Genomic DNA, 72,089 nt, shown 5'->3' with positions numbered 1-72,089 from the left:
ATACTGACGACGTGAAGATTTTACGATTGTTTTGATAGGATGCTTACTGCTTCAACAGTATACTTACAAACTTGTCCATAATGAACATAGAGCTGTCCCAAAAAGGAGAAGCCTAGGGGAAGAAATATAGCTCCAGTAGAAGAATACACGTTGAAGTCTGATTTTACCTATAAAATTTTGGAAGTTGTTGAGTGATATTTTCTGAGTAATTTGATATAAAGTCCAGTGGTTTCCGATGATTCGTTGCAGAAGAATAACGTCATTATGATTCACCCGATTTAGTACACCAGTCACTTCTGTTTCTGTAGACATACCTCCTTGACAGTGTAAACCCCTGTAATACTCAGTCACCGTGGTACAACACAAAACGCAGAGTAAAAAACAACTGTGGTGTGACTGCGTCGCTGTGGGAACAACTCATCATAGCGTTGTTGTGTCTCTGCTCCATTACATTCAGTGAACCCATATATAAGGTGCTTATTGTCCAAATCGCCATCGGTAAGCCTATTGTAACACCTATTTTAGACCTATTTTGTAACTATCGATATTTCTACGTCATTTTGTAATGTTGCTTTTTTGACTATGTATACATGTTTCAGTAATGTGAAACTTTTGAACAATGTTGTTTAAATTATGCTTGTGGATTTAAATAACTAATGGAATGATTGTTTAGTAACGTACTGTAAATGACTTGGTACATAGTTAGGGAACGTAGGGTTGAATGTAAAAGATGTAGGGAAAACCCGCAGCTACGGAAGTAGCCTGGCGGAGTGGAAAAGGTGTGGACGACGCGCAAATGGCATTTCGTCCTTTGTGGCGGATAAGGAGTCTGGGCTGAGCAGTGCTGTGGTTAACACCTCGCTAGCAGTAGCGGATCATTGTGGCTCATGTTCCTGGTGTTTTGAGGCTAGAAGAGTTTACGGCAGCATTTATGGGCCTCGGATGCTGCATTTGGTGATACCATTGTCATGGTATGGTTTTTGGCCCAATGAAGATAATTCCGACGCCAAGAAAATATGTAACAGGATGAGGCCAACTGTATTGTTATGACTGCATCGCCACCAGGTTAACAGCCACTGCAAATTGCGACACCAGTGCCGCCAGCCTTCCACTAAATTATTTATATTTGGCACTCTATATATGAACCAGGTATTTGTGAAATTTGGTTGATTTTATGATAATAATCGTGGTGTTGCTAAAAATTCTATATTACACCCGTGATTATCCCATATCACAAACCTGGACAGGAATCCTATCCTAGTGAATGTAATACGGTGTGTCCTAATTTATTATGAGAAAGTGGTTGAACTTGAATTTATGTGTTGTCATTCCAATTATATTTCTGAGTAGGTCAAAAGACTGCTTATGAAAGCACATTTGGCCAGCCGGTGTGGCCGTGTGGTTCTAGGCGCTTCAGTCTGGTTCGAATCCTGTCTCGGGTATGGATGTGTGTGATGTCCTTAGGTAGGTTTAAGTAGTTCTAAGTTCTAGGGGACTGATAACCTCAGATGTTAAGTCCCATAGTGCTCAGAACCATTTGAACCACTTGAAAGCATATTTGTTATTTAAAGAATCATAGTTTGTTGTGCTTTAATCAATAAATAATAAATTATAGGAATACTTACCATTTCTCATACATACTAGTGTAGTTTTGTTAACGAGCATGGTTCTTCAAAGTATGAAAGTTTAAGGGTCCTCATGTACTAGGCTAGTTAGTTAATGAAGTAATGCGAAGACTCCTTCAGAGCCAGTGTAATTAGATTTGCATTCTGTTTAGTTGCTTCAAACCTAGTTTAAGAAAGAACTATTTACTGTCTTGCCTATTCTAATGCAAGATGGTTAATGCACAGGCATAGAGACCCTGTACTAAGCAATGAAGTTATAGATTATGATCATTAACAGACCCTCCAGTTTAAATTGAGAATCATTTCAAGCTTTTTCCTGTTCAGTATTGCTACTAGTTTCATGTGTGTCGGTAATTGGTTTTGTAAAATGTTACACCTAGTTCATTTAAGGTACGTGTTGTTGAGAGGCATATGTTACTATCTCATTGACCATTTGTTTGTTGGTAGCACATTTATCTGCAAGGTTAGATTACTGTGTTGTACTGTGAACAGATATAAGGAAAGAGTTTAATGTGTGTGTCAAGGAATGTTAGGTTAGCCTTGGCTCTGACGTCTGCTTTATCAATTTGCTTGACACAAGAATGCCTAATTATGCTGGCGACCGGTTTTAATATGTAGTGTTACAACTTGCTTTTGTGCTAGGAGAACGTCTGTTGGTTATACTTTGCTGGAGTGTTTCGGAAACGAATCTCAGTTTGATCGTTCTGTTTCCATTATGTTAGCTCACGGTCACAACTACTTAAAAATTCCTTGCGGAGGTATAACGTTAGCATCGATTGCCGTTTAAATGTGGTCGATGTCACCGTTACACTATCCATACTGCTGTGAATCACTGTAATGTACAAATAACCCTGCTGGAAAAAGAACCCCGAGGCAGCGCCGATCAATACTGAATCCAGTCTTGAGGATGAAGAGTAAGGTGGGCATTACTGCTGTCAACAACATGTACCGTGATATGGAGAAAGTTTGCTTCAAAACAAGACACTCAGCACGTACCCTCGACACTTGCACTATTGTGCTAATATTTTCAGTGCAATGGAGATACAAAGAAAAATGGGGCGTAAGAAATCAAACGAAATTCGATTACTCTGTAACGAGACACCAGAGACTGCGGGTCCCTTACAGCAAACTACACAGAAAATATCCCTGAACAACATCCTAAACTTTGTCGGAGAAGTTTGGCTCACCCTCTATATCTTTACACGCGAGTGGACCTGCAAAGTTTCTCAGGAATGGGTATCGAGTACACATGAATTTGAAACAAAATTGTGTGTTATTGCTCATTTCGTGACTGTGCATGGTTATACTTTCTGCGGGTAGAACGAAGAGGAAAAGACTCCAGGGTGAGGATGTGGAGGGGATGAAAAGGAGTTAAAACTGGCAATCTTTTCATGAGGTAGGATTTCTTTTAACCGTTACTCCACAACTGCTCTTATAAACAGCAGTAAAGTTGTGATACGTAGTATATTATCTACACTTACATCCATAGTCGAGAATGCGACTATAAACTAGAGTGGTAACGCCAGCCATAGGTAACTTGTTCAAATAGTGGTTGTGGAAGAATTTCGCCCCAAAAATTCGACGGTAAAGGTGGTCTAGTGTCACTAATTATCAGACTGTGTCTCACTGTTCCAGGTCAAATCTCAATAGTTTTCACAAAAAGTCTCGTGGCGTGATGGCTCGTCACATTTGACACTGTCCGATTGCAATGCGTCTTTTGGGTGGTTGCATTAACCTCGGCATTCTTCTCGCTGCTAGTAGAAACTACTAGGCTCTGCGAGGAGAACGTGTATCACCATCTGTTTTCTTTTCTTTAATGCATACCCGTAGTAACACAAGCGTAACACGAAACTGCACAAGCGCTCGACACAGTAAATCTACCAACAAAAATGAACTCCCTGTTGTTTCGAATTCAAAGTACTGCACGCTGTCACTTTGCAATGTAGGCGACAGTAGCCTAAATTGTACAGGCTCATAATTTGTACTACTACTATAAAACCTCTTTTACAATGTGACATTTAGTGAGATCATCGTCACTTACGTGCTTCATGGAGACATATTGTCACCTATGGGTTCTGTGTGTTGAGAAACAGAACGTCTGAAGACAGCGTTGATTTCGTTTTAGTTTTCATTTAACTTTTTGTGTACGTGGCGAAGTGATTTAAAGTGGCAACACAATGTTTTATTTATGGGTGAATGTACATGATGTAACTTTAATCTTCTGACAGTCATGACTCTGTAATCGTTATGGTTCGTCTGTAGGAAACTGACAAAGAGAAAATGGCGACATTGCCTGTAATGAACTGCTATAAGTTTCCGATATTGTACTAATACAGATTGAGATACTTGCTCGTATAGTGAGCTTTAAAAATGCGTTCAGCATTATTAGTGCAACATTTTGTTTAGAAATTATGTGGTGAATTTTGTCTTGAGTTCTTTACACGAAGTTATTAATTGAATTATTATTTTGTAGCAAAGTATACCAGCAGAAAGGCTTTATGGAAAGTGGAGCGCACATGAATTTCGTTCAGCTGCAACTGTGTATCAAAATGGAGGTTATGGATTAAATGAATGTGCACGCCTATGAAATGTGCTTAACCTAACAACAATCAACTAGCATGTTGAAAATAAAACGAAAATACAAAGGGTACATAAAAAATTTTTGTTTCAGTTAACTGCTATCCAACCAAGCTGAAAACGAATTGGAAGAGGATACTCTTACATTTGAAGAGATAATGTTTGATTTGAAGGTATTGGGCGTAAGTAAACTTGCGTTAAGTATTATGGAACGAAAAGAATTTCCCCATAATTTCAGTACAGAGGAAGCCATTGCAGACAAAATGTGGGCTGAAGGTGTTCATACAATAAATATTGCTGAATCCGAGGAAAATAATGAAATCTCGAAACATAACTTCAAGGCCTAGAAAAGGAGCCTGTGAGATCACTAGTGACCCATGCAACAAAAGGGAAGTGTTTTGTATACTCTGTGGGGAAGTCACAAAGCAAATCATTCGTGAAACAGAGCAATGATATACCAATTTGTGTGAGGAAGATCAAATGAAAAAAATGACCAGTTACAACAATGAAAAAGGTGAATTCATGAAAAGTGAGGAGGGGTGTGGAAAGTAGGGGAATACTTTTATCGCAGTACCTACAGATTATAACATAAGAAATAAATACATACCTTTAAGCTCAGGGACATTGTTTATAAGGATGGTACAAACTATGCACCCACTGGTGCAAATTATGAAACTGGTTTCCTAATTTGTACCATTTGCATATCTTTAGAAAATAAAGTGAAGTGTGTTCATTTTCTCAGAATTTCCATTATTCAAACCAGATACCAACAACAACATCCCGGAATGGCATTGTTTAAATAATTGTTTAATTGTTTAAATTATTTTGGAACTTAGTGATAAAGCAGCATGTATGTGTGTTTGTCTGGGATCTCCTCCTAAACCCCTGGATCTATTTCAAATAAATTTGGCACACACTTCATGTGCATCAGCACTGTGGGGTTTGTAACATCATAGATCCAATAAGAGCGAAGATACGGGCAAAGACTTTTTTTTCAGACCCTGCTGTATAGGCGTTGTAAACACAACGATCCTGTCACTCAGGCTGGGAATTCAGTTTACCTTGTCAAATAATACATACGTCGCAAGTCTTAATAGAGTGCAGGAAAGCAATAACATACGGCCTACCTAGTCAGTTCAGAAAGTTTCGAGAATGGATTAGTAAATAATAGAAAAAAATTAAGGTGGTGGTTTTAATGCTTCAGGTTTTAATGCTTCAGGTGGTCTACATAATCTTCCCCGACTTGAGTAAAACGCAAAGAACGTTCATACAACCTTGGAAACTGTCAGAAAGGTTTCTGAGGAATATTGTGTAACTTCCGCGCCACAGTTATGTCGTCAAAACCTTCACCCTTCTTGTGAATTTCTGCCCTTTGTCGTTTTGCGGTCGGTACGTATTGACAACACCAAGTATCATGACCCGTGATGATTTTTCCACAAAAGAGCTGTCTCCGTCTTGCATTTCAGTCACGTCGCGGCAGAGTCCACGAGCCGTTTTTTTGGTTAAGGAGTGTGCAACAAACTCTGCACACACTTTTCTCTTCTTCCAAACAATTTGGAAAGTGTCTTAAGGATTGGATTTAGAGATGCTCAGTTCATTGCTCCACTGAGATTTGTGAAACATCAACGTTGACACACAACTGTCACACGTCCATTCCTAACGCCGCCTTCTCGCAACTGACTGGCGAATACACGTCTGTTGTTTACCGTTGTTAGTTCAAGCTGTCACCGTAGTCGCTGTGTTGGCGTCGGAATAAAATCAGTCTCGGAACTTTTTGGACGGACGGTTTACTCTAGAATCTTACCATAGTTAGTTAGTTAATTAGTTAGTAACATGTTGCATCCATCATTTGGCACGATGGATCGTAATGATAGGGAACGAGTAAAATGACTCGTTCCATATCGTTACTATCTGTCGTGCAAAATGATCGAAAAAAGACACACAGATGTGAGTTAGTAATTCCTACACATTTTACACATCACATGAATTGAAATTCTTCTACGGAACAGAAGCAGCCATCAAAGAGAAAAGTACTCCGTTTGTTTTCATATTTTACTTTGCTGTCTGTCAGACATTTTATACCACTCAGTAAGTGATAAAAAATTTTATTGCAGCATTGCGTACCCCTTTTTGTGCTAAAGACAACCTTAATGTGGAGTAATGAATGTCAGTTTTCCTTCTGGTATTGTAATTATAAACATCGTTGCCCTTTTGAATCGTAGTGGATTATTTGCAACAGACTTCATGAGGGAATAAAATAATATGAAGAAGTAGTCAGAATGTCCAACTTCTTAAGGATACAGGGTACTTATAAATGGTGGAAAAATGACTTTATTAAATTCTATAGTTTTTCCTGAATACATTGATATATATATTATAAGGTTTCAAATGAAAAATGACCTATATGCACCACATTTTAAAGTTATGGTCGTGTAAGCCACCATGCCCCCTTTATTTCTGTTACAGAAACCAGTATTATTTCGAAAACAACTGTGAACGTTCTGTTTCCAGCGATTATACGTATGATACTTTGTATATGTTGATAACAGTGCAGGTTTCTAGTGTCTGTGAATGATTATCTTTGCTAGTATTTACTTTTGTTTCGCTGAAGCAGTTTGTTCACGTGTTACTGAACGTTTGATGCCCAAGTGTTACATATATTTGTGGAAGTGCGTATCCTTCAGTGTGCAATAAATACGAACTATGCCAACATCAAGAAATTCAATAAAAGGAAAACCGTGGTAAGCAGTTCACAAACAAAGCAAGCCACATTGTTGAAAGTAGCCTATGTATCTGTTCTTCAGGGAAGAAACTCTCACTTCAAATTTTTGTGCTAACAATAACTCTGTTTTTAGTGACTTTGTTGTTGTTGATGTGGGCATCTTATTTTCTTTGATAAAGGAAGTGGTGAAATGTAAACAATGTGATGGTGTAGGCTGTCTGGAAATATCTGAACAACAAAGTAGCAGAAAGGGTTCAGCGTCAAAATTAGTTGTTCTGTGTAGATCCTGCAATAAATCTACCTCGAAAATGACTTCGAACATTGTGCATAATTCATATGATGTGAATTTGAAGTTAGTGTGTGCAATGCGTGCAACAGGAAGAGGAAAAAAGGCTGCTCAAACGTTTTGTGGTTTGATGGACCTTCCTCCTCCTCCCAGTGGGTTCAGCAAGGACATAAAAATACTTTTAGGTGCCTTGACGGTTGTGTCAAAGCATCTATGAAACGTGCAGTACAAGAAACTGTAAATATTAGTGGAACTAGTGACATTGCTGTTGCACTTGATGGGACATGGCAACGCCGAGGACATTGTTCCTTCAATGGTGCTGTAAGTGCTACTTCTCTGGAGAATGGAAAAGTTGTTGATGTTGAGTGCTTACGTAAGTACTGCCGCACCTGCCATGGTAACACTGAAGTACATATTGAACATCAGTGTTCTAAGAATTATGATGGTTGCAGTGGAGGTATGGAGTGCTCTAAAACTATTTCAGAGGTCGGTTCCCGTTTGTAACATTAGATATACGAAGTACCTAGGCGATGGAGACTCTAAAGCTTTCAATAAGATTAACGAGCTCAATGTTTATGGTGATAACTTGGTAACAAAACTGGAGTGTTGTCGACATGTGCAAAAGAGGATGGGTGCTAGATTGAGGAACCTAGGAAGAGAAATGAAAGTTGCTATCTGATGAAAATCTCTGTCTGGTCGAGGCAGATTGACAGAAACTGAAGTAGACCTTCTTCAGAGTTATTATGATCTGGGGCCATTAAACGAACTGTGCCTCTGAATGATGTTACAGCAATGAGAAAAGCTGTATGGGCCACCTACTTTCATAAGTTGTCTACAGATGACCACCCTGTTCACAGACTTTGCCTTAAAGGAACAGATTCTTGGTGTGGTTACCAAAACGCAAAAGACAGTGGTCAAATATACCATCATAAACATTCTCTTTCTGAGCCTGTTGTGAATGAAATAAAACCAATTTTTAGAAATCTGAGTGACCCTGTTTTGCTTAGTAAATGTCTTCATGGAGCACTCAGATTCCAAATGAATGTTTCAACCATTGCATATGGGAAACATTACCCAATTTTTTTTAGGATTAAATACAGTAAAAGTTAGTGTACTAGATGCAGTGATATGTTTCAGTGATGGAGCGATAGGAAGATTGGAAGTCCTGAGAAATTTAGGCATAAAATGTGGCTCTAATATGGAAGATCAATTGCTTTCGTGTGACAGATGATGGGTGCATGAAGCTGAAGGATTCGCTCTTCAAGTCACCAAAGAAGCGAGAAGTGCTAAATGGAGTGCCAAGAGGATGCTTGAAGACGAAGAAATACTGTGTTATGAAGAATATGCTTCAGAAATGTTCTGAGGCACAGTTTAATTGGACTCGTATCTTCATTCGCAAATTCCTGCAAGTTGTATTTTTCAGAATTCAGGTACAAAAATTTCCTAAAGTTTATAAAGCATTGCTCTAATTTTTTTCTGTAACTTGCAATAGTCCATACTTACGTAGTAGACCTAAGCTTTATTGCAGAATCAACTAAATTATAGAAAAATAACATTTTTACTAGGAAAAAAATTATAAAAAGTAAAATGTCAGATGTGGTATTTTTTCATCCTTGTAATATACACAATAGGTGGAATTAAATAGGTCTAGTACTTCAGCCATCATGTCATGCATATCTGGTAAAAATTTGGTCTCCTTCACACGTATAGCATTAGATTAAATGGTACCTCAATTTGAGGAAGCATTTTGGAAAATATTGCATCAATTCTTTGTAATTTCTTTTAATAACACTAAGCAGGTTCAAAAATATTCAAAATACTTCCGAGTTGTTTAGAAAGTGTTCTGCATTACCTGATATCAACAAAAAATCTGTAGAGCATATACATTATAAACAGTGCCTGAAGGAAATAGGTGTTGATTTTTACATAATAGGGCTATACAAATGATTGAAGCGATTTGATAAATTCACTGTAGCTCCATTCATTGACATATGGTCGCGACACACTACAGATACGTAGAAAAACTCATAAAGTTTTGTTCGGCTGAAGCCGCACTTCAGGTTTTTGCGGCCAGAGAGCTCGAGAGCGCAGTGAGACAAAATGGCGACAGGAGCCGAGAAAGCTTATGTCGTGCCTGAAATGCACTCACATCAGTCAGTCATAACAGTGCAACGACACTTCAGGACGAAGTTCAACAAAGATCCACCGACTGCTAACTCCATTCGGCGATGGTATGCGCAGTTTAAAGCTTCTGGGTGCCTCTTTAAGGGGAAATCAACGGGTTGGCCTGCAGTGAGCGAAGAAACGGTTGAGCGCGTGCGGGCAAGTTTCACGCGTAGCCCGCGGAAGTCGACGAATAAAGCAAGCAGGGAGCTAAACGTACCACAGCCGACGGTTTGGAAAATCTTACGGAAAAGGCTAAAGCAGAAGCCTTACCGTTTACAATTGCTACAAGCCCTGACACCCGATGACAAAGTCAAACGCTTTGAATTTTCGGCGCGGTTGCAACAGCTCATGGAAGAGGATGCGTTCAGTGCGAAACTGGTTTTCAGTGATGAAGCAACATTTTTTCTTAATGGTGAAGTGAACAGATACAATGTGCGAATCTGGGCGGTAGAGAATCCTCGCGCATTCGTGCAGCAAATTCGCAATTCACCAAAAGTTAGCGTGTTTTGTGCAATCTCACGGTTTAAAGTTTACGGCCCCTTTTTCTTCTGCGAAAAAAAAACGTTACAGGACACGTGTATCTGGACATGCTGGAAAATTGGCTCATACCGCAACTGGAGACCGACAGCGCCGACTTCATCTTTCAACTGGATGGTGCTCCACCGCACTTCCATCATGATGTTCGGCATTTCTTAAACAGGAGACTGGAAAACCGATGGATCGGTCGTGGTGGAGATCATGATCAGCAATTCATGTCATGGCCTCCACGCTCTCCCGACTTAACCCCATGCGATTTCTCTCTGTGGGGTTATGTGAAAGATTCAGTGTTTAAACCTCCTCTGCCAAGAAACGTGCCAGAACTGCGAGCTCGCATCAACGATGCTTTCGAACTCATTGATGGGGACATGCTGCGCCGAGTGTGGGAGGAACTTGATTATCGGCTTGATGTCTGCCGAATCACTAAAGGGGCACATATCAAACATTTGTGAATGCCTAAAAAAACTTTTTGAGTTTTTGTATGTGTGTGCAAAGCATTGTGAAAATATCTCAAATAATAAAGTTATTGTAAATCTGTGAAATCGCTTCAATCATTTGTAATAACCCTATACTTAAATGTTCAAATGTGTGTGAATTCCTAAGCGACCAAACTGCTGAGGTCATCGTCTCTAGACTTATACACTACTTAAAGTAACGTATTCTAATAACAACACACACACCCATGCTCGGGGGAGGACTTGAACCTCCAGCGGGAGGGGCCGCGCAATCCGTGACATAACACCTCAAACCACGCGGCCATTCCCCGCGGCTATTATACTTACAACACGTTTTTACGCTATGGATGATGATGATGATGTTTGGTTTGTGGGGTGCTCAACTGGGGGTTATCAGCGCCCGTACAAATTCCCAACCTTTGCTCAGTCCAGTCTCGCCACTTTCATGAATGATGATGAAATAATGAGGACAACACAAACACCTAGTCATATCGAGGCAGGTGAAAATCCCTGACCCCGCCGGGAATCGAACCCTGGACCCCAAGCTCGGGAAAAAGAACGCGACCGCGAGACCACGAGTCGCGGACATTGTGCAATGAAGACCTTCTTTCTTAAAGATGAGTTACGTCAGAATATTATTGCATATGATATTATTGAATGAAAATTTGCAAAAATGTCAGCTTAAAAATGGTTCAAATGGCTCTGAGCACTATGGGACTTAACATCTGAGGTCATCAGTCCCCTAGAACTTAGAACTACTTAAACCTAACTAACCTAAGGACATCTCACACACCCGTGCCCGAGCCAGGATTCGAACCTGCGACCGTAACGGTCGCGCGGTTCCAGACTGAAATGTCAGCTTACTGATTTATCTCTCCCCAAGATTTGCAGTGATTTCAAGTGCAAATGTTGCTGAACTAAGTTGTTTTAGGAGTTCCAAAATGTGCTTTTTCCAATTTAAATTCTCATCAATATGGGCATCTAAGAATTTTGAAGTCTCCACCAAACTTATTATTTCCTCACAGTGTGTTACACTTGTCGTTGGTGTAGTATCCCTAGATGTGTAGAAATGAATGTGTTGTGTCTTTTAAAACTGAAGATGAGACCGTTCGCAGAAAACCTGTCAATGATACTTTTAAGAACCTTGTTTACCATTTCTTCTGTTTCTGCATGTATGCTTTGATTTATTGCAATATTAGTGTCATGTGTAAAAAGAACTAATTCTGCTTGTTGTATATTAGAAGGAGGATCGTTTATGTATATCAGAAATAATAGTGGACCTAAGATCCAGCCTTGGAGAACCCCACACGTGATTTCTTCCCAGTCGGAATTATGTCCCCAGACTATATTGGTTAAAACACTAAGCACAGCTTTCGCATTCTTTTGGTTAGACATGATAGTATCCATTGGTCGGTTATACCATTACTCCCATAAAACTTCAATTTATCTAGGAGAATACTGTGATTCATACAGTCAGATGCCTTAGATAGGTCGCAGAGAGTAGCAAACGGCGCTATTTTATTTTTTAATGTGTGTAAAATCTGGTGGGGGAACATGTAAATGGGATTCCCGGTAGATCAACACTTGTGAAATACAAACTGTGATTTGCTGAGTACATTATCCTTCCAGAATGAGATTTTCACTCTGCAGCGGAGTGTGCGCTGATATGGAACATACTGGCAGATTAAAACTGTGTGCCGGACCGAGACTCGAACTCGGGACCTTTGCCTTTCGCGGGCAAGTGCTCTAACAACTGAGCTACCCAGGCACGACTCACGCCCCGTCCTCACAGCTTTACTTCTGCCAGTATCTCGTCTCCTACCTTCCAAACTTTACAGAAGCTCTCCTGCGAACCTTGCAGAACTAGTACTCCTGAAAGAAAGGATATTGCGGAGACATGGCTTAGCCACAGCCTGGGGGATGTTTCCAGAATGAGATTTTCACTCTGCAGCGGAGTGTGCGCTGATATGAAACTTCCTGGCAGATTAAAACTGTGTGCGGGACCGAGACTCGAACTCGGGATCTTTGCGTTTCCTTGTTAAGGTGTGATACTATTTTAAAATGCATCACCTTCTCAAAAATTTTGGAACGAGGCATTCCGACTTCGTTCGACAAGGAGAGGAATGTCTTAACTCCTTGATTTTACCAATAACAGTTAAAAAGCTCAAACGCAAAATTACAGTTTCTGAATCTTTCCTATGATTGTGACGCGAGTTCTAGATAACGAAATTTTAACTTGTAGCAGTTCGGAAAGTACAATGGACATCGGATAATGTGCCCACGTATCTGAACGCGTGGAAAACGTCGCTAGAGTCGTTTCAAGCGCAGGAAGCCTCAGAACAGTAGCAACGTGATTCAGCAGAGTGAGACGGAATAGGCGCAGCAAAGTGAGACGGAATAGGCTTGCATGGAGTGGTGTGAGAGAAGGAGAGCAGTCGGCGTGTATCATTGCCAGACACGGGTGAGGAACCGGTGCGTGGCGTGACTGTAGCCCCGGTGTGGTGCCAGCTTGCGCCCGACTCCGACACACTGACCTTGTTTTCGTCAGGTCCGGGCTACCCAGCGCTTCTTCGCGTTTAATCACGTACTCTCGCGTTTCACCAGTTCGCAGAAACCATATTATGAAGTCCACACGGCAATTGCCGATGATCGTTCGGAGATGAAAAAAACGGACTGTAGCGCAGACTCTGTGAACTCGTGCTGCAAGAGTATACGTGAAATGACTTCAGAACTGTCTTCCCAGCAAAGTTCTTGATGCGAAGTTTCAGACAAGACCATTTTGACAACCATTAGAGAAATTTCTTCTTTCTTCACTGATGATTTTTTCACAATGTAAAAGCAACTATTCAAATGAAATCAACAATAATCCATTTTAAAGAGGCACAATAGCCTTATGTGCACGCTGCTTACCACGACCTATAAGGAATGAACTTAACAAAAATTATAGTCTCGAGCTGTAACTGGAGATGCTGTATCGAAACTGACGTTAGCTTGTGGCCTCTCTCTTCCTATCATGAATCCACAGTGACAAATAAAGACAAAGAGGTAATTTGTACTTACCTACGCAGCGGAGTTGTACAGCCAAATACTTCAGACGGCGTTAGGAAATGAAGTTAGCATTTCTAATTGGACAATTAACAGTAAAAAGGTGCAAAGTGCCAAACCTGTGGAAATGAATTAGTGTCATCACCATCTGCCTATTGACAAATTCCTGACACCATTACTGTCTCCATCTGTTCCTATTCCACACCAACTGTTTTTTGTCTGGTATCTTCCTCTTTTCACTTGATTCAGCACCTTTATTCTTCTCCTTCCTATTTTCTTCTATCCTTCCGTTGTACTTTCGATAGCTGCTGTTAGAATTCTTTTCCTCGCAGTGAATGTTCCACCCAGTTTGTTTTCCTTTTCATAACCGGGTTTAGGAGAGTTCTTTGTTCCTTCACTTTTCCAAGTACTTTCGCGTTCACTTTATCAGTCCGTTTTATATTTTTCATTCTTCTCCAAACCTACATCTCAACTGATTCAATTCTGTCTCTTTCTCGCTTCTTCAATGTCCAGCTTTCCCAGCCATACTGACAAAAACTTCACATTAACTATTTGACTAATTGCTTTACTCCAAACCCCAATTTGCTGCAAAATAAGCGTTTCTTTTTCTGGAAAGCTTACTTTTCAATTGTAATGCTTGATCTTATTTCTTTTCCAGTCGTCTAGTTATCAGTTAGCGTGCTTCCCAAATATCTGTAATGTGCAACCTTTTCAATTTGAACTCCTGCTGTTTTCAACTTCATATCTTATTTGTCATGTAGTGTCATCCCCTTAGTTTGCTGTTCCAACTCTTGCAGTCCTCCTTCAAATGTGGATAGTGACGTATGGTTTTATCTGCAAGCAGTACCATGCCATCAGAAACTCTGATGCAATCCGCCTCCTATGCTTATTACTTCCTTCTCCGCTTCCAGCGTCTTCATTCTGAAACATTCGATATATGCTGTGCACATAACTGGTGAATGATCACATTCCTGTCCGACACCTCTTCTGATTTCAAGCCAGTCTGTCGTACCATTTCTTAGCTTCATGGTTGCAGTCTTGTGCATAACTCCTTAATTAGTCTCCTGTCTTCTAATTCACCTCCTCAGTTTTAGAATTTCATTCATCTTGTGCCATTTCACTCTGTCGAAGACCTTTTCTAGCTCTGTGAAGCCAAGACTAATGCCTTTTTCTTTTTCTATACAGGGTGTTACAAAAAGGTACGGCCAAACTTCCAGGAAACATTCCTCACACACAAATAAAGAAAAGATGTTATGTGGACATGTGTCCGGAAACGCTTAATTTCCATGTTAGAGCTCATTTTAGTTTCGTCAGTATGTACTGTACTTTCTCGATTCACCGCCATGATTTCATACGGGATACTCTACCTGTGCTGCTAGAACATGTGCCTTGACAAGTACGACACAACATGTGGTTCATACACGATGGAGCTCCTGCACATTTCAGTCGAAGTGTTCGTACGCTTCTCAACAACAGATTCGGTGACCGATGGATTGGTAGAGGCGGACCAATTCCATGGCCTCCTCGCTCTCCTGGCCTCAACCCTCTTGACTTTCATTTATGGGGGGCATTTGAAAGCTCTTGTCTACGCAACCCCGGTACCAAATGTAGAGACTCTTCGTGCTCGTATTGTGGACGGCTGTGATACAATACGCCATTCTCCAGCGCAGCATCAAGGCATCAGGGATTCCATGCGACGGAGGGTGGATGCATGTATCCTCACTAACGGAGGACATTTTGAACATTTCCTGTAACAAAGTGTTTGAAGTCACGCTGGTACGTTCTGTTGCTGTGCGTTTCCATTCCATGATTAATGTGATTTGAAGAGAAGTAATAAAATGAGCTTTAACATGGAAAGTAAGCGTTTCCGGACACATGTCCACATAACATATTTTCTTTCTTTGTGTGTGAGGAATGTTTCCTGAAAGTTTGGCCGTACATTTTTGTAACACCCTGTATATCATTCAGCAATCATTCCATTTAGTCCATTATCATCTTGTACCTCTCCCTTTTCTGAAACCAAAGTGCTATTCTCCTACATACTAATCTATGATTCAGTAGCCCCCCTTCCCCCGCCTCGTCCGTCCTCCCCCCCCCCTCCCCCCAATAGCAGCGCGATAGACTACTATGCTTAATGTTCTGTTTTCTGTGCATTTCTTGTAAGAGTATTATATACATTTCATTACTTTCAATTTATTTTCCAAAACTAAACTGCAAACTGTAGATAGGTGAATAAATTTCTTATGAATCTCATTTAAGGCCTGTCATTAAAGAGAAAATAGTTGCGCCATGAGCAAGTCAAATACTGAAATTTATTTAAAACAAGATCCACAAAACAGAGACAGTAAAGGGGCCTGTAGGCATCATTAGCTTACATTTTTCATTTGAAAATGACACCAGGGAAGAGCAAACCGATCTGATATCGCTCACACATTTTTTTCTTTATTGAGGGATGTCATCTAACAACCAGTCTCTGTCTCAATGTGTAATTCTTAAACCATTCCACGTCCTCAATCCGAAGAACCATAAACGATGTAAGCAGCTCCGTAAATGTTCGAATGTTTTGTAGCAATGATTTCAGTGCCTTAGTTTGAATACAGAAAGGAATTGGCTATCCATATGAATAATTTTAAATGGTTGAATAACTCTAGCCTCTATCATTATTTTGCTCTGTGCACACGCTTCTCACATGGCGTAACTAACACAGGAGTGAAGGGCACGTCGCATCTTTCTTACATACGAGCCAGGAAACATTACCTCATAGCCATCTGACAGTCGTTATGGCACTGTTTTGAACATCAAGCTTTAGATATGTAACGCACAGAAACATATTTCATCTTTCTAATACCGTATCTCATTTTTCGTAAATATGGCACTTACCACCTTCTTTATAGTTAAATATCAAATTTGCAGTGGAAATGAAACCGTTGTGGAAGACAAATACACTGACCACAGGGTCTGTTGTGTCACATAAACTGTTCAGTAAGAAATTAGAAATTGTGGGTCTCGTTGAAGTTAAGTGCCAACAGTCACTATTTCAGAAACCTTCTTCCATAATTAGGCCAAACCGGTATCGTAGAGCCATGATAGCTATGTAATGGCTACGTTAATATCTCAAACACCGCGTAAGCAAAGTGTCGTCTGGTACTGCTCCGTATGAGAAATATTTTTGGAATTTGCGGCACTTTTGATGGTTAAGGACCAATTGTAGTGACTGAAACATGGGTATGTGTGCTGTACTTGTGACATTAATTATCTGAAGAACAATTACATCTAATGTAGCAGTTTGAAGGTGAACGTGGCAGCGTGAAACCGGTTATTACCTAAACAATTAAGACATTTTAAGTTTTTGTGGCTTTCTCGTTTTACAGTGTATTAATAAAGCCAAAAAGTTGTAACTAATAAATAACATTATATACAGGGTAAACATTAATAAAAAAACTGAAAGACCGGATTCCTGACTAGAAATTGAGGAAAAGAATCCTATGAACATGTGTACGGAAATGCATCATTGACACGGTAAACGGCGCTGACGAATAAAAGTTCCGCTGACCACATGCCTGCAACACACAAGGAACACACAGCACATGGTCAGAGGAACTTTCATTCGTCAGTGATGCATCTCCGGAGACATGTTCATAGGACCTTTTTTCCTCAATTGCCTGTCAGGAATCTGCCCCTGCAGTTTGTCGATTTTATTAATGTTCACCCTGTCTAAGCACTAAATATAAAGTCTGCTGACGCTCGCCAAATGTTTGAATCTTTCTACAATATCAAAGGATACTACGTGACTCTTGAAACATAGAGTTACAGCCAACTTAAGTAATCAATAACAGTAATTATGTACATAGAAAAGGTTTTCGTAAAACTGTTACCAGTCAAAAAATTTGTTGACTGCTTAAATTGTTTAGTTAGTAACATGTTTCGAGGTTACACCTCATTATCAGGCTACAGTGGCATAAAAAAAAGTTTAATACAAGTACAAATACCTCTCCCGCCGGAGGTTCGAGTCCTCACTCGGGCATGGGTGTGTGTATTGTTCTTAGCATAAGATAGTTAAGTTAGTTTAAGAAGTGTGTCAGTCTAGGGACCGATGACCTTAGCAGTTTGGTCCCTTAGGAATTCACACACATTTGAACATTTGAACAAGTACAAATAAATACTAAAGTTTTTTATAGTCTTTACATGTGCTGAGGTCGCCTTGTGAAGAGGGAAGGATAACCTAATGAGCAGCAATATCTCTTTGTATGCTGGTCTGCTGCCCACATGAACGGTTTTAAATAATCGCTCATTTTGTTCTTGAGAAGTGGCTGTCTTCTTATGATGTGTTCAGGTACCTCCATTTCTTTGATTTTTTTCGAACTTGTTGGCCTCTGTTCACATACTCCTAAAGGTAAACTAGAAACACGATATCACAAACAACTCAACAGTGCAGTGCAGAACCACCATCTTGTTTTTCTTCACTGTTAAGTACTTGTGATATCATTTTTCAAATTATCTTCAGAAGTTTGTGAATAATGGCTAACAAGTTCAAAAGAGCCATAGAAACGGAGATACCTGAACACAAAATAAGAAGACAGCAAATTCACAAGAACAAAATGAGTGATTGTTTAAAATTTTTGATGTGAGCAGCAAGTCAACATACAAAGAGAAATCGGCCCTTCACAGGACGACTACAGCGCATGCCAGGACTATACAAAAGACTTTAGTATCTATTTGTACTTTTGTTAAATGTTTCTCTACTGCCACTGTGGACTGATGATGGCGTGTCATGTCGAAATATGTTTACAATTAAATAATTTAAGTAGTGAACAAAATTTATGACTGGCAGCGGTTTTTGAAACCCCTCTTCATATTTTTGAAACATTCGCTGTCTATTAATATAAGGGGCATTCAAAAAGAAACGATCCAGAGGCATAATTACAGAAACCAGTACCTGTAGGTTAGAAGTATTGACACTGGCTGTTGAGACACTTGTCCCACTGTGACACAAGGCAGTGAATGGCTGTTTCATAAAATTCCCGGAGCTGCGCTGTTAACCAGTTCCGCACGTACAGCTAGACGTTGTCGTCCGAGATGAATCGTTTGCCCCTCAAAGCCTTTTTAAGGGGACCACAAATGGCCTAATCACAGGGAGAGAGGTTCGGACTGTATGGAGGGCGGCCGAGAACCTCCCTTTTGAATTTCTGCAAGAATGCCGCGACTGTATTGGCCGTATGAGGCTTTGCATTGTCGTGGAGCAGAATGACCGCACGGGTGAGATTGCCTGGTTGTTTTGATTTGATTGCTTGGCGAAGGGTGGTCAAGGTTTACGAGCAAAGCTGGGTATTCACTGTTTTCCCGTGCTGCAGGAAGTGAATCAGAAGGGAGTCATATTAGTCAAAGAATAACGTCAGCATAACCTTTCCTGCACTCGTGTGGACGACGACGTCCAGCTGTACATTCGGAACTGGTTAACATCGCAGACCTGGGAATTTTATGAGACAGCTATTCACCGCCTTGTGTCACAGTGGGACAAGTTTCTCAACTGCCAGGGTCAATACTTCTAACATACAGGTACTGGTTTCTGTAATTACGCCTCCGACTCGTTTCTTTTTGAACGCCCCTTATAGTCAACTCAGCTTTAAGCTGGATTGTGTACTACTTTTGATGATACTGAAAAATTACATTTTTTTAAGATAACTAATCAAGTTGCGATACAAATGCTTCTACACTGGACCTCTGCAACAGGGAGTATAGTTACGGGTAGAAGAGTCAAATCCCATAAGGTGAAGAAGTTCCGATACGAATTCCGTTTTTAGTACAAGTTTTCTTTTCAACATAAAGTAAGAAACTCAACGATGAACGTACTCCTTTAGAATAAAATTCTGACTTACCGCAATACAAATCAATAAAATTCCTTGAAAAGCATCTCTTGAATTGTCTGACGCAAATTATCGTATTTTACGGACTATAAGACGCTACGGACTATAAGGCGCACCTTATTTTTAAGCATTTTTTAAATAACGTTTTCACCATTTTTATTACTGGACTGCAAAGCCAGACCAAAAAATCTTAGTTTATAAAACCTTTAAAATCCCTAAAAATCGTCATCTGAAGTTTCTTCTTCTACTTCTTCTTCTTCTTCTTTATATGTACAGTTTTAGCACCTTTCATGGCAACAGTTCTGTTACCAAATGTCCGTGAAGTCTCGTCCATATTCGCTATTTGGCTTACAAGGGGAGGCCGCCAATTGTGAAATTCAGATTCGATTCATACTGCGCATAATAAAAGCTCATGGCTAGAGGTGTAATGTGGCAAAACACCAAGATGCACTTCTGAGCCGTTGTCGAGAAAATCGACAGTTAAAAGAAACCGTTGCGGTGAAATGCTCTTGACGATTAATAATTTTCTACAGCGTCGTGGTGCAGCGGTAAGCGCTCGGGTTCGTAATCCGAAGGTCGCCGGATCGAATCTCGCGCCATGCAAATTTTTTTATTATTAGTTTTTTTAATTCAATATATATATATATATATATATATATATATATATATATATATATATATATATATATATATATATATAAGTATTAATGAATTGCTTATGCATGTTGGTGAAGGCGGATCGCTCTCCAATTGTACCGCCTCCATTTTTCCGTTTTTTTTAACAGGGTGTACCAAAGCTCTCCCGTCCGCACTGATTTTCGACAATGTTATAAGTTGCGCTAGGGACCGCATCTACCTTCTTTCGAAGTTAGCAGGCAACTACGCTGTAAGCGGCGGCTCGTTTCGGCCCATTCAACATGTCATTCAAGTGTAACGAGCGAGTAACGGAGTTTATATTTCATACCTGCTACAGCAAATTTGTGTTCGTGGGGTCTCTATTCTAATTCGAACGTTTGACTTACGCTATACGTATTCGTTTCAGAATATCGTTTCTACGTCTTCCGTTAACTACAAGTGGTTAACATTATGAAGACAATTAATAACATTTGTGAAATACAACTTTGTTTGCGGAAAACATAATGGTGTTCGAAGTCGCCAGTTTTTCCACGACAAACGACTTTCAACAACTTATTATATGCATAATTGTTGCAACTGATTGCCGGGAATTATATATATATATATATATATATATATATATATATATATACATATATATATTTGAATTATGAAAAACAAATACTAAAAAAAAAAAAAAAGTGGCATGGCGCGAGATTCGATCCGGTGACCCTCGGATTACAAACCCGAGCGCTTACCGCTGCGCCACGACGCTGTAGAGAATTAGTAATCGTATAGAGTATTTCACCACAACGGTTTCCTTTAACTGTCGATTTTCTCGACAACGGCTGAGAAGTGCATCTTGGTGCTTTGCCGCATTATACCTCTGGCCATGAGCTTTTATTATGCGCAGTATGAATCGAATCTGAATTTCACAATTGGCGGCCTCCCCTTGTTAGTTCCACACTGGTTTTCTTTCGATGTTGAATAAAAGTCGGTGGTAAGATAATATTTTCTCTCCATACTCTTGTGGCACTTCCTGAGACATTTTACTTTTGGTTCATATGCTAAGTCCATGACGCCTCATAAACATGTAGCACCAACCAACTCCACCCTTAAAAGTCTGTCAAATTCCTATGTAGCGCTAGCTTAAGAGCGTGTATTTGAATCATTTTTGTATTAATTCCAATGCAGTTTTGACGGTGTCCGTGAATCCATTTCAATACAATATCTTCTAGTTTTAGCCATATTGCACTCAGTCCTCTATTTTGCATTTAGTCTTCCTCATTTTTTTCAGTTTTTCTTCACTAGTCCGCCAATCACGAACGGTTTTTTTCTGTTGGTGAAGGGCCGAAATGCCTCTAAGTTGCTCTGTTTCCACATTCTTTTGCATGCGCTATTACTTTCAATTTATATCCCGTATCATATGAATACCTTTTATTTTTTCCATTTCGAAACTAGCTACTAACAAAAACGTTGTCCTGTTACCAATAACACAAATAACTTTTAGTTCAAGTTCACTGACATCGTGGACCACAATGACTCATCATAGACTAGACAGTGTTCTGGGTTTGTGATGGTGGGGCAAGAGGGAGACAGTGTTAGGAAGCTTGTGAATCCCCGCAACTCATGTTCATTGCATCGGTGCACTGCTGCTATCGGCTGAATCCAATGTTGCCAGATAGTAATAGGTTTCCCGTGGCACAGTGGCCCTTGCGGGGCCGCCTGCATTGCCACCCGCGCCACCCCCGCCTGTCAGCCCGCAGGCTATAAGTTCGTTTCCTTCGTCAGTCGACTCGACTAAATCGAGTTACCGAGTAGTTGTACTTTTCTACGTAGCACGCGCGTCCACGTCACCGTATTTTATACGTTTCTGTCTGGCACATAAATAGCTAACACATACCTACGAGAAAAGTCGCGGCCATTCTAGTGATCTCGATACGTTATTCTGTCTGGCATTTGTTCGAGAAAAGTCGCGAGATGAGTGTTCCTCGTCTTCCAGGCAGAGAAAGACACAGGGAAACTGCAATCATAATGATGATGCTGTGACATAATGGAAAAGAACTGTTTTTATTCCAACACTGGACCATGTTACGACTGACATGAGAGAACGTTTTGCTGAAGAAAATATTTATCATTTAAAATTCAACATACTTTAGCCCTCACAACTACTTAAACATGACGGTAATGATCTGACAGATAAATTGAATCAGTGCTTAACCGAACTACCGTTCTTTGAGGAAGAATCACTCTTTGTGATTAAAAAGAAACTAATGGGAGAGATTCTTCAATACAAGCAAACGAGCATAAACGCCCCTAATGATTGTTATGCAAGTGTTGTCTGTTCGTCCTAGATCTGACAACCCAACTTTGCACACACTGTACAAAATATTTGCTTGTCTACCTGCATCTATTGCTACAGTAGAAAGAAGTTTTTCAACATTGCGGCGTACAAAGACATGGCTGAGGTCGACAACGAAGGAGAATCGACTTAATGGCTTAGCTCTGTTGAACAGCCACCCTGACATTGATTGTCCTATTGACGATGTAATTAACCTATTTGCCAGGAAGAATAGGCGCGCCGCCGGAGTGGCCGTGCGGTTCTAGGCGCTACAGTATGGAACCGCGTGACCGCTACGGTCGCAGGTTCGAATCCTGCCTCGGGCATGGATGTGTGTGACGTCCTTAGGTTAGATAGGTTTAAGTAGTTCTAAGTTCTAGAGGACTGATGACCACAGCAGTTACGTCCCATAGTGCTCAGAGCCATTTGAACCAAGAATAGGCGCATAGAAGTCATGATTTAAGGAAGAGAACCATAATTCTAACTTTTTTATATCATAAGATGGCAATGTCTTGTAAATGTGTATAATCAGTTTAAATAAAACTTTCTTAAAAAATGGCTCTGAGCACTATGGGACTTAACATCTGTGGTCATCAGTCCCCTAGAACTTAGAACTACTTAAACCTAACTAACCTAAGGACATCACACACATCCATGCCCGAGGCAGGATTCGAACCTGCGACCGTAGCAGTCGCGCGGTTCCGGACTGAGCGCCTAGAACCGCTAGACCACCGCGGCCGGCTAAAACTTTCTTAAACTTTGCATGTGACTTGATTATTTTTTATTACGGCAAATGTAAAGTTAGCCCAAGATAGCTTCAGCGCCCCCTCCTTGAGGTTTTTCTGTATCCGTCACTGCCGTGACATCGAATATATGGCCATTTTTAAGACTGACGGGAATTGTAAATCAAACACTGGACATTTTTACGGTAATTTAGAGCATAAGATGCACCTGAGTTTTTGGAGGCAATCTTTCAAAGAAAAAATTGCGTCTTATAGTCCGTGAAATACGGCACTAACACAGATGTCAGGTACTACCGACTGCCATGACGGATTTCAGTAACGATTGATTGACAGCTGTGTGCGCGTGAAGTTTCTGCGGTTTAGAAGCTCAAATATCTGCCCAGCCAAACCGATTTAGGGGAAAACCTGTGGTTCTCCTAATTTTCATCGAGAGAAAACATAAATGGTTCTTTCAGTAAGACTAAGATCAATATCTGCTAGGTAGTGAAGAGAGGTGACCAGGTGGACAGTGCTCTCGGTGCCAACAAAAGCTACGCAGACACAATATGCTGTGTCGCCTGTAGGCCACAGCAGTCGCGGCACTCTCTCTGCCGCGATCGATGGCTTCCACTGACGCCCACTCAAATGCTCAAATGTGTAAGAGAGATTTCCGGTGTGCCGCAGGGGAGTGCCGTAGGACCGTTGCTGTTCACAATATATATAAATGACCTTGTGGATAACATCGGACGTTCACTGAGGCTTTTTGCGGATGACGCTGTAGTACACTATTGGCCATTAAAATTGCTACACCAAGAAGAAATGCCGATGATAAACGGGTATTCATTGGACAAATATATTATACTAGAACTGACATGTGATTACATTTTCACGCAATTTGGGTGCATAGATCCTGAGAAATCAGTACCTAGAACAACCACCTATGGCAGTAATAACGGCCTTGATACACCTGGGCATTGAGTCAAACAGAGCTTGGATGTGCGAGTACAGGTACAACAGCCCATGCAGCTTCAACACGATACCACAGTTCATCAAGAGTAGTGACTGGCGTATTGTGACGAGCCAGTTGCTCGGCCACCATTGACCAGACGTTTTCAATTGGTGAGAGATCTGGAGAATGTGCTGGCCAGGGCAGCAGTCGAACATTTTCTTATCCAGAAAGGCCCGTACAAGACCTGCAACATGCGGTCGTGCATTATCCTGCTGAAATGTAGGGTTTCGCAGGGATCGAATGAAGGGCAGAGGCCAGCCGAAGTGGCCGTGCGGTTCTAGGCGCTGCAGTCTGGAACCGCGAGAACGCTACGGTCGCAGGTTCGAATACTGCCTCGGACATGGATGTGTGTGATGTCCTTAGGTTAGTTAGATTTAACTAGTTCTAAGTTCTAGGGGACTAATGACCTCAGAAGTTGAGTCCCATAGTGCTCAGAGCCCTTTTGAAGGGTAGAGCCACGGGTCGTAACACATCTGAAATGTTACGTCCACTGTTCAAAGTGCCGTCAATGAGAACAAGAGGTGACCGAAACGTGTAACCAATGGCACCCCATACCATCTCGCCGAGTGATACGCCAGTATAGCGATGACGAATACACGCTTCCTATGTGCGTTCACCGCGATGTCGCCAAACACGGATGCAACCATCAGGATGCTGTAAACAGAACCTGGACTCATCCGAGAAAATGACGTTTTGCCATTCGTGCACCCAGGTTCGTTGTTGAGTACACCATCGCAGGCGCTCCTGTCTGTGATGCAGCGTCAAAGGTAACCGCAGCCATGGTCTCCGAGCTGATAGTCCGTGCTGCTACAAACGTCGTCGGACTGATCGTGCTGATGATTGTTGTTTTCCAAACGTCCCCATCTGTTGACTTAGGGATCGAGACGTGGCTGCACGATCCGTTACAGCCATGCGGATAAGATGCCTGTCAACTCGACTGCTAGTGATACGAGGCCATTGGGATCCGGCACGGCGTTCCGTATTACCCTCGTGAACCCACTGATTCCATATTCTGCTAAGAGTCATTCGATCTCGACCAACGCGAGCAGCAATGTCGCGATACGAGAAACCGCAATCGCGATAGGCTACAATCCGACGTTTATCAAAGCCGGAAACGTGATGGTACGCATTTCTCCTCCTTACACGAGGCATCACAACAACGTTTCACCAGGCAACGCCGGTCAACTGCTGTTTGTGTATGAGAAATCGGTTGGAAACTTTCCTCATGTCAGCACGTTGTAGGTATCGCCACTGGCGCCAACCTTGTGTGAATGCTCTGAAAAGTTAATCATTTGCGTATCACAGCATCTGCTTCCTGTCGGCTAAATTTCGTGTCTGTAGCACGTCATCTTCGTGGTGTAGCAATTTTAATGGCCAGTAGTGTACATCGAGAGGTTGTAACAATGGAAAATTGTAGTGTAATGCAGGAGGATCTGCAATGAATTGACGCATGGTGCAGGGAATGGCAATTGAATCTCAATGTAGACAAGTGTAATGTGCTGCGAATACACAGAAAGAAAGATCCTTTCTCATTTAGCTACAATATAGCAGGTCAGCAACTGGAAGCAGTTAATTCCATAAATTATCTGGGAGTAGGCATTAGGAGTGATTTAAAGTGGAATGACCACATAAAATTAATCGTCGGTAAAGCAGATGCCAGACTGAGATTCATTGGAAGAATCCTAAGGAAATGCAGTCCGAAAACAAAGAAAGTAGGTTACAGTACACTTGTTCGCCCACTGCTTGAATACTGCTCACCGGTGTGGGATCCGTACTAGATGGGGTTGATAGAAGAGATAGAGAAGATACAACGGAGAGCAGCGCGCTTCGTTAGAGGATCATTTAGTAATAGCGAGATAAACTCCAGTGGAAGACTCTCCAAGAGAGACGCTCAGTAGCTCGGCACGGGCTTTTGTTGAAGTTTCGAGAACATACCTTCACCGAGGAGTCTAGCAGTATATTGCTCCCTCCTACGTATATTTCGCGAAGAGACCATGAGGATAAAATCAGAGAGATTAGAACTCACACAGAGGCATGCCGACAATCTTTCTTTCCACGAACAATACGAGACTGGAGTAGAAGGGAGGACCGACAGAGGTACTCAAGGTACCCTCCGCCACACACCGCCAGGTGGCTTGCGGAGTATGGATGTAGATGTAGATGTAGAATTCCTAAGGGACCAAACTGCTGAGGGCATCGGTCACTAAACTTAAACACTACTTACACACTACTTAAACTAACTTATGCTTGACACACACCCATGCCCGAGGGAGGACTCGAACCTCCGGCGGGAGGAGCCACACAGTCCGTAACATGGCGCCTCAAACCACGCGGCTGACGTCCACTGTTCTGCGAGAAACAAATCACTGTATCAGTTGTATTAACGTCAACGCACATCTTATAAGCAATCATCTATTAGAAAATCGAAGTTGTAACAACAATAAAAAAATTTTTGTTTCCACAAAAATAGGAGCAGTCTATTTTCTTTTAGCCTTATGAGCAAAATCGGTATAGTTTGAAGGCAGATCTTAAAGAGTACAAAAGGAGGTGTGATAGGCGCATCAGGATGCCTTGGTATGTTGTTATTACTGGAGAATCTAGGCAATCATTCTACGAAATACTGGTAATATAACTTGCTCTGAGGATGTTATGCCCTTTTGCAGGAGGAATTTAAATGAGCTTATAACCCCTACAGAACAGTTTTGTGAAGAGCTTTTCGCTATTTACAGCGCTGTAAAACTGTCGAAAACAGCCTGCCAGTGGTTGAAATCGAGACTTCACGATTGGTAATATTTATGCATAGTCTCTATGTGTATGTGTGTGGGGCTGTCAGAGGAGGACGGTTGCGGTTTGAATGCATAACTTGCTAACTATTCGTCTATAAATTATACTGCCGGGGAGACATACTCTGTAGGTAGATTGATGGGAAACACTTACGGTCCAGGATGCTATGTGTAGTCAACACACTGTCAATTAATGAATTACTTATTACTAGGGTAAAAAAAAAAAACATAAATTTACTGTTTGTAGATGTCCTGACAGGGCTGTGGAAACGTATCAGAATTGGACGGTATAAACAGAAGTACCGAAGCTCATCTGGTAAGCAGTAAGAGCATATACTTATGGGAAAAATATACGAGCAGCAATAGAAAACAACTCTGTACACATGCCAACTCCCTGTCGCAAGTCCCTACGCAACAGATCAGAAGTCAGTTGAACATGTAGAACTGTTTCCAGGCTTTGAGTTTCCATCAAGTGCGTCGCTACATGATTCTGCTGCCAAGCTCTCTGATGTATCATAGCAGTACACGGAATTGTTTCCAAACTTCGAGTTTCCAATCTGCACCACTTCTTGAGCCTCATCTAAGTACGAAGCGAGTATTACTATACTTTTCACGATCTTCCTATCCAAAATGCATGCATGTAGATCATCGGGAAGAGGCGAATTCTTAAGATTCTTTAATAGGCGGTGTATAAGACACGCTCATATCCTCGTATGAAATCAAACAGCGCGTGGGTATGTCAGCAATATAACCATATACATATGGAAATTTATTGAAACGATTATGAAAAAGACATAAAATCGGTAAAAATCGAGGAAAGCCTGGTATAATTACGACAAATTGATGGGAAATACATAAAACTGAGGGAAATATGACGAAATAAACAAAATCACGAAAAACTTAAAAAATCACGAAAATTGAGAATTCGCAAAATTAGAGAAAAATGCTATGAAATGTGGGGAATTGAGGGGGGCGGGTTGGGGGTACCCAGACACTCAAGACCGAGAAAAGCTTAAAACTTATGCTCTGTCTGCATTCAGTTTTGGCCCCTACCCCTCTCCCTGTAAACTACGTGGGTTCTCGTTACACATACTTCAACAAAGGCGATATAACTATTACACAGAAGCGCTATATTAAAGCAGGGAAAACATATGTATCCCAATCCAGGACAGTGTTCTCACACACGCAGCCGAATATAGATATTACTGAATTACAATTGGTTTCCCACAAGCAATATTATTCCGTAAATATTAAGGAGAAGAATCAATGTGTTTAACAGACTTAAGCCATTCCCTAACGTTTTCTGTAGGGGAGTGGACTGATGCCACATATATCTGCCTCAATACAGGACCGTGGTGATGCTACTGCAAAGCAATAAGACTGTTACATCTCCTCTGGCTACTGAGCATGGTACTTACACCTTCGTAAGAAGGGACTGTTTCTTTGTGTGCATTTTCATGCTGCAGAGCGTGGGTGGTAGCTCAATGTATCAACTATCGAAAATATTCATGTCGTTTTTCCTCGTTTTATTTTTTAGTGAGGCATGACCACAGCCGACAAAGCCGCTACTACTACTACTACTACTAGTACTACTACTACTACAACTAATAATAATAAGCGTGACTGATGCGGAAAATGTCATTGAGGGTATGTACGTTTCAGTCTCAAAAAGATATATAAAATCCGTCAATTTCCTAAGAGACAGAACAGCAGTCTCCCGACTTTATTGTAGTTGATTTAAAAGCGGTTAAAGTGATATACACCGACGATACCTTCATAGTGAGGAACAGCTTGTTCGCTTCCTAGGATACCAGAATGGTGTAGAAGGAAGAAGTTTTGTCATCTTAAAGTTTGTCGCCGCAGTGATTGGGGTAGAAAACTTGCAGGATGGTTGTATGTCAGATGTTGGACATGTATGTCCTGCACTGGAACATTAGGAGCGTTGCATTCCACACGACTGATACTTTAGAATCAACAATACAGTGTTTTTAGATGCAGAACCATGTAGCCTTAGAAGTGCATGTGTTTGTGCTCTACAATCATTTCTCTCTTTCCGATACCTTCTTGTTACTGACTTCAGATACTGGACTAATACTCCAGAATTAGCACAGTTGATTTACGTAAAATGTTTCCAACTCCATCCGTCTGGAGCTCCATCATGCATAAACCACTCGTTTTTTCCTAACTGTCTGTTATATCACCACAACACTCTCATGTCTATTATACACCGATAAGGGGCGCCAACCTCCTCGACATGTACACATCGGGAGAATCTTGTGCTCTTGGATGGGTGCCGTGAGTAAGATTTGTGCGGAAAAGTTTTCGCTGAACAGTAGTTATGCACTTAGCGTGCTCTGTTCCTTCACGAGACATGGGATTTAGTGGGTATAGTACCCTCCTACTTCTGGTCAGTTGCAGAATAAATCAGCGACTATCTTGCAGGGAGGATTGGTCAAGAACAATGTGGAGAAATCTTTCAATCTCATACTTTGTCCTATGAATGTAAGAATACTCTGTGACTCCCATCCATATAGGGATTATAGCCAGTCGTAACCGTAAATTCTGCTCTATAATCGATATACCAGAAATATGTAGATAACCTAACTGCACCAATATAGGACGCTTTCTGGTATACGTTGGTGTATATGACCGAATGAACGTACTGCACTGTCATCTATCTGCAACCACAGTATAGTAAATGGTACTCACAAAGTAGTGGAGGGCTGCTTTGGCCATGATACAGAAGTTGGAAAGCATTTTGCTGTGTCATTGGCTGATGTTGAAATTATAGAACAACTGTTAAAATTGCTAAAATTGATTACACTATCAACTGTGGTACTTGTTACAGTACATTATCCCATATCAATGGTATCTTTTCCATCCATCTGTCCACTGGTTTTATTGAATACCAGATAAAGATTGACTGACACCACTTGATATTGAGAGAGCCTTGACAGAGCACTGGACATCTGCTGCATGTGACTGTGGAACATGGAATTAAATGTACAGACAAAACAGCTTCAAATTGGTGTTTGGAGACTTTCCTCAATACTGTAGACTCATCCTATTTCCATATGCTGTGATACCTGCCACGTTTATTTTTCACCAATAAGATAACGGTACCTCTTTTTATTTCTGCTGCCGTGCATGTATTGTGAACAGCACCTTCCGGTAATGCTCAACATTAGAAGAGTGATCATGTATATGGCTGCAAAATGAGGAAACAATGATATTTGGACTCTTCAAAACGGAACACTGGAAGATGAGATTAAATGCACAGGTCATCATCGCCTTTGGTCAGCTGTTTGGAAATGCTCCACAATGCTGCTAACTCTTCCAGTTTCCATATGTTGCGATGCTTCCACATTTTTGTCAACAAGAAACATCACCTATGTGTTTTGTTTCTACCATCCTTTGCGTTATGGGAGCAGCATAGTTTACACCATGTGATGTCCAGCTTTCTGTGAGGGCCAATGGACGAGATGTGTTGATGTTGGTTTAGCACCTGACATAGATCTTGAAGTTACGATAGAGAAACAAAATGTGTGGCCGTGTACAAAGCTGTAGTCATACACTGCTTGGATATGTTACAGCAGAAAAACAATGTATCAAACTGCATAAGAACGAACAACGCAGGAACCATCTCTTGTGGTTGATGGTCTCTGAGATATGGTCTTCCTCCAGTACAGGTGACAATGCCTTACACAGGTCTGTGCAAGTGGATTCAATCATTGGCCACCTGCTCCAATGGATCCATACGTGTATATGTAACATGGCTGATGTCAGCACGCAGACGGTACTTGTTTTATGACATATCAGACGAGAGAGACGTGGCAAAATCTTATATGGTGACAACTGGAGGTTCTATTACAAGAAATGGTATGCTTGGTTAAAGTTTGGAGGCAGATAGTCCATAGTGTTTTTTAACCTACTCTGGATGTTACCAAATAACGATGAGGAATGCTCTCAAACGTAATAAATGACTGTATAGATGCTGATCTGTATCCGTATTTATCCATCCGAAATGAATTAATGCCATCGTGCATGACAATTTATAATTTGTACACACTGAATGCTCTGAAACTACACCGATTTTCCTCATATAACTAATAGAAATCGACTGTATCTACTCCCGTGGAATCATGATTGTTTGTATTATTATCGCCACATTTGTGTGTTTAAAGACATGTATTAACACAAGTCCTGAGTTGTTTCATTCTTCATAACCTCTAATTACAAAGTAACCACCAGTTAAATTATACAGGGTGTTACAAAAAGGCACGGCCAAACTTTCAGGAAACAGTCCTCACACACAAATAAAGAAAAGATGTTATGTGGACATGTGTCCGGAAACGCTTAATTTCCATGTTAGAGCTCATTTTAGTTTCGTCAGTATGTACTGTACTTCCTCGATTCACCGCCAGTTGACCCAATTGAAGGAAGGTAATGTTGACTTTGGTGCTTGTGTTGACATGCGACTCATTGGTCTGCAGTACTAGCATCAAGTACATCAGTACGTAGCATCAACGGGTTAGTGTTCATCACGAACATGGTTTTGCAGTCAGTGCAATGTTTACAAATGCGGAGTTGGCAGATGCCCATTTGCTGCATGGATTAGCACGGGGCAATAGCCGTGGCGCGGTACGTTTGTATCGAGACAGATTTCCAGAACGAAGGTGTCCCGACAGGAAGACGTTCGAAGCAATTGATCGGCGTCTTAGAGAGCACGGAACATTCCAGCCTATGACTCGCGACTGGGGAAGACCTAGAACGACGAGGACACCTGCAATGGACGAGGCAATTCTTCGTGCAGTTGACGATAACCCTAATGTTAGCGTCAGAGAAGTTGCTGCTGTACAAGGTAACGTTGACAACGTCACTGTATGGAGAGTGCTACGGAAGAACCAGTTGTTTCCGTACCATGTACAGTGTGTGCAGGCACTATCAGCAGCTGATTGGCCTCCACGGGTATACTTCTGCGAATGGTTCATCCAACAATGTGTCAATCCTCATTTCAGTGCAAATGTTCTCTTTACGGACGAGGCTTCATTCCAACGTGTAAATTTTCACAATCAACATGTGTGGGCTGACGAGAATCCGCACGCAATTGTGCAATCACGTCATCAACACAGATTTTCTGTGAACGTTTCGGCAGGCGTTGTTGGTGATGTCTTGATTGGGCCCCATGTTCTTCCACCTACGCTCAATGGAGCACGTTACATTATTTCATACGGGATAATCTACCTGTGCTGCTAGAACATGCGCCTTTACAAGTACGATACAACATGTGGTTCATGCACGATGGAGCTCCTGCACATTTCAGTCGAAGTGTTCGTACGCTTCTCAACAACAGAGTCGGTGACCGATGGATTGGTAGAGGCGGACTAATTCCATGACTTCCACGCTCTCCTGACCTCAACCCTCTTGACTTTCATTTATGGGGGCATTTGAAAGCTCTTGTCTATGTAACCCCGTTACCGAATGTAGAGACTCTTCGTGCTCGTGTTGTGGACGGCTGTGATACAATACGCCATTCTCCAGGGCTGCATCAGCGCATCAGGGATTCCATGCGACGGAGGGTGGATGCATGTATCCTCGCTAACGGAGGACATTTTGAACATTTCCTGTAACAAAGTGTTTCAAGTCACGCTGTTACGTTCTGTTGCTGTGTGTTTCCATTCCATGATTAATGTGATTTGAAGAGAAGTAATAAAATGAGCTCTAACATGGAAAGTAAGCGTTTCCGGACACATGTCCACATAACATATTTTCTTTCTTTGTGTGTGAGGAATGTTTCCTGAAAGTTTGGCCGTACCTTTTTGTAACACCCTGTATTTCATTATGGAACCAAGAAATGATAGTGTTCTGGCCGACATGTGCGTAGATTGCATTAAACAGGCTGTTGCGTGATGACCAAATTCCTTACAAAACTACAACAAAAGAAACTGATGCTGTTGCAAATGATGATCTACTGGACGTGGTCTTCTTCTAAGTACAGGCGACAGAAACTTTACACACAGGCCGCTAGTGGCGAGTTATGGAGCCAAAATATCAGATGTCAGCACACATATAGTATTTGTTTTCAGTGTATTGGTAGAATCTTATAGGGCTGGCTATTAGATGACGTTAGGACGTTCTATTAGAAGGAATGATCTCAAAATTCGTTTTTTTTCTGTTTCGTAAACGCCAGCACTATACACCATTTCACTGGTGAAACAGAACTTGCCATAGTTTACAAAAACAACAATGTCCTCTTGAATTATGGCTTGTTGCTGGCAACTGTAAAATGATTGTGTTTTTTCGGATATGTGAACAAATGGCATGAAATGCAGTATTCCCTAATGTTATTTCATGTGTCTGAAATGTTTGTAATGCCCACATACTTGACAATTTATTTACAAACTCTGATTTGAATGCCAGGGATGCTCTCAAAACATATACGAGGCGTGTTTTTTAAGTAAGTACCGTTTTGAGATTAAAAAAAGACGTGCTAAGATAACTCAATAGTTTTATTTTTACATGAATGCCTGTACTCTGTCTCCTCACTGACGCCATTACAGTCTGATTCTTCCTTGTTTACGTTGTGTACTGAGTGTTTAAGATTCCTTCGATAATCATGAGTCCCGCCGACTGTGAAGTACGGGCTGTTATAAGATCTCTTAGTGCTAAAGGCCCAAAAGCGATCGATATTCATCGTGAGATCTGTGCAGTTTACGAAGAAAGCATTATGAGTGATGGAATGGTAAGAAAGTGGGTGACAGCATTTAAAGATATCCTTACAAATGTGCATGATGAACAACGGAGTGGGCATCCTTCGGTCGTTAATGAAAGTTTGGTGCAGGAAGTGGACTATATGGTGAGAGAAAACAGACCCTTTACGATTTCCTCCTTGTGGGTTGACTTTCCTAACGTTTCTCGTAGTGTTTTGTATGGCATTGTGACCGAGCACTTGAATTACCGAAAACTGTGGACGTTGGGTACCGAAAATGTTGACAGATGTGCACAAAACCAAATGTTTAGACAGTGCATTGACTTTCCGTGAGCGGTACCACAACGACGGTGAGATTTCTTAAGCCAAATTGTTACGGGCGATGAAACATGGGTGGCCTACGTCACACCAGAATCAAAGCAACAGTCCATTTAAGTTGAGCAAGGGCACCGTTTTGCTGCAAGACAATGCCCGTCCGCATGTGGCGAAACAGACCAAAGATCTCACCACATCCTTTCGATGGGAAACTCTAGATCATCCTCCGTACAGTCCAGGTCTTGCACCCAGTGACTACCATCTGTTCCTGCACTTGAAAGCCGGCCGGAGTGGCCGTGCCGTTCTAGGCGCTACAGTCTGGAACCGCGAGACCGCTACGGTCGCAGGTTCGAATCCTGCCTCGGGCGTGGATGTGTGTGATGTCCTTAGGTTAGTTAGGTTTAAGTAGTTCTAAGTTCTAGGGGACTGATGACCTCAGAAGTTGAGTCCCATAGTGCTCAGAGCCATTTGAACCATTTTTTGCACTTGAAGGAACACCTGGGCGGTCAGCGTCTTCAAGACGAAGTCAAAACAGTGGTGATGCAGTGGTTAACAAATCAGGCGGCAGACTTCTATGAGGAGAGTATTCAAAAACTGGTACAACGTTATGACAAGTACCTCAATATTGACGGAAATTATGTAGAAAAGTAGATTAAGGTACAAGCTTTCATGTAAAAATAAAATTATTGACATACCTTAGCACGTCTTTTTTTAATTTCAAAAAAGTAATTACTTAAAAAACGCGCCTCGTAATTTTGTCCATAAAACTGAAAGAAATCGTTGAACATTGATTTTTTTCTTCGGAGTTTAAATTCTCGCTTTTTCTTTACTCCAATGAATGTTTAGAAATAACGAGGGCAGTCTGCAGTGATCGGTAGTTTTCGCAGCAAGATACTGAAAGTTTTTCTTATTTTATGCGGGATGGACATGTATAGGAAATGTGAGATAAGTTAATGAATCTGTCAGATGAATCTGTCAGATGTCATTAAAAAGCTCCGAGCTCTGCAGTTCGTCATCTGTAATCAGCGGCAGTGCTGTAGTTTTTTTAGTCATGTTGAATGTAAGAGAATGACTGTGTATATGCCGTTCTATATTGATAATTCAGTCATCTAAAAAGAGTGTAATTCCGTCATGCAAGATAATTTATAATTTGAACACGAGGAATGCTTTCAAACTATATCGATTTTGCTCATAAAACTAAAAGAAAGTAGACTACGTCTATTTTTATGGAAAGAATGGAAAGAAAATACGGAAAGAATATGGAAAGAAACAAAATTTCATTGTTGTCCCAACTGTGTTTTTTTAAATAGATGCTCCCTTATAAGAGGTGCGTTGCCATTAAATACAACTGTCACAGTGATTTGTTTCTTGCAGAATAGTAGGCCCAGCGGAAGCAATCGGTCGTGTCAGGGGGAGCTCTGCCGCAGCTACACTTTAAGTCAAACAACACACGATCAGGATTGCTGTAATTTATCTCACTTTGATCTACGGCCCGCTGGCGTCATTGCCTATTGTGTAGGTGTAGCTTTTGTTGGCATTGACAGCGCTGACTGCCCAGACTGCCTGCTCGGCCAGTGAGGCAGAGCCTCCAGCTATGGCTGGCCGCAGACCCTGCTCTACGTGGGAGCAGAGTCATTGGCCAGCAGAGGTGGTGGCAGCAGACTGTTTCCCAACCAGCAGACGTTAGAAAAAAGCGTTCTGGAAAGTTCTCCAGAATGTCGTTGTTGTTCCAGTTGGGGGGACGGGGCCCACTCTTTCCGAGAAGTTCGTTTGACTTGCAGGAAGCATCCTGTTCTTGAGTCTCTTGTCTGTCTGTGACTGATTTCCGCGGACCAAAGACGGTTTATTACTGCCACCAGATGGATCTCTTTGTGGACCATCAGTGACAGTAGAGAGCAGGTCTGTATCCCTTCCTACAGTAAGGAGAGGGAAAGACGATGGGTGGTAGGGGGAGAGGTAAGACTGGCTCTAAGCTGGTTAGTTCATAACCGCACATTGAGGAGAACACATGAGCATCTGCGACCCCTCTGTCCTGGTGCAATCTTTTCGGGTCGGTTTTTGTGGCAGTTGTGTTTACAAAGATTTTTCACAATCCCCAGTGCATGTGCTCCATCATGACCCATTGTTTACAAATGCTGGTTTTTTCACGACAGTTTCGATGTGTAATTAGAACAGTGAAGCATTTCCCAATAGCTATGGCAGAGTGTGTTTGCCTTCCTACACTTCAGTGGTTGTTTGCTGCCCAACCCTTCTTACTATGTACATGTTACACAGCAGCTATACCAAGGTGACCTCTCGGGGGAGTGGAATAAGATGAAGTTGTTGAGAAATAAAGAGGGTACCATTTATTTGATTTTAAGGACCAGAGTGTTCGTCGAACAATACAGCGGGAGGCATGTGTTGCGAACTCCGACACGAAACAGCAATAGACACAGTCCTCAGCTGTGTGCTTACAGGTAATACACTTATTAAATTCCTCTCTGTCCAATATCAATGTCTCGTCAGTTGAACACATTTCCTGCCAAAAAGTAGAGACAGTACCTTCCACTCCAGCCTTTTTCCCACCAGCTTGTGAGTGAAGGGATCATCCTACATAAAGTGTATTTTGAGTACGTCTGCTACTAATTTAGAGTAGTGTTGTGAATTTTTTTCCGAGCAGGATAACACCAGATGTATGAAGTCGTCAATTTTTGAATTGTATTGAGATTTTAGGTACTCCTTGTACAGCGCTATACAATAGATGTGTAATTAGGGCTGATGTTTATGATTATTTACGTAGTTAGGACCGATCTCTACTTCAGATTCCCACCCAGAACAAATAAATTACGCTAACTTAACCTTCCTCTCATGCAGCTGGAATGTTTCCCTGTGTAGGTGGTTGCACTTGAGCTTTCCGCCCAGAAGGACCAGGGTTCGAGTCCTGGAAAGGGCACCTGCCATATTGAACTCCCCCCCCTCCCCAATTCCCGGGTGATGGGTTGGGCGGGACGTCAGCAATGCCATACGACAAAGAAATTCCCACCATTTTTGAAAATCCCACCAGCTTTTTAATTTCCCGTCAAAATTCGAAATTCTCACCAAAATTCGAAATTCGTGCCAATAGGGTTGGTGCGGGAGGGGGAGGTTAAGGGAAGGTAGGGGAGGAGGAGAGGATGGGGACCCATGTGCCGGCTGGGGAAACGTCACGACGTCATCTGGGGTGAGGGACATCATTAATTTATCAATTTAATTAATTAGCATATCAATTTGATATCAAAAGTGTCCTTGGAATCCCACCGTCCCACCACTTCTGTGGCTAACAATAATAGCCATAGTAGCATAGTGCACGACAGCATTCCACGCTGTCACACTTTGACACCCCTCAGCAAAGTAAGTTAATTATCCAAGTGCGATAAACTGTCGAACAATGTAGTTTAGGTGTATGAAGTGACACGAGTAGGCCATAAGAAGTTTTATTTTGTGCCCTCTAGATTTACTGAAGTAGTGGTAGTGCTTCTTTTCTCTCTTTATGTTAAAGCCAAAGCATTAAACGAAGTTTAAACCGAAACTAAGTTGTAAAGGACAACACTACCATTTGAATTCATGATACAGAGATATTAAAGAAGTCGTCGGATTGCAACACTGGCTGCCTCCCACAGAACCATGTCAGGAATTGATTAACATAATGGGGTGGAAAAAGAAGAGTGATCTGCAGTTGAAACTTCCTGGCAGATTAAGACTATATGCCGGATCGAGACTCGAATGCGGGATTTTTGCCTGTCGCGAGCAACCGCTCTACCGACTTAACTACCCAGGCAGCGGTCCTCGAACCCTTACTTCCGCCAGTACCTCATCTCCTACCTTCCAAACTTCACAGAAGCTCTCCTGCGAAACTTGCAACGCTAGCACTCCTGGAGAAAGAGATATTACGAAGACATAGTTTATCCACATCCTGGGGAATGTTTCCAGAATGATCTAGAGTTGTACAACACACACACAAGCTGGATGAGAGCTCGATCGGAGAATGTAGGAAGACATGTAGCAACAAGACTAGCAATACACGAACTTCTACATCTACATCTACATCCATACTCCGCAAGCCACCTGACGGTGTGTGGCGGATGGTACTTTGAGTACCTCTATCGGTTCTCCCTTCTATTCCAGTCTCGTATTGTTCGTAGAAAGAAAGATTGTCGGTATGCCTCTGTGTGGGCTCTAATCTCTCTGATTTTATCCTCATGGTCTCTTCGCGAGATATACGTAGGAGGGAGCAATATAATGCTTGACTCCTCGGTGAAGGTATGTTCTCGAAACTTCAACAAAAGCCCGTACCGAGCTACTGAGCGTCTCTCTTGCAGTCTTCCACTGGAGTTTATCTATCATCTCCGTAACCCTATCTGGTACGGATCCCACACTGCTGAGCAATATCCAAGCAGTGGGCGAATAAGTGTACTGTAACCTACTTCCTTTGTTTTCGGATTGCATTTCCTTAGGATTCTTCCAATGAAGCGCAGTCTGGCATCTGCTTTGCCGACGATCAACTTTATATGATCATTCCATTTTAAATCACTCCTAATGCCTGCTCCCAGATAATTTATGGAATTAACTGCTTCCGGTTACTGACCTGCTATATTGTAACTAAATGATAAAGGATCTTTCTTTCTATATATTCGCAGCACATTACACTTGTCTACATTGAGATTCAATTGCCATTCCCCGCACCATGCGTCAATTTGTTGGAGATCCTTTTGCGCTTTCATTGGTAAATATGTACCAACAGCGCGGTCTGAGGCGCTGCAGTCATGGACTGCGCGGCTGGTCCCGGCGGAGGTTCGAGTCCTCCCTCGGGCATGGGTGTGTTTATCCTTAGGATAGTTTAGGTTCAGTAGTGTGTAAGCTTAGGGACTGATGACCTTAGCAGTTAAGTCCCATAAGATTTCACACACATTTGAACATTTTTTTGTACCAACAGCAAATTTCACCAACTGACTGAGGTATGCAAATGTTTGATATGCGGATGAGGATGTAAAAAATACCATCTTTTAACGTGAGCGAAGGGAACAAAAACTGTAAAAGGCTGTAGCAAAGATTAAAACTTGTTTAAACCTGTAAATGGTTATAAACTTGTGAATCTTCAGTCTGCGCACACTTTTATCGTTAATAATAAAAATACCTTCAATCTCGCACTCTGTAACACGTCATATTAGATCACACCACCTCCATGAGATAGGAAAGAAGAAAGTTCACTGTTTGACGTCTCGATGGCGACGGTGTCATTAGAATTCGGCACAAGCGCGGGAGGGACGGGGAAAAGGCAGGTACAGTCCCAAGTGATTTAAGTAAATCACGGCAAAAGCGAAACCTGGGTGGCACAACAGGACTTTGAACCGAGCTTCTAAACGGCAGCTGGACGCTTTCAACTACTGTCCCATCTCGTTTGGTAGCAACTCAGTGGCTACGGACACATTTAAGTGTAGTACCGTTTCCAGAAAATTTGGAAGATGTTGAATAGACCCGAATGACAACAGTCAAGTTAGACAGTCGATGATACCTTTCAATAGTCTCTGCATAATCTTATTCGGAATGAATGAAGAGTCGATGTCGATGTAATTAGAGCTTAACCATTTAGCTTACACGGAAAATGATGGGATAGGTAATCTCCGTGGTCTATTTAACGGAATCGTCACGATTTTCACTGGAAGTGATTGTGGAAAACGACGTGGATCTTAACTGTGTCTTCAGCACCGCTATCTGTACGGCACTGAAAATGAAAACATTTAAAGTTACTGAGGATTACCTACAGAAAGTAGCCCGTAAGAAGAAACTATCATTAACACTGGTAAAGCCGTAAAATTGAATCGAAGATATAAATTACAAGTTCATGTAGTCTTTTAGTTACTAATTTAGCTATTAAACCCGCAAACAAAGAACGACTTGTATGCAGATTTTACGATCATATGAGCAATATGACTTTTTTTTTAAATTTTGCGTCCTGATTTTTTTCCTAACTTGATGCTAATTATGAGTTCGTCATTTGAAGAGATTTAAATTACTTATTGATGAAGTTTAGGTCCACTGTTCACAAGTAACAATTTTTCTTTGAGCGTCACCAGATGCGTTTCGCTATAGGTGCAAAACGTTATCATTGAGTTGGATCGGATACTTTTATTATAATGACGTTCATTACTGTATACCAGAGTTTCAGAAGTTGTTCATGCAGACATATATACAGGGCGGTCAGAAACAGTCTGGAAAACATGTAAGGGTGGTGCAGGTAGGCTGTGCTGAGAAATAATTGTTACGAAAAAATTCAATACGTTGCACCGTTTCCAAGTTAATTATCATTGAAGTTAGCCAATGTGGCCGTTGAGCGTGCAAATTCAAATAACTCCCCAGGGACGATGTCGCCAAACCTGTTCGTCACTTGGTTTCCTAAAACAGAAAAACGGAGCGATACAAAGATTGGATATTGGAGGATAGTAAGGATCGAACCCGAGCCAACGGTCGAGCAGTGTCGGACGCTGTGATTTACGTCATGAAAACATCTGACACTAATTGTGTCTGGCGGGCCGCTTAAAGTAGCGCGCGCACGACCTGATTGGTTGACTTCAGTGCTAATTAACTCGGAAACAACGCAACGGATCCAGTTTTCTTCTTAACACTTATTCCTCAGCACATCCTACCCCGAAACATTCTTACAAGCTTTTCACACCGTTTCTGACCATCCTGTATATCTCTATTCTTATGCTCCTGCGCGTGGCTTACGTTTTATTGGCGAGCTAACGCGTAATCCGAGCTTGGTTCCGTAATTGAAGACGTCATGGGTGGGACATTTAATCCTAATCTTCTTCTATTACGTTTTATTGGCATTCTTATTACATTCCAGTGTTCATCACTACTTTTACATGGGTAGTTACAGGTCTCAGCCAGTTTTTTTGTTCTATTATCGTTGCAGTGATGTGAAGTGTTGCCAACTTCTTAAATTCTGAATGTACTTTGTTTCATTGAATGAAAATTAAGATTGACTGTTAATAAAATAACGTCGCACTCACAAACACAAATACATAGATTAGTGTGTCAACGAAAGTTTCTGCTCTAATAACACGCGATAACGAAATATTTATAATGTGAGTATTACAATGAAGCACCATAGACGATGCTTTTGAATACAGAGTAAAACAGATCTAATAATAATACAAAGCCATAGTTATTAATAGATGATTATTCTTAATTTCATCGCTAAAAGGCGACTTTACAAACTTAGACAACGCATTATTTAAGCCTTACTGCTGTGCTGAATACCTCCTGCGTGCCTGAGCGTCTGCAAAATACATACTTCCTTTTATAATTTTTTTACGTGCCATATCTGTCAACTTGCGTAGAAGACCGCAAAGCACAAACTTTCTACGTCTTTTTGTCTTTGAGGAGACACTTGGATCGTTCCACTTCACATCTGATGTATATCTTTATAATGCGCGAGTGTTGTTCTACTTTTGATAAAAAATAGTTATAAGATGTCACATGAAACATTGGAGTTATTGTTTTCGAAACTGAATATACTTGTCAGTAAAGAGTGAAGCTTATAGCTAAAAAATTACTTTTTGTTATTTCAAAATCAGCGGTTTGAGGTCTGTTTGAAAATGGTCGAGTCCGGAACCGCGCGACTGCTACGGTCGCAGGTTCGAATCCTGCCTCGGGCATGGATGTGTGTGATGTCCTTAGGTTAGTTAGGTTTAAGTAGTTCTAAGTTCTAGGGGACTGATGACCACAGCTGTTAAGTCCCATAGTGCTCAGAGTCATTTTTGAAAATGGTCGACAGTGCGTGAAACTGTTGATCTTGAAATAATAAACAGCGATCGACCAATTGAAATGAAGTGTTTTTTTTTTCTCTATGCAGGAACTTGTTCAGCGAGGTCCGTGCACTCGTAAAGGCAGTAATCTCGAGGGTGCGGCGTTGACGGCTAGGACAGCCAAGCTGCCAAGTGATACAGCATGAATCATCCATGGTCGTATAGGGCGCTTCCTTCACCACACTGCCGCCTGCTCCGATGCGCCTTCAGCCATGTGTATTATGATGCCACATGCGATGTTTCTCAGTAGTAATTCGACGGCGGTATATTACATCAACAGCATCATCCCGTTATACTTATTTCTGTTCCTCTATAACGTTAGACAAAAGGGCCCAACATGTATTTTTCCCCTCACTCATTGCTTGTGCCACTCGTACGATTGCACAGAACACCTTTCACTTAGCATTGCCATATCTAACTGGAACCTCGTCTGAACGCGCTGAGATGGTGGTGTAGAAAGGAAGTAAAATTTATTAACTATATTTACTTTTTGTTTTGAACACAATTACATGAAACTTGTTGTGGTATAAGCAGTTGGTACACCTTATCTTTCGGAAGATATCACCTTTTGCAGTCTTCTTTCCCATTTACATATTTATAAATCTCCATGCAAGTCAGCTTGTAGTAATACTGGCATTGTTAAGATTGATTCAACACTCCTTGGCAGCAGTGTATTTCTTTCATCAGTCGATTGGGCCGACACCAGTGAAAATACTCTTTCCACTGTGGCGTTGTGTGCAGGAATAGAAAACAGATATTTGCATAATGTTAGCGGTTGGCATTTTCGTTCAGGATTTTAGGTTTCATTGAGAAAGTAAATTCACTTTTCTTCCACGGAGTGTTTCGACTTCCTGTCTTCCGAATCGCGCTTAGTTTCTGAAAAGCTTTTCAAATGGCTCTGAGCACTATGGGACTCAACTTCTGAGGTCATTAGTCCCCTAGAACTTAGAACTAGTTAAACCTAACTAACCTAAGGACACCACACACATCCATGCCCGAGGCAGGATTCGAACCTGCGACCGTAGAGGTCTCGCGGTTCCAGACTGCAGCGCCTAGAACCGCACGGCCACTTCGGCCGGCGAAAAGCTTTTCAGACACATATATTGCTATGAGACGTCTTTGTCAATATGGACTAGTTAACATAGTCATCTTTTTCGTTAGACATATGTGGGTTTGTTTTTATCGATTTGCGTCTCGTATCAGATCATCAGCTGTTCCAGTAAGCTCAGTGGTTACTGCAGCAGGAAGGGATTATGCCCATTACTACTCTCAGTTCGTTACTTTAGGATATACAAATGTGTTATACTCCAGGCAGTAAAAATATATCACATAATATAAATCTCAAGCGGTTATGAACCTCGTTACGTTAACCTCTGTGAAGACTGTTGTTTCATTTTTTTTTACGTATCCGATACAGGAACTCCTATGATCTGAACAGTCTACGATATCTTTATGACTAAACATTTATTTTACGAGTTGTTTGCGAAGTTTCGAGAAGTACGTGGTCAGGATTTGCTGCTGTATGATTTCAGTGCACTCTCTAGACTTTGACCCTACCTTTTGAAGTAGACACATTTTGACAGAGAAATTGAGTTTTGTCGTGCTTGAAGGACATGATAACTATTTAGTGAATTTGCATAGAGTCATATCAGGACTCTACTACTCATGTTTGGTTTGGGAGTTCTGAATTACGACTGATCTGTTTCGCTTGCCTGGTGATTCTAGTGCTTAATGAATGGGAAACGGCTGGGTCATCAAAATAAGGACGCTGCGAAGACGAGATGCCTGTTCTTCGCAAAAAAAGCAACTAGGATGGACGAGAGAGCTCGTTTCAACCATACTAGTTTCTGGTCACGTAACAAGTGATCAGCGCGTCGACTGCCGCGATCTAAATGTAGTGCGCACATCTAGACAGCCACTAAGCATCAGATAGCCGCTTTTTGCTTCCTTACGACCGACGGTAGCAAAAGTTGGTGCTCAGAGTGGCGTCAAGATCAGTATCTCCACATCGGAAGTGGAACTATCAGAAAGTATTAACAGGATTCTCATTTTTATAGAAGAGAGTTACATCTTTCAACCAATGCAGACTTTTAGCACGATTATTTCCGCTCCACATATATGTACATCCTCGTACAGAGTTTTGCATTAAAGAAATAACTACGGATGATCCGACATATTTTCGTTTTTGATTACAAAAGTATAACATATTTCTACTTTTTGCTGCTTTAAGTATTTATCCTGTTTATCAGATTGTCCCTTTTCTTTTGAAAGTACTTAAAGTGACAAAAATATGTTCTCAAATACTTTACTCGGCAAATAAGAAATGACGTTCGTTGTAACCACACTATGACCCCGAATACTGGATGTCCACAGATTCTGAAGTTGACAGTACTATTGGAAGTTTTTATCAGCTTATTGTGTGCGCTCCAAATAAATGACGATAATTTAGGAAGCAGTAAGAACATTTTCAACATGGACAGGGAAATTTTGATTTATTTTCAGTAAAGCAATAATACTTTGGTCCAATATACGGTGGCCGGTAATAAGAAGTAAAAGCCTAATTTTGTATCTCTCTTAAGTCAAACAAGAGAAAGAAGTGTTGGAAAGCTGGACATGAGGTGTCACAGAGGTCGTTAATATGGCCGCAGTTCATTGTCTCTTCGCTAACTGCTAGTGTCGAAGTCTATATGGTCGTGATGGGAGTTTTATTATACTATTCCTGCTATAACTGGCTTCACTGTCTCGCTATTTTATGTTAGCTTTACCATTGAGTCACTGCTACCTTTATTCGAAATATTCCTGTGGCCTTTAGTGTCTGCACACATGTCGGTATTTTACTTCATCTGCAACTACACAGATACTCCGCAAACCACCGTACGGTGCGTAGCGGAGGGTACACTATACCACTACTGGTCATTTCCTTTCCTGTTCCACTCGCAAATACAGCGAGGGAAAAACGACTGTCCGTATGCCTCCGTATGAGCCCTAATTTCTTCTATCTTATCGTGGTCCTTACGCGCAATGTATGTTGGCGGCAGTAGAATCATTCGGCAGTCAGCTTCAGGTGCCGGTTCTCTAAATTTTATCAATAGTGTTTCTCGACAAAAACGTCGCCTTCGCTCCAGGTATTCCCATTTGAGTTCCTGCAGCATATCTGTAACACTTAACGTGTTGTTCGAACCTACCGGTAACAAATATAAAAGTCTGCACCTGAACTGCTTCGATGTCTTCCTTCAATCCTACTGGTACGGATCCTAAACACTCGAGTAGTACTCAAGAACACGCCGCACTAACATCTTATATGTGGTCTCCCTTACAGATGACCCACTCTTTCCTAAATTTCTCCCAATAAACTGAAGACGACCATTCGTCTTCCCTACCGCAGTTCTAACATGTTCGACCCATCTCATATCGCTTTACAACCTTATGCCTAGGTATTTTGACGACAGTAGTGGGACAAGGTCGGCGTCACCCCACTCTGTCTTGTTCCCAAATTTATTCAAGATGGCGGATCCAAGATGGCAGCGATAGATATGGCACCACTGCAATGATGTCATGGTGGGAAGTTCAAATTTTGGCGGGAAGATAGGTCAATTGGGCTACCTACACTAATAGATACTCTAAAATCTGCAAAGACGCACCATTTACACACAAAAGGAATATCATATAAAAGTCAAAACACACAGCTAAGAAGTGCACAGAAAACGCGCTCGCGCGCACACACACACACACACACACACACACACACACACACACACACAAAGATAAAATAAAAACAAAATTCAAATTTGGCGCCGAACTCTCTGGTGAACAAATGAACACTGACTGGGCTGGGATACATAACAATCCACGATCAATCTGTGTTCTGGTGAAGTGAAAAGTGTTTTACTATGCTATTTGTGGAAAATACTTGTTATAGTTACGTGTGCATCACAACACCTCAGCATTATGCGGAGAATGGAAGTGCTTGCCACACGAAAACGTAAGTAAAAACGAATATAGGCGCGAAAACATCTCGAAAAACTGAATTACATTCTAGAAGATAGGTTAACTCCCAGCAAAAAACTTTCTCATCAACATCGTTTGGTTGCAGATGACAAGCTACCTGTAGTAATTAACGCAAAAGTGATCCAGAAAATTCATGCACACCAAATGTAAAGGTATTTACAAAACAAACGAGCTGTTGTTTGAACTAAAAATGTACACAGTTTTATAATCATTTAACAAAAATGTTCACACTGCATAATAAATAGAAACGAAAACCCACTGACGATGGCACAGTGGTGCCAAAACATGTTTGGGTACTGAGAAAAACGGTATTCTGCGTAACTGGCGGACCTCACATCCAACAATTTTAATTGGAAACACGGCCAATACAAGGAGCTGCAAATCAAAATGATGGAGTGTACTTTAATGTTTTGGAAAAATTTATTTAGAGATGGATTTCACCTAGTTTATTTATTACAAAGATACAAAACACTTGCTCTGGCGTGCTTGGGGTGACAATACACAGCCTACAGACCTACAAATTGCTCGTAAATTATGAAAATAATGCAGTACACTGATGTAAAGACAAGCAAACAACTCGTAAATTATCGAAATAATGCATGTAAAACGCTCTGCAGACACTCTCACTAAATTGTAAACTGTCGAAATAATCCACTACACAGCCTACAGACCTGTTCACAACATAATGCAACCGTCCACTACTCGTAAATTGTCAAAAAAATAATACATGTGTAACACTATACAAACACGCTCACAGCGCTTAAACAGCCGAAAATAATGAACTGCACAAACACTCTTACACGAAAAACGCTTTCGAACCATCATGAACCGCAATGTATCAACGAACTTTTCCTTACAGAGCCCAAAGGTACGCACGCCGGGCGGCGCGCTCATGCCACTGCCATATGCAAGACGCTTCTTGGCCACGCGGACGTGTTTACCATTGCTGGCGCGATGCGTTTCTACCTGCAGTCAAGTGAAGACCTGATTGCCGAGCGACTCACCATTGTAGGCACTGATATAAGGTTCTCAACGTTATATTGATGTCACTTGGCTATGTAAATAAGAGCCTAGTCTACCTCTCAGAAATAGTAAAGTGGCACAGAAGTAGTTAATGTTCGCTTTTGTAGGAGCTTTCTTGATGCCTCAGCTTATCTCCATGGAAATTCTTGCCCTAACAGGAGCTGTTTACGAAAATAGCTCAGAATAACACCGAATCCATTCTTCCTGATGGTGGTAACGAGACATCCCATGCTACCCTTCCTGGAAATCGTAATGTCCTGCTTTTAACATACGTCTCCAAAATGCAAACGTTCTCACCGCTATATAGAGGCTCCTATGTCCCAGTGCAAAGGATGACTTGCGAATGAGCGGAGCATTCTGATCGGCTCTGACTCAATTTACCCGCCAAAGTACTGATGCTGCCAGTGTGGAAGCACTGTCCGCCTTTTTCTTTCTGCAGACGAGACTGTCAGTGGCAAAACTATTTTGTACAGATCGCCATATTGCACTGACAGTTAAGCCCTGCAAAAGTGTTCTATACATCGTCAAATACGGAAAGACTCTTGCTCAATTACACTGCTCTGTCACTGAGGATGGAAGATTGAATATTTCAGTGTGAAACCGATCTCCACGTACAATATCGATGTAGTAAACATACAATTCGTTACGTCTGCTGATGTGTACTACGATCGAAGATGGGTCCACCTGCAGGAGTAGCGGGCCCTGGGAGCCATTTGCGACACATGCACATACACAGACATACAGAAAACAGAGCCAACACACTGCAAATGTGGAGTATGTGGGATGGAGGTGACTGGATACAATCGAGTACAGTGCTGTACTACGCTTCCCAGTCAGAAAAATAGTGCATTTCCGCTAGGTGTTGGCAGCTGCACTAGATTTACAAGCAATTTTACAACACGGAACGAGAGGTGATGTCATGATCGCATGAGTAGAAGTGACATAAAATCGATAGAGTTGCAAAAACTGATGGAAAGTACGTATCAGTTGAGGGAATATACACTGGAATGCAGAGAAATTGAGGAAGTGCTTGCGCGTCTTCTGGTTGGCGCAGAACAATTTGTACATGGGAACAAGTATGTAACAGGAAGAGGAATCCGAGAAAACGTCGACATGGAAGCGAAGTGAACCAGGGAAATTGTCACTTTTTTCCGTCGAGGCAGCATTTTAGTGTATGTCTATTGAGGTACAAGTGACACACGCGAGTCGACTACTGTATTTGACGCTTTTCAGGAAAACAGAGAACCATCTGCTTCTAAACTTATATGCATCTGCGTTAAAGGATGACAGAGAGTTGACAGAGTAATCGATTGAGATGGAGCTGTAACGAGATGCAATTTAATGGCAGACTGATGATGCATTGTAGAGAGGGAGACGTTGCTGTGGGTCATTTGACCATTTTTTCCGCTGTTCTGTCAGGATGCATCAATCGCGTGACATAGCCTGCGTTCGACTTGTATACAATCACGTGCTCTGTATGTTACTTAGAGCACTGTCTACTTGTAATCGTTAACAGCAAATCTCTTGGTCATCATAAGACTTCCATTTCATGTGTGACGCAATACGACCATCCTGTTTCGACTCATTCCAATAAATGAACGAAGATTTATGCGATGTACTCCAATCCCGATGTATGCATCTGCTTGACGAATGCGCTGTTTACAGAGTTAGTGGCAGAATGACGTGTAATTTCACACGTCGGACGCCACTGCTATGCGTTTGTGTGTCTCCTTGTAAGAGGTATTCTCCGTTACTAACGATCATTTTATATAGGACTGATGTGGGCATAGCATAATTACTGAACCGTAATCGGATGTGAACAGTGGATGCTATACATCTCTGGAAAGCTATATTGTGCACTTGTCACACCGAATCGATATTTTAAGGAAGTAGTTTTTTCATTTTACAGTTTGTTACCATAGTTTATCGTAGAGAAACCTGCAAGAAAGATGTATGTCATGTGCTGGAAATATATTTCTTACACTGGAATATTAACAGCGCTGCATTCCACACGACTAATCGGTCAGAAAATAAAGCGATCTTAGCCCGTTTTAAGTGCAGAACTGTATAGCCACAGGGGTGCGTGTGTTTATGTTATCTCTTACCAATACCCTCCTGATACTGATCCTAGACACTAGAACAATACTTTAGAATTGACATCGTAGTTGATTTATGTAAAATGCCTCGAATTGCATCTGTCTGGAGCTCCATCATACAAAAAAAACACCCATTACTTGTTCTTCTTAATTGTCTGCTATTACATCACAACACTTTCAAATCTACTACTATACACCGATAAGGGGTGCTAATCTCCTCGACATGGGCGTATGTGGAGAAATCTTGTGCACTTGGATGGGCGACGACTCAGCAAGCTCCATTCATTCACAAGATGCGGAACGTAGCGGTCTACTCATGGTCAGCTCCAGATTAAATCGGTAACAGTGTTGCAGGGCAGGTTGTTCAAAGACAGTGCGAGGGGATCTTTCAGTCTCTAACTTTATCCTAAGATTGCGAGAATGTCCTGTGACTCTCATCTCTGCAGAGACAGATCGCAAATTACGCACTATGCTCGAGGTGTTAGAAATATGTAAATCACCGACTGGTATACTCCGATGATGTATACGTTCGAGAATTAACAATGAATGGACATATTGCACAGCCATCTATCTACATTCACAATGGTACTCGCAAAATAGAGGAGGGGCGGTTTAGCAATGATGGTGAAATTGGGAAGCATGCTGTCGCATCATTGGTCGGTGCTGAAATCACTGTAAAATTGCTGAAATTATTCGCACTATCAGCTGTGATGCTTATTATTACAGTACATCGACGGTGTCTTTTCCATCCCATCCGTCCATTGGTAAGCTATTGATTGCCACATAATGATTGACTGACATCGCTTGTTTGAGATGGAGAAAGAGTCTTGGTGGACGGGCAGCATCTTCTGAGGGGTGGCTAGCACCGAAACAGTGATCACATACATGACTGAAATATGAGGAATAAATCAAAATGGAACACAGAGTAATCAACTATCCCGTCACTGTGACAGATGAGTTTAAATGCTCTATAACATCGCAACACTCTTCCAGTTTCCTGATGCTGTGACTGTCTTGTATTTAAAATCATCCAGTGTGTGTGTGTGTGTGTGTGTGTGTTATGGTAGCAGCAGCAACAACATGATTTACACCGTGCGAGGGTTAGTTTTCTGTGGGAGGCAATGGATCAGTATCTGATAATGTCAGTTTAGAACTTGACACAGACCTCGAAATCGTGGTGGAAAAACAAAATGTGTGGAAGTGTGCAAAGCATGTTACAGCAGAAAAAAAAGCAATGTTTCAAACAACGACAGAGGGTCACAGGGAGCGTCTCTTGCAACTTACAGTATAGTCTGTGGGATACGCTCATTCTGCTACAGTACAGGTGGTGAAACTTTAGACTGGTCTGAGCCGGCCGAAGTGGCCGTGCGGTTAAAGGCGCTGCAGTCTGGAACCGCAGGACCGCTACGGTCGCAGGTTCGAATCCTGCCTCGGGCATGGATGTTTGTGATGTCCGTAGGTTAGTTAGGTTTAACTAGTTCTAAGTTCTAGGGGACTAATGACCTCAGCAGTTGAGTCCCATAGTGCTCAGAGCCATTTTTAGACTGGTCTGTGCAGTGGATCAATACCTGTATATTTAAAATGATCACTACATGAGCTCAGTGCTGGCACGCATATACTATTTATTTTAGATATATGGGAGGAGGGAGATGCGGTAAAAATTTTATCGAGTTCTCTATCGGATGAAGTTTATGGAGCTTTCATAGTTCTTAATTTTTCTCTGTTGGATGATACAGAATAACGATGATAGAATGTTAAGGTGATAGACACAAATGGGCCCTGAGGAACGCGAATCTGCTTCAGACTGCAGTACCTGATGTAGTTCGGAGAAGCACCGCAATGCAGTAGCAAAATCCTTGTCATTCTCCCAGTTCCCATACTGTCTTTTATATTACCTCGTGTTGCAGGAGCGAGCTTCATTTGGCGCTGACCCTACGCATTCTACACGGTTGATGGAGCTACGACAACATGTTCCAATTTCCACAGAATGCTGAAAACACCGTACCATTGCACTAACTCAGGTCACTCTGTTTCTATGTGCATTGTAGAAGGTAGTGGATATAGCTCTCTCAGACTTCTGCTTAGTTCTGACTTAAATTGGAACGACCACATGTGCAAAGCTGCAGAAATGGCAGCAGTTGCAAGAGGCATAGGGACTATCTAAATTTTTATTGTAGTAGATAGGTTTGAAGAAGGTGACTTGTTTCAAGATATCAGAGTGCCAGAAATATGACTCACTAGTGGCTGTAATAATTAAAAGACTTCTCCCCACGATACAACGCAGGTATGCGGTTGAATGGAAAGACTTGATTACAAATCATAGACATCATTTCTACCGGAAAGCGTAGCACTAGAGATCTGAAAAGCCAGTGTACATTTCTTACGACCTCAATCAGCATACCATCTACTGATGACGATGGGGACGACCATTGGCGTCACGGGGAGCTCCCGTGAGAACGTCTGCTCTAGACACGCACCACTGGTAACGGCGTGTATTTGAACAGCCAACATACGGTTGAGCCTGCATGGGCCCTATGATTTTTACGGAGAGAACCATCAAAGCTGTAGACTTGTTAATATTATTGCTGAACATTTATATTTCTTCATGGCCGACGTCTTTTTCACCGGACAAAGCGTATTCCAGCAGGACATTCGTCTTTGCCACACGGAAAGAGCGGCGCTACTGTATCTGAGAAGTGTGATGGTGAATTCCCGTTACTGTCTTGGACCACAAGTTTTCTGGATATCATTCGTATCAAACATATCTGGTTGTCTCAGAATGATAGCGCTGAACTTACATCTGCTCTCAGCTACGATTAATTGAACGGCAGTTATTTTGACCATAAAATCAGAAAAAATCCACTATTAGACGAGTGCGTAACATCTCTTGTGGATCAGTGAAAGCACAATTATTGGACATTCAAACATAAGCCCAGAATTTTAGTAATCTTTTCACTCCTTAGAGCGCATTAAACAAATGGCTGGCTCTGAGCACTATGGGACTTAACATCTAAGGTCATCAGTCCCCTAGAACTTAGAACTACTTAAACCTAACTAACCTAAGGACATCACACTACACCCAGTCATCACGAGGCAGAGAAAATCCCTGACCCCGCCGGGAATCGAACCCGGGAACCCGGGCGCGGGAAGCGAGAACGCTACCGCACGACCGCATTAAACAACTTTTGTTTTTAACAGTTTGTTTAAAATACTAACTTTGTGTTCTGTAAGGAATCAGACTTCGTCGCAAAGTTATGCTGTCAGTATCGACGGTAATTTTCAGTACCGCTTACCTTCCTATGAACGCAGCGCGCATTGTTCAGTTTAGCAACGCTGTGCTAAGGTTTCAGACGATAATGGATTTTTGACTCTCTAGTCTACTTGTTGCAGCCAACTGTGATCGTATCACTGCAGAGTTAAGCAGGTGTTATCGGCTAACCGATAGCCAGGTACATTTACAAATTTTTTTAGCAAATTGAGGATCCTTTATTTGGACATATTCATATTTTTAGGTGTACGTGAACGGATTAGTTTAGGTCGAAGTTGTGTATAATGGTAATATTCTTTCAAATGACTACGAATGACCACAGTGAACTATACCGTTTCGTCAATATCATTATGACCAGTACGTCGGACTCAAACAAGTCGAACGTTGTAGTCAAATATGTCGTTCATCGCACTCAGCGACAAGGGACATACTATTTGATGCGCTCGTTTAAGATAGCAGCACTGGAATCATTTATATGCGGTAACAAAATTTCATAATCAGTATATTTTGTTCTTCAAATGTCTTATGTAATGTACTAAACCGTTTGTTGTCGTTGTCATCAGTCCGAAGGCAGGTTTTATGCTTCTCTCTACATTAGTGTAGCCCGCTGAAGTCTCTTCATCTCTGTGGTTGTGGAATTTACAGCTGTTTGAACCTGCTTACTGTCCCCGTCTCAAAAATTCCCTCCTCTCCTCCCACCCCCCCGACAACAGTTCCCTCTACTATCAAATTAATTAGTCCTTGATCCCTCAGGATGTGTTCTGTCAATCTATATATTATCAACCTATCCTTATTTGAGTCAAACTGTGCCATAAATTTCTTTTCCTCACAGTTCCATTCAGTGCCTCTTCATTGGTTACTCCATCTACCCATATAATCTTCTGCATTCTTCTGTGACACACTTTTCAAAAACTTCTATTCTCTTCTTGTTTGAACTGTTTATCGTTCAAATTCGTACAAGGCTACACTCCTCACAAATTCTTTGAGATGAGACTTACTATAACGTAAATTTATTTTATTTATTTATATTTCTCTTTTTTAGTAAAGTTTTTATTGCCTTTGCCGGTCTGAAATTTACGTCCCCATTACTTTTCCCATGGCCAGTGTTTAGCTACCGACAGAGTTAGCGCAGTGGTTAGCACACTGCACTCGCATTCGAGAGACGACGGTTCAAAACCTCGTCCGGCCATCTAGATTTAGGTTTTCCCTGATTTCCCTAAATCACTCCAGGCAAATGCTAAGATGGTTCCTTTGAAAGGGCACGGCCGATTTTATTCCCCATCCTTGACAAAATTCGAGCTTGAGCTCCGCCTCTAATGACCTCGTCGTCGACGCGTACTCTGTGTAGAATCGAATTGGTATCCCGTCAGGTCCAGTGGACTTTCCTCAATAGAGGAAAGTCCACTGGACCTGACGGGATACCAATTCGATTCTACACAGAGTACGCGAAAGAACTTGCCCCCCTTCTAACAGCCGTGTACCGCAAGTCTCTAGAGGAACGGAGGGTTCCAAATGATTGGAAAAGAGCACAGATAGTCCCAGTCTTCAAGAAGGGTCGTCGAGCAGATGCGCAAAACTATAGACCTATACCTCTTACGTCGATCTCTTGTAGAATTTTAGAACATGTTTTTTGCTCGCGTATCATGTCATTTCTGGAAACCCAGAATCTACTTTGTAGGAATCAACATGGATTCCGGAAACAGCGATCGTGTGAGACCCAACTCGCCTTATTTGTTCATGAGACCCAGAAAATATTAGATACAGGCTCCCAGGTAGATGCTATTTTTCTTGACTTCCGGAAGGCGTTCGATACAGTTCCGCACTGTCGCCTGATAAACAAAGTAAGAGCCTACGGAATATCAGACCAGCTGTGTGGCTGGATTGAAGAGTTTTTAGCAAACAGAACACAGCATGTTGTCATCAATGGAGAGACGTCTACAGACGTTAAAGTAACCTCTGGCGTGCCACAGGGGAGTGTTATGGGACCATTGATTTTCACAATATATATAAATGACTTAGTAGATAGTGTCGGAAGTTCCATGCGGCTTTTCGCGGATGATGCTGTAGTATACAGAGAAGTTGCAGCATTAGAAAAGTGTAGCGAGATGCAGGAAGATCTGCAGCGGATTGGCACTTGGTGCAGGGAGTGGCAACTGACCCTTAACATAGACAAATGTAATGTATTGCGAATACATAGAAAGAAGGATCCTTTATTGTATGATTATATGATAGCGGAACATACACTGGTAGCAGTTACTTCTGTAAAATATCTGGGAGTATGCGTGCGGAACGATTTGAAGTGGAATGATCATATAAAATTAATTGTTAGTAAGGCGGGTACCAGGTTGAGATTCATTGGGAGAGTGCTTAGAAAATGTAGTCCATCAACAAAGGAGGTGGCTTACAAAACACTCGTTCGACCTATACTTGAGTATTGCTCATCAGTGTGGGATCCGTACCAGAACGGTCTGACGGAGGAGATAGAGAAGATCCAAAGAAGAGCGGCGCGTTTCGTCACAGGGTTATTTGGTAACCGTGATAGCGTTACGGAGATGTTTAATAAACTCAAGTGGCAGACTCTGCAAGAGAGGCGCTCTGCATCGCGGTGTAGCTTGCTCGCCAGGTTTCGAGAGGGTGCGTTTCTGGATGAGGTATCGAATATATTGCTTCCCCCTACTTATACCTCCCGAGGAGATCACGAATGTAAAATTAGAGAGATTAGAGCGCGCACGGAGGCTTTCAGACAGTCGTTCTTCCCGCGAACCATATGCGACTGGAACAGGAAAGGGAGGTAATGACAGTGGCACGTAAGGTGCCCTCCGCCACACACCGTTGGGTGGCTTGCGGAGTATCAATGTAGATGTAGATGTAGATGTAGACGGGACGTTAAACCCAACCTTTCTTCCTTTCGTAGTATTTTTCTGCCCAAATGACAAAACTCATACACTACTTTTCGTGTTTCACTTCCCAATCTAATTCCCACAGCATCACATGATTTGATTCAGATATACTGCATTACCCTCATTCTACTTTTGTTTGTATTCATATTTTAGTGTCTTTTCAAGTCGTTATCGATTCCATTAAATTGATCTTCCAAGTTCGTTGCCACCTCTGCCAGATTTACGTTATCATTAGCAAACCTTAAACCGTTTATAAATTAATTTTGTAGTTTTTAGCAATCCAAAGTTATAGTTGGGAATTAGTGTGCTCGCATCAGTGGAGGTGCCAGACACCGCTAAAATAGAACCGTTTCATTGCTTTGGCTTTTGTAGCAGAAATATGTCTTAGAGCATTAGTGAAAATGCGAGGCTCTACATGCGTAAGTCCTTCGTTGAAGGCTGGCAACATACGCGATCCCCATAATGTGCAGCATCGTTTCCCTTCCGTTCGTCTTCCAAATACAGAAAACCGCCGTGACTTTTAGATTCGCTCAGGTTGCCAACTGACAAGATTCCACCGGCAGCTGTCCTCCCATAACCGGAAAGGAAAGCAACAGTGAAGCGTATCACTTACGCAGCTCAGCTGCGATGCAGAGACCGACCGGTTTAGGAGTGCCTGAGAATGAGTCAACGAATGTCGACTGCGCCAAACTTGCGTGTTCACTGCGGGATGGCGTGGCTGTGGTGAATTCAAAGTTTTTAACGTTTTCGTTCATTTAAACTGTTTGTTCTGATCTTTACTGGTGTCATGCACCTACCATGCATATGTTACACTGTTTCTTTTTATATTTTGTCTGTTACGCAACTAACTGACATAAATCACTCCGTACAGTGTTATCAGTACTACGAATACGTTCAAACACTACTAGGATTTCATATATGTCGCTGTGAATTGCGTTACTACCGATGTTGTAGGACTCAATTCATAACAGATAATGAGCAGAAACTCTTCTCCTACACCATACTGAAATATGCCCGTAGACTACTTGAACCAGGAGCATTTAAATTCACATAATTTGCTGTCAAATGTACAGTTTGGTTTTAGAAATGGCTTAACAACTGAAAATGCTATATTCTCTTTTCTCTGTGAGGTTTTGGACGGATTAAATAAAAGACTGCGAACGTTAGGTGTTTTCTTTGATTTAACGAAGGCTTTTGACTGTGTTGACCACAAAATATTACTGCAGAAGTTGGACCATTATGGAGTAAGGGGAGTAGCTTACAACTGGTTCGCCTCTTACTTTAAGAACAGAAAGCAGAGGGTACTTCTCCGCAATATTGAGAGTGGTAGCGATGTTCAGTCCCAATGGGGCACTGTTAAGTGGGGCATTCCCCAAGGGTCGGTGCTGGGGCCACTGCTGTTTCTTATTTATATAAATGATATGCCATCTAGTATTTCAGGTGATTCAAAAATATTTCTGTTTGCTGATGACACCAGCTTGGTAGTGAAGGATCTTGTGTGTAATATTGAAACAGTATCAAATAATGTAGTTCATGAAATAAGTTCGTGGCTTGTGGAAAATAATTTGATGCTAAATCACAGCAAGACTCAGTTTTTACAGTTACTAGCTCACAATTCAACAAGAACCGATATTTTGATCAGACAGAATGGGCATATTACAAGCGAGACGGATCAGTTCAAGTTCCTAGGCGTTCGGATAGATAGTAAGCTGTTGTGGAAAGCCCATGTTCAGGATCTTGTTCAGAAACTAAATGCTGCTTTATTTACCATTAGAACAGTATCTGAAATAAGTGACGGTTCAACACGAAAAGTAGTCTACTTCGCATATTTTCACACGCTTATGTCATATGGTATTATTTTTGGGGTAATTCTTCTGATTCAAAAAGGGTATTTTTGGCTCAAAAACGGGCTGTTCGAGCTATGTGTGGTGTAAGTTCGAGAACCTCTTGTCGACCCACATTCAACAGTCTGGGAATTCTGACATTGCCCTCACAGTATATATTTTCTTTAATGTCGTTTGTTGTTAGCAATATTCGCTTATTCCCAAGAGTTAACAGCTTTCACTTAGTTAATACTAGGCAGAAAACAAATCTGCATGTGGAATGCACTTCCTTGACTCTTGTGCTGCATCCATTATCAATAACCTACCACAAGAACTCAAAAATCTTAGCAGTAGCCCAAACACTTTAAAGTCTAAACTGAAGAGTTTCCTCATGGCTCACTCCTTCTATTCTGTCGAGGAGCTCCTGGAAGAGCTGAAAAATTAAGCAAATTCCAGTGTTACATTGTTGATTTTCTTTATTTAAACTTACGAATTGTCGCCTGAATATGTTTCTTATATTTCATTTTATCTGTTTCCACTATCGTATTATAATATCATGTATTGACTCGTTCCATGACCAAGGAGACTTCTCCTTAATGTGGTCCCACGGAACAATAAATAAATAAATAAATAAATAAAAATAAAAAAAACACACACACCCATGCCCGAGGGAGGTCTCGAACCTCCGCCGGTACCACAACAAGTTTCGCTGGATGTCTCATGGGAAGGTATAATAAAAAGTACGCTTACTTACCTTTCAGAATACTACACAGGGTATAGACCTAAATGTAGCAAGATTATTTTTAGTTTCTAGAGCGCTATGAATGTCTAAATACACGAGAAGTAGGATGTCTGTCGTCTTGTTAAGACGCGACTATGTAGTGAAATTTGGTTTCTCGTATTGGTACCAATCACTACGTATAAAATTTTGTACTGCATGCATTGATCGTTAATATATCACTCATATATCTTAGACAGTCACTCTGAATTCCTTAATATTAATTAAATTCTGTTTACAACTTATCAACGACGTTCAACGGCCATGTGCACGCTGCTGATAGTACAGCTGCCAATGAGTATCAAGGGTGTCTCAAACCTTTTGGATTAAATTGAAACATGATTGTGGGTCCACTACCGATTGTATTGAGGTTGCGGCACCAACGGTCGGAAATAGAATCAATGGTCTAATACGCATATTTATTGTGCTATAGACACACACAGCGTGCACCATATACCAACAACGTAGCTCATAGTAATTGTTCACAGTGACGACCGAAAGTCTCAATGCATACGTGGCAAAAGTGTACACGCCTGACCACCAAACAGACATACTGTACACAACTTAGCTCATAGCAAGTGAGTCACGTGACGACTGCTTGCATCGCTCTGGCGCATTAACCTGTGCCGCATGCACACCACTAGCCCTTATGCCAGTTGCCCATTGCCTCAGACGGCTTGTGCAGAACTTCATGAGCCGTTGCTTTGCATGCATTGAGACTTGCGGTCTTCAGTTTGAACAATTACTATGGCCTACGTGGTTGTTATGCTGTGTACGCCCATAACACAATAAATATGCATTTCCGACCGTTGGTTCCCTGCCTTATTATAACTAGGTGTGGACTCATTATCGCCTGTTTCAGTTTGACAAAAATGGTTCAAATGGCTCTGAGTACTATGGGACTTAACATCTGTGGTCATCAGTCCCCAAGAACTTAGAACTACTTAAACCCAACTAACCTAAGGACATCACACACATCCATGCCCGAGGCAGGATTCGAACCTGCGACCGTAGCGGTCACGCGGTTCCAGACTGAAACGCCTAGAACCGCACGGCCACACCGGCCGGCTCAGTTTGACCCAAAATGTTTGAGACCCTTGTAAAGGGTGCTTCGGTATCTTGTAACTTTGTTGTTGACTTCAACGTCGTACGCAAGAACTAGACACTAATTTTAGCTGTTTTTAGAACACTCACTATTAATTTAAACTAACGTTGCCGGCCGCTGTGGCCGAGCGGTTCTAGGCGCTTCAGTCCGGGCCCGCGCTGCTGCAACGGTCGCGGATTCCAATCCTGTCTCGGGCATGGATGTGTGTGATGTCCTTAGGTTAGTTAGGTTTAAGAAGTCCTAAGTCTAGGGGACTGATGACCTCAGATGTTAAGTCCCATAGTGCTTAGAGCCATTTGAACCATTTAAAGCAACGTTAATATTAATATATAAAACAAATTTCGGCTACTACGCTATATTCTTGCCGGAAACCACGCTGCTAACGAAGATAATATCATGCGGAGTATCTTCTCAGATGTGACTGTTAGAAAGGAAAAACAAAATTTATAGAACACTGCTAATATTATCGGAAGGAAAACGTTGAACAGAAACGAAAATAACACTGAGTGTGTCCCAAAGTATCTTAGTAGGCCCGCTAATGTTCTCATAATACATAAAAATGTGTCACACAGGGTCAGGACTACTCAGCATGTTTACTGATGATAGTACTGCCACAGGAAATTTTCGTCGCTCGATTATTGTAAGAAAATACAGGACGACGTAGACAGTATTTCCACTTTGTCTACTAAACTATAGCTCTCTTGAAATGAGGATAAACGTCCATAAAATGCGAACAAATCCGGCAGTATTCTGTTGCCAGACAAATGTCAAACTTTTGGAGTCAGTTATATCGTTTAAATATCAAGAAATAGTACTATAAAGTGGTAGATATGACCGGCCGCTGTTGGAGAGAGGATCTAGGCGCTTCAGTCCGGAACCACGCTGCTGCTACGGTCGCAGGTTCGAATCCTGCCTCGGGCATGGATGTGTGTGATGTCCTTAGGTTAGTTCGGTTTAAGTAGTACTAAGTCTAGGGGACTGATGACCTCAGATGTTAAGTCCCATAGTGCTTAGAGCCATTTGAACCATTTTTGGTACGAAATGGTATACCAGAAGTACAGACGTCTAATTAAAGACAGATTTCTTGGAAGAATCCTGGGTACGGTTCACCTGTGACGGAAACCGTACAGAAGGCGGTAGTGCGACTCATTCTGGAGTGTTCTAGTAATTTAGAGGCACACTGTGCGTTACAGATCAGTATAACCCATACGAAGGTGAAAACAGAGATGTTCAGCAAACTGAAATGGAAGAAAAGACAACCTTGACCGCGAACGTAATAAGACAGGGAGTGGCTAATACTGATATGGAGTATTGTCCTCTGTGGAATGTACAGTGGATTCCACAGTGTGTACGCAGACGTAGATGTCGTTCCGAAACCTCCTTTCTTGTTGGGAAAGGCGGTCAGTAAATTTCTTGTTAGGCAGAGACGACCTTTACTGGGATAAACCAGAAATTAAGCTCCAACCAAATCAGTCGTTATAACGCGTACCTGATCGACAATGAATGACAGATGTGACTGCATACAAGGGCGTGCTGAAATATAGTGTCGCCGAATATTGTACGCGAAAACACTTAAACGTTTTAAAATAAAACAGACGTTGTTAACATCCTACTGTCTTTATTGTTCGTGTCTATGTTTTTATTTCGAAAATAGTTACCCTGGCGACGAAAATATTTCTCCGAACGAGAAATCAGTTTGTTGATGCCGTTACTGTAGAGCGTTTGATTTTGGTGACGGAGCTACACCCTCACTTCTGCTTGCATCACTTCATCACTATCAAAATGAAGTCATCGGAGGTGTTCTTTAAGTTTTGGAAACAGATGAAAATCCGATGGGGCCAAGTTGGGTTGTATGGAGGACCATCGATGTCAGTGAACCCACGGCGTCGGATTGTTGCAGATGTCGCAGCACTCTTGTGCGATCTGCCATTGTCACGCTGAAGGAGTGGGTGTTCCATATATGGAGGAACTCTTCGAATTCGAAACTCGGGTACAGCACGCAGTTCTCACGTACCGATATAGTTGCGTTACACACTGCCATACTATACGCTACAATTGGGAGCCCTCTAGCGGCAGAGGGCTGTAAATACGGAGACATCAAGAGTAAAAAGTAGAATCTTAATAACCGTTTGTTTTATTTAAAAAGCGTTAAGAATTTTCGGATAAAAATTCGGAGGCATTATTTTTCAGCTCTACTTCGTAGATGAAAAAAGTCGTATTAGAATAGCAGCATTGTTATTACTGTTCTTTACAGCCTGGAAGATCCATCGCCAACAGACTCGGAGGAAGCTGTTATAGATGGCGGAGAGAGCGGACAGCTGTGGTTCTTGCGGCGAGTATAACGGCAGTGCAGGGAGGAGTGACCGCCGGCCAGCCGCTTTGGAATGCGAGAGGCACCTCGCCAGCTGCACTTCCACTAACCTTGATCCTTTCTCAAGGCGAATACTTCCAAATACGGGCTCCTAATAATTTACTACGTCCAAGAGCGCTTAAAAATTACAGTGTTCTCATTATCGGTTTCCGCACTTGACTGCCATTTTCAAGTGTGATTAATCTGCTAAGACCTGCAAGATACATTATGTGATCAAAAGTAACCGGACACCTGAATGGAAATGACGTACAAGTTCGTGGCGCCCTCCATCGGTAATGCTGGACTTCAGTATGATATTGGACCACCCTTAGCCTTGATGACAGCTTCCACTCTCGCAGGCATACGTTCAGTCAGTTGCTGGAAGGATTCTTGGGAAATGGCAGCCCATTCTTCACGGAGTTCTGCACTGAGGAGAGATATCGATGTCGCTAGGTGAGGCCTGGCAAGAAGTCGGCGTTTCAAAACATCCAAAAGGTGTTCTAGAGCATTCAGGTCAGTCCATTACAAGGATGTTATTGTCGTGTAACCACTCCGCCACAGGCCGTGCATTATGAACCAGTGCTCGATCGTGTTCAAAGACGCAATAGCCATCCCCGAATTGCTCTTCAACAAAGGGAAGCAAGAAGGTGCTTAAAACATCAATTTAGGCCTGTGCTGTGATAGTGCCACACAAAACAAGAGGTGCAAGCCCCCCTCCATGAAAAACAAGACCACACCATAACACCACCTCCTCCATATTTTCCTGTTGGTACTACACACCCTGGCAGACGACGTTTACCGGTCATTCGCCATACCCACAACCTACCATGGGATCACCACGGTGGCCGAGCGGTTCTAGGCGCTTCAATCAGGAACCACGCGACGGCTACGATCGCAGGTTCGAATCCTGTCTCGGGCATGGATGTGTGTGATGTCCATAGGTTAGTTAGGTTTAAGTAGTTCTAAGTTCTAGGGGACTGATGATCTCAGATGTTAAGTCCCATAGTGCTCAGAGCCATTTGAACCATTTTGATCACCACATAGTGTATCGGGATTCGTCACTCCACACAGCGTTTTTCCACAGTTCAATCGTCCAATGTTTACCCCTCTTACATCAAGCGAGGCGTCGTTGGTAATTTACTGGCGTGATGTGTGGCTTATGAGCAGCCGCTGGACCATGACATCCAAGTTTTCTCACCTCCCACCGTCATATTACTGGCAGTGGATCCTGATGCAGTTTGGAATTCCTGTGTGATGGTCTGGATAGATGTCTGCCTATTACACATTACGACCCTCTTCACTTGTCGGCGGTCTCTGTCAGTCAACAGACGAGGTCGGCCTGTACGCTTTTGTGCTGTACATTTTCCTTCACGTTTCCACTTCACCATCACATTGGAAACAGTGGACCTAGGGATGTTTAGGAGTGTGGAAATCTCGTCTACAGACGTATGACACAAGTGAAACCCAATCACCTGACCACGTTCGAAGTCCGTGAGTTCCGTGGAGTGCTCCAGTCTGCTTTCTCACGATGTCTAATGACTACTGAGGTCGCTGATAAGGAGTGCCTGGCAGTAGGTGGCAGCACAATGCACCTAATATTAAAAACGTATGTTTTTGTGGGTGTACGGATAATTTTGATCATATAGTCTATATAAATTCGACATAAGGTGGTGGTGGTTAGTATTTAACGTCCCGTCGACAACGAGGTCATTAGAGACGGAGTGTAAGCTCGGGTTAGGGAAGGATTGGGAAGGAAATCGGCCGTGCCCTTTCAAAGGAACCATCCCGGCATTTGCCTGAAACGATTTAGGGAAATCACGGAAAACCTAAATCAGGATGGCTGGAGACGGGATTGAACCGTCGTCCTCTCGAATGCGAGTCCAGTGTTCGAGATAAGAATTCAGAAGATCATGAAGTCTTGTGAAACATGTCATTGAATTACATATCATATTGTCACATATTTTGTCTTCCAATTTGTGACGATATGATATATAGTTCACTGGCATATTTGATGAAGACTTCGTGATGTCAGGAATATTTAACTGGCATTGAGGACCGTTGTAACAATACTCGACAAAGGCTATTTTTTCAAAATGCGTTTTTAACGTATTCTTGATTAATATGAGTCTCACACAATGGCTAACAGAAAATACCCAGAACTGAACATTTGCTGTTGTTAAAGGCGCCTGATTACTGTATAGCAATTTTCCACAAAACTCGGCATCTCCATTTTTCAAGATTCCAAAGAACTCAATGAGTCCTTTTGTACTGCATGACTGAAATTTAGAACATAAGGGCCGAAAATTATCTTTAATAGCCTTTACACTTGCATGAATTTATTTTTGGGCAATCACACAACTGCTTGCTAAGCGAGTGTTAGACAACAATGCATATTTCACCACGTAATTCTATTTCATGTTCAGCCACTGTTTCACTATGAGATTAGTGGCTGTAATAGAATGTTCTTGTTAGAATGTTATTGTTAAGATGTTAGAGGAGTCGGAATGTTCTAAAACATACCACGAAGTGAAAAGTGGAAGACAAACCAGGAGTCGCCCACAACAGTAGAGTAACAAGTACACTATTGCACCCTCAAATTAAGATATGAATATAAAGTCTAACCATGTTGAAACAACAAAGGAAACATCATGTAAAGTGGAATGTTTGTGTTTCATTTATCTTGTTCATTGTAGAGATAGTCGGTATATGAATAACACGAAAGTTGAAAAGTATAATTTCTTACAATGATGCATCGGAGTGAACTTGCCTGAAAGATGCAGAGAGGAGGAATATTATAAGAGAAGAAAATGGCCGAGAGAGCCCTGTACTTGCCTCAATATTCATAAGATTGACAGGGGAGTTTGATTTTAATTATGAAGTAAAAAAAAATTTTGTGGAATGAAAATGATTGTCTGAAAGGGCTATATTTGTTTCATACTTATTTTGGAGGAGTGCCTGGAGAGAGACTCAGGCGTACTGTCAAAAGTTACAAGCTAGTGGATATACTACCAAAGGAGAATCGACGGGGGCGAAATCAGAAGCTTCAGGAAAAAGACGAAGAACTGCTCAAATAGTTCAAATTGCTCTAAGCACTATGGGACTTAACATCTGAGATCATTAGTCCCCTAGACTTAGAACTATTTAAACTTAACTAACGTAAGAACATCACACGCATCCATTCCCGAGGCATGATTCGAACCTGCGACCGTAGCAGCAGCGCGGTTCCGGACTGAAGCGCCTAGAACCGCTCGGCCACAAAGGCCGGCTCGAAGAACTGTCGCAGTTCATTAAGAAAGATATACTTAAGTATAAATGCAGATCTTCTGACTACTCGAGAAATAAATTAGGCGGTCATATCTTCCACCAGAGCTAAATCTTTAAAAAATGGGTGACAGGTGCAAACAAGGGTTGTTGCGCGGCTCTCTTTCAACGTATAAAATGGTGTACTACAAATTTTTCAGCCTGGGCTTTGAAAATTAAGTACTCATGTTGATAGTTGCTCAGCTTGTTCACACTTCTTTGCAGAATTAAAGCCAGCTGAAGGTTTAAAACTAAAAATATTTTAAGATCAGATGATAGGTTGCACAAAATAAGGGCACAGCGATTTTTCAGTGTTTTAAATGAAAATAAGAACAGTACTGTGACAAATCCAAACTGGCTGTCGGAGAAGTATTTTACTCCAGACAGAGCTGGTTGTACACACACCAAAAAAAAGTTTTGCATCACCCCGGTTCCCAGAACTCATGAAGATATACTTTAACTGTGGATATTGCATCACAGACAAAGTCCCTTTGACTCTTCAGAGAAGTCACTAAACCCGCCCAAACATGTAAACAACCATACAAAAGTAGCGCCTATTAGACGGCGGGGGTCCGACAGCCGATCAGTTCCAGTCATTCCACCAGGAAGGACGTACACGGTTCGTGTTGTCTGTAGTTCCACCATGCCTAGACGGCCAATACCGCGGTTCGATCGCGTCCGTATTGTTACTTTGTGCCAGGAAGGGCTTCCGACTAGGGAAGTGTCCTGGCGTCTCGAAGTGAACCAAAGCGATATTGTTCGGACATGGAGGAGATACAGAGAGACAGGAACTGTCTACGATATGCCTCGCTCAGGCTACTACTGCGGTGGATGACCGCTACCTATGTATTATGGCTCGGAGGAACCCTGACAGCAACGCCACCATGTTGAATAATGCTTTTCGTGGAGGCACAGAACGTCTTGTTACGACTCAAACTATACGCAATAGGCTGCGTGATGCGCAACTTCACTCCCGATTTCCATAGCGAGGCCCATCTTTGCAACCACGACATCATGCAGCACTGTACAGATGGGCCCGACAACATGCCGAATGGACCGCTCAGGACTGGCATCACGTTCTGTTCACCGATGAGTGTCGCATATGCTTTCAACCACAGAATCGGCGGAGACGTGTTTGGAGGTAAACCAATCAGGCTGAACGCCTTAGACATACAGTCCAGCGAGTGCAGAATGTGGAGGTTCCCTGCTGTTTTGGGGTGGCATTATGTGGGGCCGACGTACGCTGCTGGTGGTCATGAAAGGCACCGTAACGGCTGTACGACACGTGAATGCCATCTTCCCATCGATAGTGCAGCCATATCAGCAGCATATTGGCGAGGCATTCGTCTTCATGGACGACAATTCGCGCCGTCATCATGCACATCTTGTGAATGACTTAACTCAGGATAACGACATCGCTCGACTAGAGTGTCCAGCATGTTCTCCAGACATGAACCCTATCGAACATGCCTGGGATAGATTGAAAAGGGCTGTTTATGGGCGACGTAACCCATCAACCACTCTGAGGGATCTACGCCGAATCACCGGTGAGGAGTGGGACAATCTGGACGAACAGTGCCTTGATGAACTTGTGGATAGTACGCAACGACGAATACAGACATGCATTAGTGCAAGAGGACGTGGTAATGGGTATTAGAGGTACCGGTGTGTGCAGCAATCTGGACCACCACTTCTGAAGGTCTCGTTGTATGATGGCACAACATGCAATGTGTGGTTTTCATGAGCAATAAAAAGGGCGAAAATGGTGTTTATGTTGATCTCTATTCCAATTTTCTGTACAGGTTGCGGAACTCTCGGAACAGAGATGATGCAAAACTTTTTTTTGATGTTTGTGTAAATGTATGATCTTAAAATATTCGTAAAAAAATCACACGAAGTAGTTAACGAACTCATGGCTTGAGACTGACTTACGATGGAGGGCAAATGAAATTTCATCTGCTGTGACAGATCATTTAAATTCTTTAGAGCAATATAGAATAAAAGGAGGTGCAGGAAATCCTAGTCTAAGATTATTTTCTGATGCTTGCATTGACTTACAACCTAATGTTTATTATGCCACCAAGGACCATAGACCTTAGTACGTTACACATATTTCAACCTGAGACGTGTATCCGTTCCTGATGAATAGGGGCCTTAACAGACGGGCGGACAGACAGACACTCTGACAGCAATTAACAAAAATATATTTTCTTGTGATATAATTACAGATCAAAAACTGTCGGTTTTTTTCCCCTTTGGTTGTAGTGTGAAATTTTACTTCTTGGCCAATTTCATGATTCTAGACAAACAGGAATTACCCTAGAGGTTTTGACGAGTGAATTTGCGAGTATCAAAATATGTGACATAAATGGCAGTATGTTTTGATTGTATTGACTTTGTCTTTAAGTACTGCTATGAAAAAAGGAACTGCTGTGTTTAGAAGCGGTGACATTCATCCTGTATGTGAACAATACTTGCAAAAAATAATAATAAACGGAATGAAATGCTTTTACAGGGAACTGTAGGCTATCTAATAAAATACATTACATTTTTCATTAAGACTAAGAGTGTTGTATGTATTATTCCAGTCCGTATTTAGAAAATTTTACGTCTGAACGTCTCCTTTTTGAGCGAAACGGAGTTCATAACTGATATGACACCAGTCAAAATGCCCTGAAAATGGCTGGCCGCAGTGGCCGAGCGGTTCTAGGCGCTTCAGTCTGGAACCGCGCGACCTCTACGGTCGCAGGTTCGAATCCTGCCTCGGGCATGGATGTATGTGACGACCTTAGGTTAGTTAGGTTTAAGTAGTTCTAAGTTCTAGGGGACTAATGACCTCAGATGTTAAACCCCTTACTGCTCAGAGCCATTTGAACCATTCAGCCCTGAAAATGTTTCCCTTTTTGATCCAAGAATGAATATTACGTGATCTGACTTCGATATGATTGATATATTCAGAAGTAGGAAGTGTTTTCACAGAGCATGGTGGAGCTTGAACATATATTTAACATAATGCAACATACTAATCACACTTTTCAATTACCTTCTACTATAGAATTGTCTTTGTGTTCTCCCTTATAGAAAGGACACGTTACACGAAGATGTAAGACCTCACTTTATAAACCCTACCACGTGTTCATAAATGAACCCGAAATTCAGTAATAAATCCAAACATTTAGAGTATCATCAAGAAGCCTCGCAGTTCACGGAAGCAGCAAGTTACCATATGCTGACTATAAAAGTATGCAAAGAATTGGCAATAAAGGAAATCTGCGATACTCTGTCAATATTTCAGATGGGTTCCAAATAAAATGCCTTTCGTAATTGAAAATTTTATTCTGCGCGGTGTTTTGCAACGCAAACTCTCTAACACATTCGTCAGTGTCAGTCTGTACCTATTATTCGATGGTAAAATATCTAAATTTGTTAATATCAACGTGGACATTGTAGATCTTAATTAACTTTTAATCAGTTTCAATTCAGAGAAGATTCTCACACAACTAGCATTACTTACGACAGTTCTGAGGAATATTCTCAGCGTTACAACTATATTAGGGAACCCTTCTTCTGATTTGAACTTAAAATAAACTTTAATAAACCCAGTGGGCTGAAATAAACAAGTTCTTTCTCACAGTCTGTTGAAGCTATGAAAGCTCGTAGATGCACGCACTCAAGCTTAAACTCTTTGTCAATACCTTGAGAAGCTTGGTGGAGGCTGCGTACCTCATCATCAATGCCCAGAATTATTACAGACCTGAAGAAAGGCATATTTTTTTGGCCAAACTCTGGAGTTACTGGAACATTTATCGAATTTCAGAACTTTCTCTAGATAATGAAGAAAACATTTTTCGTTTTAAATCGGCAAGCCGGTACGCCCACTTCCGTCGCCAGAAATATGCCTCTTCCTAATTCGTGTTGGAGGAATAACAAAAAAGCAAAGTCCATCATAAAAGCTTCTAGCATAACATAAAGCCTTGTCTACGAATTCCAATCTCTCCTCTTCCAACACCATCTGTAAGGCACTTATTTTCAGAGCACAATGATAAAGGGGAAGTCCCTCGTTTTGTACATTATTTTAGCCATCATTCATTTTCATGTATCACGGGTTGCCAGAGACCCAGGAGACACAGAAACGAAAATGACTGCATCTTGACTAACAAAGTTTCTGCGTTCTTTCTTGTTTTCAAGCTTTCATCTATTTCTGTTAGCTTCTCTAGCGCTGTCATAATTTCTTTACAACCATTTGGTGACATGTTTACTCCATCGCCTTTTGCACTCCAACGTTTGTCCCGAATCCTCTTCAAATCATGGCGCAGAAGCTAATCAATCTGTTACTACAGCACTTATGGGCTGAAACATTTAATGTAAAATGAATGCCTGCAAGCTAGAGACTTAGAGGACCTAATAAGAAATTCTTACAGACTCTAGAGCACAGCACAAAAAATGTCTCGATTAAGGTAATAAAGGACACATAAAATTTAAAACGCATCAAGAATTTTTCAGAAAATCGTATTTTGAAGTTTTCAACCAGTTGATTGCGTCAATCAAGAGTAGAGTCGACAACCATTCTGCAAATTTTTTTAAATCGTCGGAAAAAATTTACTCTGGCACGTCCGAAGGGTGTAATATTTTACAAAAATAATTCTGATGGAGAGACAATGATAAGCGATAGAGACATGTTTATGCACCTTTTAAAGAGACAAAATGAGCAAGAAAAGAACCTGAGGGAAGTTTTGGAGCACTTTTAAATAACGTGAATGGACGATAGCACTAATTCCTAGAGTTGGTACACTTTGTTCGCTTGCTAATTACAATTCCATTTTCATCCTGGTCTAATGAACGAAGTTTTTCATCTTTACGTTCATTCAAACCTTATCTAAGATCAAAAATGTTACACGATCAGTTCAATCATATTGTTGTTTTACATATTTACTGCGATATTACCGATAAACTAGATTTAGATGATTTGGATCTTAAATTAAATTTTTCCTGAGACATTTAAGTCTCTAATTTATCTATGTTAAGGTTGGAAGCTGAAGAGGTGAATTAAAATTTGTGCTGCGGGCAGGACTCGAACCCAGCTCTTCTTGCTTGCTGTATTACTGATAAACTAGATTTAGATGATTTTGATCTTAAATTTTCCTCGAGACATTTAAGTCTGTAATTCATCTACGATAAGGTAGGAAGCTGAAGAAGTGAACCAAAACTCGTGCTGCAGCCAGGACTCATAACCAGGTCTTCTTGCTTACTGGGTAGATATGCTGACCATCACACCACCGCAGCATTATGGTCAACAGAGCTGCACGAACTACCGAAGTCAAATACCCTCCCCAACACAAACTCCAATTTACATCTCCTTTTGTATTGTCACCATTACCCGCGCTTTCCGACATTGGAATAGCACCCCCGCATTGGACGTAATGGTTAAGTGCTGTACTACACGTGATCGTATAGATCTTAAATTAAAATTTCCCTGACACATTTAAGTCTCTAATTTATCTACTATAACGTAGAAAGATTCTTCAGCTTCCAACGTTATCGTAGATAAATTAGAGACTTAAACGTCTCAGGGAAAATTTAATTTAAGATCTATACGATCACATGTAGTGCAGCACTTCCCCATTACGTGCAATTCTGGGGGTGCTATTTCAGTGTTGGAGAGCCCTGGCAATAGTGACAATATAAGGGAAGATGTGAATTGGAGTTTGTGTTGGGAAGGGTATTTGACTTCGGTAGTTCGTGCAGCTCTGTCAACCATAATGCTGCGGTGGTTTAATGGTCAGCGTATCTGCCTAATTAACAAGAAGAGCCGGGTTCGCGTTTCACCTGCAGGACGAATTTTAATTCACTTCTTCAGCTTCCAACGTTAACTCAGATGATTTGGTAACTATATTTATTTCGTGAGACGCGAAGCGCAGTACAGCTTTACGTGGGCAGGACACTTTTTGTGATGAACGACATTTAAAAAAGGAAATAATATTTTATGAATAATTTTGAATCATGTTTACAAGGGTAGACTCATTTTTTGAACAACAACCAACTCACAACATACGAACCTCCGGGCCTGGTGTGCTGTGCCTCAAGCTGACTGTAAAAATAACGTTTTTTACAAGTTTTGGAGATTCTATTTTTCCAGCAATGTCTGTCCATTCATATAGCAAAATACTTTCGATGTTGGCCCTTTTCAGACCTTGTTGGTGGTCTTCATGCATTCGATTAGAGCACACTTGTCGTACAGACTGAGATGACACAAGTCATGGGACAGCGATATGCATACAAGCAGATGGCGGTAGTATTGCGCACACAAAGTATAAAAGGGCAGTGCATTCGAGGTGCAGTCATTTGTAATCAGGTGATTTATGTGAACAGGTTTCCTACGCGACTACGGCCGCACGAGGAAAATTGTTAGACGCATGGGACATTCCATTTCGGAAATCGTTAGGGAATTCAGTATTCCGAGATCCACAGTGTCAAGGGTGCACCGAGGATACCAAATTTCAGCAATTACCTCTCTCAGTGGACAACTCAGTGGCCGACGGCCTTCACTTAACGACCGAGAGCAGCGGCGTTTGTGTAGAGTTGTCAGTGCAAACAGACAAGCTACACTGTGCGAAATAACCACAGAAAAGAATGTGGGAGGTGCAACAAACGTATCCTTTAGGACACTGAGGCGAAATTTGGTGTTAAGGAGCTATGGCAGCAAACGTTCGACGGAGTGCCTTTGCTAACAGCACGACGTAGCCTACAGTGCCTTTCGTGGGCTCGTGACCATATCGGTTGGACCCTAGACGACGGGAAAACCGTGACCTGGTCAGATGAGTCCCGATTTTAGTTGATAAGAGCTGATGGCAGCGTTTGAGTGTAGCGCAGACTGCGCGAAGTCAAAAAATGGTTCAAATGGCTCTAAGCACTATGCGACTTAACTTCTGAGGTCATCAGTCGCCTAGAACTTAGAACTAATTAAACCTAACTAACCTAAGGACATCACACACATCCATGCCCGAGGCAGGATTTGAACCTGCGACCGTAGCGGTCGCTCGGTTCCAGGCTGTAGCGCCTAGAACCGCACGGCCACTCCGGCCGGCACGCGAAGTCAGGAACACAAGTTGTCAACAAGGCACTTTGCAAGCTGGTGGGGCCCCATAATGGTGTGGAGTGTGTTTACACGGAATGGACTGGATCCTCTGGTCCAACTGAACCGATCATTGGAAATGGCTATGTTCGGCCATTTGGAAACAATTTGCAGCCATTCATGGACTTCATGTTCGAAAACAACGTTTAAATTTTTGTGGATCACAGTGCATCATATCACCGGGCCACGGTTGTTCTCGATTTGTTTGAAGAACGTTCTGGACAATTCGAACGAATGATCTGGCCATCCAATCGCCCGACATGAATCCCACCGAACATTTGTAGGACATAACCGAGAGGTCAGTTTGTATACAAATGCTTGCACCGGCAAAACTTTCGTAACAATGGACATTTGTAAAGGCAGCATGGCTCAGTATTTCTGCAGGTGACTTCCAATGACTTGTTGAGTCCATGCCATGTCGAGCTGCTGCACTACCCCGGGCAAAATGAGGTACGACATGATGTTAGAAGATATTCAATGACTTTTGCCACCTCAGTGTATTTGATAATTACTCGAGAAACTGTGAATAGTCTACATTTGACAAACAGCAGTCAAGTTTTGCAAATGAATGTATTTTATGGACAACTTGCGCTCACAGTAATAGCGAATTGGGTTCAGGGTCACCTGAGTCCAAATCATATGACAAAAACAACGGCTAGTGTAGCTCACTTTTGCATACTAAGTTTTTAAATCAACGTGTTTATAT

The sequence above is a fragment of the Schistocerca piceifrons genome, chromosome X (genome assembly GCF_021461385.2).
Source record: "Schistocerca piceifrons isolate TAMUIC-IGC-003096 chromosome X, iqSchPice1.1, whole genome shotgun sequence".
NCBI classification, from domain to species: Eukaryota; Metazoa; Arthropoda; class Insecta; order Orthoptera; family Acrididae; genus Schistocerca; species Schistocerca piceifrons.
The sequence above is the reverse complement of the archived record's forward strand: the minus strand, read 5'-3'. Positions refer to the sequence as shown.